The 72,089-nt window shown below is 32.9% G+C and overlaps 1 protein-coding gene and 1 non-coding gene across 5 annotated transcripts; one reads left to right on the forward strand and one right to left on the reverse strand.

Annotated features, from left to right (window-relative positions):
* Positions 1-25,838: 25,838 nt before the first annotated feature.
* LOC139895214 (small nucleolar RNA R71) lies at positions 25,839-25,945 on the forward strand. The gene has a single exon (XR_011775676.1). It is a non-coding gene; the product is annotated as a small nucleolar RNA R71 (small nucleolar RNA).
* Positions 25,946-35,910: 9,965 nt separating this feature from the next.
* Positions 35,911-44,464, reverse strand: LOC139891339 (uncharacterized). Of its 4 annotated transcripts, XM_071874296.1 has the most exons (4): positions 42,660-42,843; positions 41,849-41,922; positions 38,609-39,192; positions 35,911-37,592 (listed from the first exon to the last, which is right to left on the reverse strand). In XM_071874296.1, exons 3-4 carry the CDS (start codon positions 39,176-39,178, stop codon positions 36,114-36,116), a joined length of 2,049 nt encoding a protein of 682 aa, XP_071730397.1. In that variant the 5' UTR covers positions 39,179-39,192; positions 41,849-41,922; positions 42,660-42,843; the 3' UTR covers positions 35,911-36,113. The 4 variants fall into 4 exon arrangements, with proteins under 4 accessions (XP_071730397.1, XP_071730399.1, XP_071730398.1 ...); XM_071874298.1 differs by lacking the exons at positions 41,849-41,922; positions 42,660-42,843 and adding an exon at positions 44,083-44,464; XM_071874297.1 differs by lacking the exon at positions 41,849-41,922 and having other exon boundaries at positions 42,660-42,721.
* Positions 44,465-72,089: the final 27,625 nt, after the last annotated feature.

The following is a 72,089-nucleotide window of genomic DNA, read 5'->3' on the forward strand; positions in this document are numbered from 1 at the left end:
AAATTTTCGAAGTGTGATTTCTGGTTACAAGAAGTACAATTTTTGGGACATGTTGTCAGTAAACATGGAATTAAAGTTGACCCTGCCAAGATCGAAGCCATTAGTAAATGGGAAACACCGAAGACTCCAACACAAATCCGCCAATTCTTAGGTCTTGCTGGTTACTACCGAAGATTCATTCAAGATTTCTCTAGAATTGCCAAATCCTTAACTTCATTGACTCAAAAGGGAAAGAAGTATGATTGGTCCACGGAACAGGAATCCTCATTCCAGTTGTTAAAGAAGAAGTTAACGTCTGCACCCATTTTGTCATTACCAGAAGGAAATGATGATTTCGTGATCTATTGTGACGCTTCTCGCCAAGGTTTAGGATGTGTATTAATGCAACGCAAAAAAGTTATCGCATATGCCTCACGACAACTAAAAATTCATGAAAAGAACTATACAACACATGATTTGGAACTTGGAGCTGTAGTTTTTGCACTCAAAATATGGAGACACTATCTATATGGCACCAAGTGTACAGTGTACACTGACCATAAGAGTCTTCAGCATATTTTTGATCAAAAACAACTCAATATGAGACAACGTCGCTGGGTAGAGTTGTTAAACGATTACGATTGTGAAATCCGTTACCACCCCGGAAAGGCTAATGTTGTAGCTGATGCCCTAAGTCGAAAAGAAAGAGTAAAACCTCTTAGGGTCCGAGCTTTGAATATTACAATTCGTACCGATCTCACAAAGCAAATTCAAGCAGCACAGTTAGAAGCTTTAAAAGAAGAAAATGAAAAAGGCGAAATGAGCAGAGGGTTAGAAAAACAGCTTGAGGTAAAAGCCGATGGAACCCTGTATTTTGCTGATAGGATATGGGTACCAAAATATGGTAATCTAAGGCAACTAGTACTAGATGAAGCACACAAAACGAGGTACTCAATTCACCCAGGAAACGGGAAAATGTACCATGATCTCAAGAAGTTTTATTGGTGGCCTAATATGAAGACAGAAATTGCTACTTATGTAAGCAAATGTTTGACGTGTGCAAAGGTCAAAGCTGAGCACCAAAAGACGTCAGGATTACTGCAACAACCAGAAATTCCGCAGTGGAAATGGGAAAGAATAACTATGGATTTCATTACGAAATTGCCAAGGACTGCAAGTAATCATGATACTATTTGGGTGATAGTTGATCGTCTAACTAAATCAGCTCACTTTCTACCAATAAAGGAGACAGACAGTATGGAGAAATTAGCACGCCTATATTTGAAGGAAGTAGTTTCCAGGCATGGTGTACCCATCTCTATCATATCTGATCGTGACACCCGATTCACATCACGTTTCTGGCAGTCATTACAAAAAGCATTGGGAACTAGATTAGATATGAGCACCGCTTATCACCCACAGACAGATGGTCAAAGTGAAAGAACAATACAAACATTGGAAGACATGTTACGGGCATGCGTGATTGACTTTGGAACCAGTTGGGATCGACACTTACCGTTGGCAGAATTTTCATACAATAACAGCTATCATACGAGCATCAACGCAGCGCCATTTGAAGCACTTTACGGTAGAAAGTGCAGATTTCCTATATGTTGGAGTGAAGTAGGAGAAAGACAACTTACTGGACCAGAAATTATTCACGAAACCACCGAAAAGATCATTCAAATACAACAGCGATTGAAAACGGCCATGAGTCGCCAAAAGAGTTATGCTGATGTAAGAAGAAAACCGCTAGAATTTCAAGTGGGCGACAAAGTCATGTTGAAAGTGTCACCCTGGAAAGGCGTTGTATGATTCGGTAAACGAGGAAAGCTAAGTCCTAGGTACGTAGGACCCTTTGAAATCACCGAAAGAATTGGAACAGTCGCTTATCGATTAAAGCTACCGCAAGAACTTAGTAGTGTTCACAACACATTTCACGTGTCAAATTTGAAGAAATGTTTAGCTGAAGAGGATGTCGTAATTCCTCTTGACGAAATACGAATCAATGATAAACTCCATTTTATCGAAGAACCTGTTGAAATCATGGACCGTGAGGTCAAACAATTAAAACAAAGCAAAATACCGATAGTTAGGGTTCGTTGGAACGCAAGACGAGGACCCGAGTTTACTTGGGAACGTGAAGATCAGATGAAGCAAAAGTATCCACATTTGTTCACTGATATCGCTCATGAAACAGGTACTACTCAAAATTTCGGGACGAAATTTTCTTTAAGGGGGAGGTACTGTGATGACCCAAAAATTTTTGACTTATTTAAACCAATTCTCTATACGATTTATTATTTTAACACGCTAAACAAAGTCTGTTAGATTGAGTCTCAAAATTTTAGAACTGTTTCATATATACAATTACCTTTGATTACTCTCGACGATTCATGAACAATTATATGTATGTATATATATATATATGTATAAGTAAAAACGACTTTCCTATAGTAAAACCCTATTTGCTACAGTAAAACACTATTTGCTACAGTGAAACCGTATTTTGCTATAATGCTACAGTGAAACCGACTTTGCTACAGTGATTTGCTACAGTAAACACTATTTGCTTGTCATAACCCGTCCTTAACCATAAGAACGTGTTAGATAACGTATGATTTCATTGCGAGGTATTGACCTCTATATGCGACATTTTTAAAAAGGAAAACTGCATATATTATACATTACAAACCAAACCATTATTTTTGTTACAAGCTTTAGACAATAAAAAGATGATTATCGTTTAACGATAATCTTCGACTTACAAACTTTACAAATGATAATAACAACACGATTTCTAGCATATTTTACAACACACGTCCTCGGATATGCAGTTTTATTTTTGACACAAATATGAGTACGCATGATCCTGCTTAGATTCAACATAATGCAGCGGAAGCTTTAATTATCACCTGAGAATAAACATGTTTAAAAACGTCAACATAAAGTTGGTGAGATATAGGTTTAGTGCGCAGCAATATATATATATAGACCACAAGATTTCGTATATAAACATTTCAATAAAAATATTCTAAGTGGTTGAGCACTTGGTAACCATACTTAACATTTAATCACGTCGCATATTCCCTTTAATATGAAATCTTACTACACCGTACCAAGGTGTAGTCACAAAACGAAGTACTGTGCAACCGTTGAATACTGGTCGTCCAGTCCGGTTGGGGTTGTCAGGCCCGATAGATCTATCAACAGGATTCGCGTTTACAATACCGCTGTAAATAACAGTTACCAAGCTACAGGGAAGTATGCCAGTGGTACAACTCAACGTAGAATATATTTTTCAGTTACTTGTGTCCATAACGTAAAACATAAAATACATGTATTCTCATCCCGAAATATTTAGAGTTTAAAAGTGGGACTATATACTCACTCTTGTCTTGATGATATATATATTTTGACTCGGTCTTCCGGTTGATATCACGAACCTATCCATATATAATATATCAATATGTTTTCATTTTTAAACAAACGTTATAAATATATACTTGTTATACTTTTAATACTTTGAATAATTCCTTAGTCCGTAGTTAGCAGTCCGATGTTAGTAATTCAATTTTAATGGTTCATTTTTAGATGTTTAATATACCCGCAATGAAATAAATAAAACCCCCAACGAAATCAATAAAACCCCAACGTATATGTATTGGTCGAGATTAATCTTGACCCATGGTACCGGTGTTGTCAAATGACGTGTTGCGTACATAAAGTACCGGTGTTGTCAAATGACGTGTTGCGTACAATCATGGGATCTTATGATTAATCTTCTCGTGTTGTTTACGGGTGATCCTGAACCATATAAAATTGAATTATAAGTACATATATATAAAATATCATGTTATCTTAGAAATATGTGATTTATATCATTTTTTTCCAATTGATCTCGTAGTTGAAATGATCTAGGATAACCAATTTTGTTTCGGTCATAGTTTCTTCGTTACAAATCCGTTTTCGTTGATTCAAATTGCCATCTTCTTGGATCGAGTTCTTCTTTAAGACTATGAACTGTAAATACCTTGGTTTGTATTCAAAATCATACGGCATAAGTGAAACATTAGTGAAACATATGAAGTTAAACATTTTTGTTACAACAAAATCATTTAATGACCATTTTTCTAAAAATACTTATACTTTGAAAAACCAAGTTTTACCTTGTTAAATTAGCATATACATAAGTTATATTACAGGTCTTGAAGTATTTTAAAAGTTAAGTTAGAAGGATCTATTTAGTTTGCAAACAAGTTTGAAAACATTCAAACTATGTTCTTGTTGTTAAACTTGTATACCACAAAATATGATAGCTATATATATATATGAATCGAATAAGGTTATGAACATAGATTCTACCTCAGGTTCCTTGGATAAAGTTGCTGTAAAAGAGGAGTAAGAAGCTAGAATCAAAAGGGTACTAGAGGTGGATGAAAGATTGGAAGTAAGTTGGTGTTCTTGGAAGGTTTTCTTGAAGTGTTTTTGTATGGTTTTCTTATGGTGTTTTAGTATGGTTTTTGAAGCTAGATCTTCTTGGAAACTTTGCTGAATTGATTAAGGGTTTTAAGGGTTGTGAAAGAGTGTGTGTTTAACTAAAAATGAGGTTAGAAAATGAACTAGAAATGGTGATACTTATAACCTAAAAAAAACATGTATCATGTAATACATGATAAGATTTTTAGTTTGTAATTTTGTTAATTAGTCAAGTAATCATCCAAAAGTAATTACCTAGCTCTAAGGGCATGAATAATGGCTGGTTAGGTGGTGATTTTGATGTGTATTTACTATTAGTAAATACGTATAGGAGCTAGGTATGATACGAGTACAAATACTCTCGGTATACGTATAGAAATTTTGTGTAAAATGGAATGAGGATTCAAATATAGCTATCTTTTGTGAATACACTTATATGATTTTATGTATTTAAGTCTTTAAAAGTGATTAAATACATTACTTATACAATATATGTATAAACATTATATGTCTTAAGTATTTATGTCAAATAACGTTACGTATAGTTATCGTTTTGAAAACTTAAGTTAGTAGTTTCAAAATACACATATAACTTGTTGTTATTAATATAAAATGAGGTATTAAAACATTCTTTAATCATGTTAAATATGTATATATACATATATATACACAAACGTATAATTATCATATATTGTATAGTTCGTGATATCATCGGTCAAACTAGACGGTTAAACGTTGTGTAAAACTCTTTTCGGAAACATAAGTCTCAACAATTTGGATTGCTTATCAAGTTGGTAATGTTTAATTTATGTAAATATCAATCTTATAAGTATAGAACGATCGAAAAAGTGCGGGTCGTTACATTGCTACAGTAAACACTATTTGCTACAGTAAAACACTATTTACTACAGTACCGCTATTTGATGTCGACGAACTAGTAAACAAAAACAGAAAAGGCGGCCATGCGATCGCATGGCAAAAACACTGAAAACTCATGCGATCGCATGAGCTACAGTAAACGGAAAAGTAATATAAATACGCCTGTTTTGCTCGACGAATTATCACATATTTTTCTTCAGTAATAAAAATTTATATTTAAATTATAATTATAATTTTAAATTTAAGTTTAATAATAATAAGGTATATTCGAGGGTATTTTAATTCGGGTTTTAAACCACTTTAAGCTAAGAAAATATTGGGTATTGTTCGGGGTATTATTCTTGAATCCAAGGCCAACCATACAGTCGTCTACCATCATTACGTCTACACAATTTGCCTACAATATTGAGTCTCAATATTGAACTGTGAGTTTATAGTCTCCCTTTTTAAATACTTTAAATATTTTTGGGCTGAGAATATATGCAATTTATTTTAAACGCGATAAGACACAAGTACATACTAAATTCTACACTGAGTTAAACCGAAAATCCCTTAGCTTTGGTAACTAGTAGCTGCCAGTACATAGGATATGGACTGGTGGGCGCGAATAATTGTATATGGATCCATAGGGCTTGACATCCCCATCCGAGCTAGAGCACTAGCCTTTTAACGGACGTATGTTATTTGAGTTTAAGACACGTTGGTTTGCGTGTATTAAAACGAATGGGGTAATTATCACTATAGCGTTAAGTTTAGTTACCAGGGTGCTCTGTTACGTAGAATCTATTGATAAACTTTTGATGAAATCTTGTGGTCTATCTTTATATATGTTTATGACTCGAGCAATTAAACCTATAACTCACCAACATTCGTGTTGACTTTTTAGCATGTTTTATTCTCAGGTCCTTAGAATGCTTCCGCTGTGATGTGCTTGTTGCCTGCATGGAGTCTCTCATGCTTTGTACAAAGTTTATTGCATTCAAAATAAAACTGCGTTGTGTAATAAATAATTGGACTGTGATGTCAACCTGTAAATTAAAGACTTATGTATTTCGGGGTTTTGCTTATACCTAAGCACTCGCCCACATGTTTATAACTTTCTATGTTTAGAAAGTCACTTATTTTAATGAATGCAATATTTTATCAAAACGTATCATATAGAGGTCAAAACCTCACTGTGGAATCAATGATTAACGTGCCGTGTCAATAGCGATTTTGACGGGTCGTTACAGTATGGCAATTGCCGTTACAAGATGTGGATGAGTACATGATACAGTTTCAATGAGTATAAGGATTTTTCGGAAGGTCAAAGATCAATGAAGTTGTTGGTAAATTTACTGCTAATGTGGTGGAACATGAAAGGTTCCCCAGTAACGAAAACGTATATGCCAAAATTACAAGTCTGAAAGGTCGTTGTTGACTGGTTGAATGGTTGATAACACTGGATACTTTGAAAAGGAATTGCAAAGTTATTTTTGGTAAAAACAATGCTAAAGGATCTTGCATAGTTTTGAAGTCAAAGTATAGCTTTGAAAGATGTAGAGATCTAAGAATGATGTCACCGGTTCAGAGTTATGGCTTGGATTCTGATCCGTCGATATCAGAATATGTGATTGAATTTGTATGAAATGATTGTGTATCATTGTGAAGATAGTGAGTATAGTTAATGATTTTTGAATCAAAATTGAAGAATGTACAATGTAACATATTAATTGTGAACTTAAATATTTCTCAAGTAGTACCTACCCGTTAAAGATTTCACAATTAATACTTTGTACAAAAGAATTTTTATTACCGTCTTTATGAAAATATATGTATGTATATTTTTTTTCAAATCTAATACAGATTTAATGAGTTAATATCATATTAAGCTCATTTGATTTTCGACTTGACTTAGAAATGATTAATCTCTAAAACATTAAAGATTACATAATCTTTGCGGAGTATTTCACTAATGTAATCGATACTTCATTATTAATTCTTATTTCTCAGTGAAGGATGTTGATGCTTGTGGAATCTTTGTGAACCTTACAAGGCACAGATGATGTTTTCTGGAAAGTTTCAAGTACATCGAAAATGAAAATGTAAAATCAATTATGTAATTGAATAATACACTTGGTTTATTATGAAATGGAATTCATTAAGTTGAAACAGAGATTGTAGCTAATAATGGTTAAGTTGTTAAGGAAAGATGTACATCATTGCATATTAGTAATATGAACTAACCGAGCAGTACCTACCAGTTAAGATTCACACGTAATAGCTTAGTACGAAAAGATTTATTTTGATTTCAAAATTCATATATATTAAATATACATAAAATTTCTTTAGGGGAAATAAGTTAATACTTCATCGGTTATTATTGCTGGTATTTCTTGGTAACTACGATGCGTATGACGTTGATGTTCAAGGTACATGTTGTGATGTTGAGGCTTGCGGTGCGGATATTGTTGGTGGTGGTAATGGTACTGTTGGTGTTGTTGTCGGTGGTACTGTTGATGCCAAATATTCTGCTAGTGCTTGTAACCTTTGCACCATATTCTCCAAAGCCACTACTCGAGCGCGAAGCTCGTTGACTTCTTCTACTACACCGGGATGATTGGAGGTTCGGACGAGCGGATGAATAAGATCCAGAATTTGAGAGAGTATATGATCATGATGAGATATTCTGGAGATGAGAGAGAAAATGGTATTACGAACAGGTTCGCCGGTAAGTGCTTCAGGTTCTTCGCCAAGAGGGCAATGTGGTGGATGGAAGGGATCGCCTTCTTCTTGTCTCCAATAATTAAGTAGGCTACGAACCCATCCTCAATTCATCCAGAATAGATGATGTCTAATTGGTTGATCCATTCCGGTTACACTGTCTTCGGAATTCAGGTGAATATCCATATCGGAATAGCTGTCAGAGTTTAAGGAATTTGAACTAGATACGGGATCCATCTTGTATAATTAGGGAGATGATTTTTTTTTTTTATGAATTAGATTATAGAATTTAGTTTGGTATTCTTCAATACATAATTTACATATGTATATATAATACCAAATTCCATAAATCACGGAGAAATTTTCGGAAGATGTCAGAAAAAGTTTACAGTAACATATACGCTAAGATATGAATTTTGTCTATACACTATTCATGCAATCAATGCAGTAAAATGTGTCTAGACTAGGAATGATAAGCAGGTAATTTCTGACAAAAAATGATAAGCAAAACTTTTGCCATGCAGACACGGTCGAAGTCCAGACTTACTAATGCATCCTAACAACTATCAGTTAGACACACTCATGCAAGACCTGGTTTGCTAGGACCAACGCTCTGATACCAACTATGACGATCGCTCCAAATCCATATGGACTAACACGTCATTCATTGATTTCATTGCGAGGTATTTGACCTCTATATGATACGTTTTGTGAACATTGCATTCTTTTGAAAAGGCACACCATAAATGAATATTTAAATCAAAGGTTTTAGACATCTGATGATTTCTACATATAGACAATCACCGTATATAATAGTTTACAATAGTACTTCCGTTGACAATGCAGTCAATTAAGGTACATGATGATGAATTGGTGAATGCAACGTTTTCTTGAAAAATATGCCATATAAGACTCCATGCACATAGCTTGTCTATCATATAAGCAAACAGCAGAAGACTTCTAGGGAACCTGAGAATAAACATGCTAACAAGTGTCAACACAAAGGTTGGTGAGTTCATAGTTTGTATGTTTCGCATAATCTGTATATGAAGTTGGATCACAAGATTTCAGTTGTTTCATCCAGAAACGTTTATCAAAATATTCTACGAAATTGAGCACCCTGGTAACTAAACTTAACGTATATATAATTTGTACCCTCTGTATAATCATCTTAATAATACACGTAAACCAACGTGTACGCTTCTCAAATAGCATACGTCCGTTAAAAGGCTAGTGCTCTAGCTCGGACTGGGATATCAAGCCCTATGGATCCATATACTACTACTCGCGCCCACCAGTTCTTATAACTGGCAGTTAACAGTTACCAAAGCTAAGGGATTTTCGGTTCAAACTCAGTGTAGAATTTAGTATGTACTTGTATCCATCGCGTTTAAAATAAAGTGCATGTATTCTCAGCCCAAAAATATATATATTGCAAAAGCATTTAAAAAGGGAGCAAATGAAACTCACCTTAGCAGCACATAAAGTTGTTCATCGTAATGTGACCGAAACTCGGTATATCAAATAATCGTAGATCTCAACCTAGAGAACATATGTTGGTCAATAAATGTCTATCAAGCTAGGTCAGGTCATAGTGTATCACAATCCTAATGCTCGAAATTGACATACAAAAGTTATTCAAAGTTGTTTCAAAAAGTCAATTTTGACAATAGTTCAACAAACGAGACGTACCTTATATAAGGATTCATTTACTCGGTTGGTAATATTCAAAAATCCATTTTATCAATCTCGTAAACAAGTTGTTTAAGTATTAATTGCAGATTCAAAAAGCAATTCCAATTAATGTCAATTATAATTCAGTTGACCATATCTTTTGATTCGTTCCTCGAAACTATTCGATATCTAAATGAAAAGTTATTGATGTTTCGGCTGCTTTCCGAAAACATGTATATCATATACCTTTTACCCGTAATATATGTATTTAATTCGTGATTTATTATAAACTGTTTAACGACAAAATTTAGCATACAAGCATGTATAAATATATACACTCGAGCACTAGTATGTATACACTATTAATTTATAAAATATAAAATATAAATGCTTACGTATTAATATTGAGATTCAATATTGTAGAAAAGTACGTAGACATAACGGAGATGATAAACACTAAGTTTGATTCACAATTATACCCCCGAACATTACCCATAACCTCCTTGGCAATAACCCATAATTTCCTTAGCTTTAATTCACTCGAAAATCATTTTTGAAATCGTTTGAACATGACCCCTTCGTAGTATTTTATGTATAATACAAATAAAAATAATATTAATACTACTGATAATAATAAGATTAATAATAATATTAATCTTTAATAATAATAATTATAATAATTATAATAATAATAATAATAATAATAATATAAATAATATAAATATCACGGAGTATATATCTATATCTGTGTAAGTGTGTGTGATGTTCGAGCAAAACAATTGAATTTAAAGTACCTTTTCTGAAAAAGCACCCCATACGATTGCATGGGATTTGTGCTTCAAGGCCATGCGATCGCATGGCCCTCTGATCCAGCTCACAAACTTTTAACTTTTTGTTTGTCGACATAATTTTATATAATATATATAATATATTTAATTTATATAATTAATTATATATTATATTAAATTCACATGCATAGTTGACTTGTAATTTTTGTTCCGATAAGTCGTACGTCATCACTCGACTTATGTCCCAGTTCCGGTTTTTCAAATGTCCTTTCGTACGCTGAGAAAACTTGTATTTTACATTTCGTGTCACGTACCTTTGTCAAAATATAGCCTTAAATTATCCCTAAACTATACCACTCAAAGTATATCTTAAACTTTCGAGTATTTTGATCATTTACTTTTATAAATCATCGTCTCACTATTTGTTAATATATATATATATATATATATATATATATATATATATATATATATATATATATATATATATATATATATATATATATATATATATATATATATATATATATATATATATATATATATATATAATAACAATTCGTTTTTATGACCAAGTTAATATTATATTTTATCGTATTGTTAAATATATATTTTCGATATTAATAAACACGTTTTAAAATACATATCGCAAGTTATTCATATATCTAATTCCAACAGTTGATATTCCTTATTATTGTATGTGTCCAAATTACGTTATTTAAACAAACACTTTACCATTTATTCCGAATACCGTTAAGAATGAATGATTTCCCAAATCAACGTGGACCTTACAACAGAGACCTGTAATAATATCATAATCCTTAAGGAACTCAATAATTATCTTTTAATTCAATCGTTTGGCATAATCTTTTAACTCTGTATCTAAATATATCAATCAGATAATCAAACCAATAAGTTTAATGCACAGTATCATATACTCAACACTTTGTTACGTTTTCAAGTTATGGTATATATATGTATCTATTTACCTATAATTGTTCGCGAATTGTTGAGAACAATCGAAAGGTAATTGAATAGTTCAAAAATTTTGAGATTCAACTTTACAGACTTTGCTTATCATGTCGGAAACGTTAAAGATTAAGTTTAAATTTGGTCAAAAATTTCAGGGTCATCACAAATACTATGTGTAAAAGGTCTAGACGAACATTTGTTCTCTTATTGATCACAACTATCTTATTTTCATTGTTTGCTTTAAAGCTTAAATATAAAATACCAAAAATATTGCTTTTACTTTTAATCGAATCTTGATTTGGCTAATCGTTAAATAGCCACAAAACCCATTATTTCGTATTTTTATATTTTCCTAGACTAACTTAGTTTATTTTCATTAGTTACAATTTTAATTCTCGCGCGAAATTTTCCTTGGAACGATCTTGGATTTACCAGTTTATATACTATTGCACAATCCGGTACACTGCCCGTTAGTGTGTATTAATCTTTGAACCAGTAATTCCTTTTATAAATAATAGACGCGATTTTACATATCAATACTTCGTTAACAAGGTGCTCTCTATTATCTTCCCGTCGAGAAATTCGTATACACGCTCGTAATAACAGCGCGAAGGTCATACGGGTAATTCCATGCTCACCCGATTACGGTGTTGACAGATCAGCCTATCAGACAGATTCTCTATAAACCCAAGACTTTAGGACGACTAACTAAATGATCCATCAAACTAAGCGAACACGAGATCAACTATTGTGCGAGAAGCTCCGTCAAAGGACAAATACTAGCGGATTACTTGGTGGAAACGTCCGTTGACATGTTAATCCTACCTGCTCCTGAACAACTTCCCACACCGACCCCCGAATTATGGAAACTATACACTGATGGCTTGAGTGGCCCGGAAGGTGCCGGTGCAGGCTTGCTTCTCACAGGACCAGAAAAAGAAGAGCATACCTATTCATTAATGTTTAACTTTAAAGCAACAAATAATGAGGACAAATACGAAGCCCCGTTGGCAGGAATTAGATTGGACAAAGAAATAGAGGTAAGGATACTCCAAGCGTATGTTGATTTTTCAGTTAGTTGCTCATGAGGTTAATGGGACATTTGACACTCATGACAGAGCCATGCAATCGTATTTGGTGTTGGCACGCTCCTTGGCGGGTGAATTTTATGATTTCCGAATCACCCAAATACCTAGAAGCCAAAACAAGCAAGCTGGTGTTTTAAGCAAGTTGGCTGCGTTGACATTTAACCACTTGGAGAAAAAGGTCTTGGGAGAGCAGATGTTCAAAAAGTTCAATGAACCTAGCCAATCGATGCTCCTGTAGAAGGAAAAGAAGACAACTGGATGACCAACATCTTCGAATTCCTGAAAACGGGATCTTTGCCGTAAGACGAGAAAGAAGTAAAAAAGGTAAGGGTCAAAGCGCCAATGTACGAATTAAGAGATAACATCTTGTACAAAAAATCCTACCTTGGACCAAGCTTGGATTGTGTAGGACCTAAACAAGCGGAGATAATCATAGACGAAGTTCACAAGGGCGATTGTGGCCTTCACACAGATTTCAAGACCGTGACTGAAAAAAATCAAAAGGTTGGGATATTACTGGCCAGGGATGTATAGTGATGTGGTTGAAAGAATGCGAGTATGCCAAGAATGCCCACAGCACGCGCCAGTTAGCAGGACGCCGCGATACCCCATGATTCCAATTACATCGTTATGGCCATTCTGCAAGTGGGCCATTGATATCATGGGACCTTTCACCAAAGGTGCCTGATGTTATGCGAGGCGTATATGAAATAGTTATATTTTTGCTACAAAATACTATTAAATACGATACAATTTTTCACAAGTTATTTCTTTATTTATAGGGTGGATATACCTAAACCTTGCTACAACACTTATAGGCAGTGCACCTAATCGTACAGTAGTGTAGTTTTTAGTAAGTCCGGTTCGTTCCACAGGGATCTTAGCCAAGTTTAACGCTATATTTTTAAAACTATATTTGTAAATATATATATAAATAAGTAGTATTATTATTAGAAAAGGGGGTTTTTACCGTTTAATGACCGGTTTGTCGATTTTTAAAACTTTAGTCGCAGTTAAAACCTGATGTAAAATATTAAAAATAAATATAACTTAATTTAAAGCGTAAAGTAAATAACGATAATGAAATTGCGATAAATAAAAATGCGATAAATAAAATGACGATAAATAAAATTGCGATAATTAAAAGTACAATTAAATATGAAATAAAGGAATTATGCTTATTTAAACTTTCGTAATCATGATGTTTGACATGTTGATTTTAGTTTATTACCATGGGTTAATTGTCCTTTGTCCTGGATTATTCAATATGTTCGTCTGGTTTTTGTCCATAACAGTCCATCAGTCATAAATATAAAGTGCGAGTGTCCTCGTCAAATTATCCTTATATCCGAAGTCAAATATTCCAACTAATTGGGGACTTAAACTATAATTACACCAATTTTCCCTGTATATAATTCACCTCTATTTTAATAAGTCCATAGACTATTAATCCATTCCCGTGTCCGGTTAAATGAACGATTATTAGAACTTATAAATATCCCGCCCATCGTGTCCGATCGAGTGTATATGGTTATTTATAGGTACATCCAATTGTAAATCTTTATATTAAATTAACAAACTATCATTTAATTAAACAAATATAAAGCCCATTAATAGTCCATAGTCTAATTTCCACAAGTGTCGTTCTTTTGTCTAAACCCCAATTATGGTACAAAGCCCAATTACCCAATCTTTAATATTTTAGCCCAACATCACGATTACTTTCGGCTTAAATAAGCATAATAATAACTTAGCTACGAGACATTAATTTAAAAAGGTTGAACATAACTTACAATGATTAATAATAGCGTAGCGTTACACGGACAGAATTTCGATTTACACCCTTACAACATTCGCTAACATACCCTTATTATTATTAAAATTAAAATTAAAATTAAAATTATAATATATATATATATATATATATATATATATATATATATATATATATATATATACGTTGAGAGAATGAAGAAAGAAAAAGATGTGTTTTTGTTCAACCAAAACTGCGAAATTTATAGGACCTGACCCTCAAATTGTGGCCATGCGATCGCATGGAAATTGCACTTCCAGGCCATGCGATCGCATGACCTGCTTTTCCAGCTCACACATATTTGTTTGCTTTCTAGCCGACGGTTTTATATAATAATATAATATATATATATAATTTTAAGAATTAATTATATATTATATTATATTCATGTGCATAGTTGACTTGTAATTTTTAGTCCGTTGCGTCGAGCATTGAGAGTTGACTCTAGTCCCGGTTCCGGATTTTCAAACGTCCTTGCGTACAATTTAATATCTTGTATTTTGCGTTTTGTGTCTTGTACTCTTGTAATTTTGAGACGTTTCTCATCAATAATTTGAACCACTTTGATTGTACTTTGTACTTTTGAGATTTTTGGTCGTTTGCGTCTTTAATTCGTCGAATCTGTCTTTTGTCTTCACCTTTTATTATTTAAACAAATATCACTTGTAAATAGAACAATTGCAACTAAAAGCTTGTCTTTCTTGAGGGATAACGCTATGAAATATATGTTCGTTTTTAGCATTATCAAATATTCCCACACTTGAGCGTTGCTTGTCCTCAAGCAATATAGTCTTGAAATAAAAATACTAGAATCACTTCTTTATTTTTCACACTTTGTACATCAGTGATTTCTATACGGCGGTATGAACAATGGTAGTAACGTTGTGGTTTACAGTCCCACATGACTATGAAAATTTAGATCCTTAAGGAAATTGGATCTTTATGAAAACATTTGATCTTTTGAAAATTAAATCTAGCTTTTACCCTAGATAAGTTTTTCGGAATAACCCTTCACCGGTGTTTGCAAAATGTTTTTGTGGGTTTGGTGGGTTTCAGATTTGAAAATTTTAGCTCAAAGCTTATTGTTTTGTGTCACCCACTTGCTAACCTTGTATTGGGAAAGAAACACGTCCAGTTTACTTGCTCCCTATATTACCTTTCGGTAAACTACCGTCCGGTTGTAAAGGAAAGCGTTGAACAAGCAACTGTTAAGGCAATGTCCCATGACATGCTTTTAATTATGGTCTATAACATGTCGGATGCAATTACTATCCTTTGTAGGAGCAATAGTAAAGCTCACCCTTATGGTTTTTTGGTCTGGCACAAGGTCCTATCTTCGACCATGCTATGCAACCACCGTTCTTACAGATGACACCCGATTTAGTTTAGGTGACCTAATGAATTCTAGGTGAATTCCTAGGATTTTAAGTTCAATGGTAATGAACGCATTAAAAATGGGTTTTTCAGAAAACAAATCGGTTTTTAATTTTGATCAATATATTTTCTCGTTCAAGCTCGAGTTTAGATATCATCGAATTCCATGAGTTTGTAATTCTCAATCTTTAAGGTCAATCTCAAGGATTGAGTAATATAAGTCTTAAAAGCTGATTTTTTGATCTTTTAAGGAGATTATCCTTTCTGGGGATCTGATTCATTAGTCTTATCAAGCTAATTTTCACGGTGCCTTCCCTATTTTACGAGATAGATCCTCTCATGGTTAGGATAAGTCTGATCACTTGGCGACCCTGTTTGATGCTGAGGTCCGTGGAATTCCTGCTGATTTTCGAGAAAACTTTTCAAGGTTTTTCGTAGACTCTACAACTGGTCTGGACGACAACTTCCTGACCTAAATCAAGAAGCGCGTGTCTTTTTTGGAAGACTTTACTTCTTTTTAATGATGGAATTGATTCATCGTGTAGATCCATCTTTCTTTCAAATATATTACAATTTACCGGGTAAAACGGTTAATTTTGTCCAAAACAAAAGTATCTTCAGTTATTTGTACAAAAATATGTGATATATGTTTTAAATAACTTGGTAAATTTTTCCCACACTTGGCTTTTATTTTCCTTTCTTTGCCTTTTTATTGTCCTCTATTCCATTTTAAATGAATTCTAACATTTTGGGTTGTTTCTCAATTTATGTCCTTTCCGAGGTAACAATAATTTCGGTGTTAATACCTAGTTTTATCGTTCATAAATATGTATAAACATGATTTTGAATTCATTTAATTAAAAATTTTGAAAATTTTACTAGAATTGGGTAGTCAGTATATAAGACTAGGGTTGTTCTTTATTATCAGAGAACACTAGATTCTAATACAACTACTACGTTACTAGTATTTTTAATGGTAACCAAGTGTATAAGTTAAAATTTTAAAAATTCGAAAGAATTTAACCTCTTCCCACACTTAAGATCTTGCAATGCCCTCATTTGCAAGAAATCAGTAACAATTTAAATTATTGAGGGTGATTAGCATAGAAAAATGATTAAATTTTACCAAAGTTTCCAAACATATTGGCATTTGTTTGTTGAATGATAAATGGTGCACATCATTTGTTCATTCCGTCTTGTTGTTACATCACATTTGCTTTTCGTTTTGTCATCAAAATTAGTAGCTTTTGCTGAACTTAATGCCAGTCTTTGAAAATGCGCTGTTTTACCCTGTTGTGTACAATTGACAATATACATACAATACAAATAATAACATGCATGGTAATTTGAAATGAGACTTTAACATCCCACTTTCAAATCAAATATGAAATATTAGTACAACATAATAAAAATATTAAACATTACAATAAAAGTATCACAAATATTATATGTTTAAACATAAATAAATAGAAATAATAAAAATAAAAATCATAGAAATCACCAATGGGAACTATATCAATCTGGATAAGGGTTCCAGTTCATGTCATCGGTCGGGTTCCATGGTTGGTGATAGGTGTACTGGTAGGCCTGGTTAGGGTTGTAGAGAGTATATGGTGGTCTCATCTCGGGCTGGTGTGGAGGATAGTAAGCGGGTCGGGTCGGTACATAGTGATCCTGAGGTGATAGCCGGCTCATGATCTGATGCTGATGCTAGTGCCATCTATCATGCTGTCGTTGCCTGGAATGCTCGTACTCATTCCGGGCTTGCCACTGCTCGTACCGTCTATGTCTCTCCTCGTTTGTCATTTCTACCTCATCTATATGCTGGTAGACGTCAATCATAGCCTCGCTAATGACATCCCTAATGTCATCTGCTTCCTCCATTTCCTCATCTGAACCTCTCTCTACCTGAGGATGACTACCATCATAGGGTACTGCCTGATTGCGTCTGCTCTTTAATACCTTAGCACCCTGATAGACCCTCAATCCTAAAGGCTCAACCTATTCCCTACATACCAAAAGTGGACCCCTTGATCCCTATCTATACCCAAATACTCTCCAATGAGAGTAACAAAAATAGCTCCTCCTATTACTCCCCCTTCCTGTATTCCTTCTACCATCTTAGACAAATAAAAACCAACACAGTAAGGGATATTAACAAAGCCTCTTGGGTCTCGAATACACTTTACGTAAAATAAATCATGTAAGGTCATTTTCTCCTTGTTGTGACCTCTCTGTGTAATCGAGTTAGCCAGAAATCTATGAATTATACGAAGTTCGGCTTTGTTAATATGTAAGTAGGTATGTGTTCCTGCCCGCCCAAAAACATTAAAATCTGACATATGCCTCCAGACGGCGTTAACATCAAAATTCCTATCTACCCTTTCACCATGATAAATCAAATTTGTACAATCGGGTAATAGTAATTCAGCGGGCGTATATATCTGTAAAGCCCTGGCCATGTCCAGCATGGACATCCTGTAAATCCCACGGTCAAGTATAAATCTAAGAAAACTTCTATCATCTAACCTATCTACATCCGCATTTAACGCTATAGTACTCATAAGCTTAACGCACCATTCCTTATATACAGGTCTACGAATGGTGAATAAACGTTCCCAATCGGGAAAAGAAGAGCTGCCATACCTTTGGATCAGATGCTGTCTAACTGAGTTAGCTAGTTGGACCCTTTCCAAAGGCTCCCAATCGATTACCCTCGGTACTTCTACATTTTTCGGTACCAGTTTGAATTTGTTACTTTGATATGATGGGTAATCTCTCCAACTTCGATCAAACCTCAAATTGGGATGCAACTGTTCTTCATGAATCGTTGGGTGTGCTACTATCGGATGCATCGGAAATACTATGTAGGCATCAACATATTCTTGTTGTGGATCATAATAAGGTACGTGTTGATCAGGTTGTTGTTTTTATTTCAGTTGTTGCTCCTGTTCAGGTTCATATTGCATTTCTGGTTCAGGTTCTGGAGCAGGTTGTCTAGATGATGATGATGCACCATCAGTATCGGTATTTTTCTACAAAACACATTAAACACAAAATTTGTGCATCCAAATATGCATTAGTGTTAGCAAAATAACAACTTGAAACAATTACAATAACATGTTTAATCAAAATTAAACTTATACACATTTTCACAATTTTAACAATTCTACACTTTTTCAAATAAGCATATATGAAAATGTTTACAAAGTTCATAAGCATTCAACTCAAATAACATGTTAAAATAACCATTACTAGCAATTAAACAAGTTTCAAATGGCATTTATATCAATTTAATCAAGTTCATGAATTTTAGACCTAAAAAGTCCACTTAATTCTCAAAAATCATGTTTAGGATCAAAGTTTGGATTATTTAGCTACCTAAACATGTTACACTACTTAATTTAGCAATAATTCATGATAAAAATCGGCCATAACCTGTTTATATCAAAAAGCCCAAATTGCTCAAGAACACAAACCCTAGATTCCTAAAATTTTTGAAGTTTTTGGCTTCAAATCAAGTTAAATAGCATCAATCTAGGTTATACATGAATAATATACTAACAATTTAACTCTAATTACACTAGAAATTAACAAAATTAAACTAGGTAAAATAATTGTAAATATCACAAAAATTAGAAAATTTATGAGTTTAGGGGAGTAATTTTTACCTTCTTGCTGAAAAATCCGAACCAAGGCATGATTGTAGCGAAGTTTTGTGAGAAATTTGGAGTAATTTGGTGAATTTTTTGAGAGAGTTAGTGTGTGTGTTCGTATGTATGTGTGTGTGGTGTGGTGAAGACAGAACACTCACTACCTTTTTATTCCAGACCTGAAATTGATCCTCATGCGATCGCATGAGGTTGAAGGCCAAACCCCATGCGATCGCATGGGGGTCTGGATTTTTTTATTTTTTTTTTATAAAAACCTTATACTTTTAAAATATAGATTAATAAATTTTAAAAATTTGTCTCTTTTTAGGAGTGAGGGCGTTTCGGATCATTGTCCTAGTCCGTCCCTCGATAAAATTTTAAAATTTGTCATTTTTAAGTGCAGTTTTAAAAGCAAAGATTTTCGAGTTTTTTAAATGTTTTTGGCATACTTGAATTCAATAAGATTAAAAATAATGATAATAAAAGTTCTCGTCCCTCCCTTGGGTAGAGCAATTTCGGTTCAACGACCTAGTTTTCAACTCACGACGAATTTTAAATATCAAATTTTTATCTTAATGAAATAAAGTAAATTTTGTTTTTAAATTCACACCAAACTAAAATTTAAAATGCATAAAATTAAAAATTAAAAATTAAAAATTCACACCAAATTTATATTATATTTTTATTTTTATACATACAAACTTATATTAAAATTATTAATTTTTTTTCAAATATTTACAAACTTAAATATATTGATTTAAAAAGATTTACAATATTAACTTAGTATATATTAATTTTAAAAACAAGGTAAAAATTAAAAATTAAAAAACTTTTTGGTCTTTTATCCCACTTTAATCAATCAAATATTATCAAAAATATACGCCCCTCTTTTCAATAAAGTAATTTCGGTTCCATAACCTAGTTTTACTCCTGACGAATTTTTGAAATATTTTTGGTTGATTGATTAAAGATATTTATACCTTAAGAATAAACGGTAAATTTCGCAGTGATGTAATAAATTTTTGTATGATATCAATAATTTCGGTTACGCATACCTAATTTTATTGAATACCAATTTAATACTTTATAGCGAACGATTCAGCATTTATTATCAAAAGGGTAAAATCAATAAAAATAAAAATAAAAATAAAAACTGTACATATTTACCTATGAGAAAGAATTCTCAGAGATCTGCTTTAGCCGACTCATAGGAGAGTCGTGTGATTTGGTTTTCTATAGCTACATAAGCATAACCTCGAATCTTTAATATCTTTTCTTCTAAACATATGAATGGTCCTTCTCTGCATAGAGTAACAAATTCGGTGTTTGAATATGTTTGATTATTTGAACATTTACCTTCGTGTGACCATTTTCCGCATTTATAACATCTTTCAAGGTGTCGTGCTCTTCTTTTTGTTGCAGATTTTGATTTTCCTTTACCGAAATGTATCTTATGATGATCTTTTCTGAGTTCTTTTCTTACTCCGTCCATTTTGCCTCTTATGAAGGATACCAGTTCACTCGGGAGTGTGTCATTATTACATTTAGTAATCATAGCGTGTAACATTAGACCATAGTTCAGATCAAAGGAATTCTTCATCTCGTAAAACCTAAAAAAAATAAAAATTCAGAATAGGGGGAGAAGACTAGTTCTTTAGGGTCTGCTAGGGAAAGACCATTCGGATTCCATTCTCGGAAACTACACGAAAACAGAATATCTAACTCTAACAGAAATAACTATTACCCTAAAAAGATTCTAATCTTCCTACACTTAGTTAGCTGTGGTGTCGAAATTGTGATTAACTTCATCTTCAACTTCCATTAGATTATCTATGTAATGTTTAACTCTGTGACCATTAACCTTAAATTCAACCCCATTTGAATTTATTAATTCTACAGTTCCGTATGGGAAAACTCTTTTGACTATAAATGGTCTAGACCATCTTGATTTCAATTTTTCAGGAAATAGCTTGAATCGTGAATTGAAAAGAAGAACTCTGTCTCCTTCTTTAAATTCTTTTAAACTTCTGATTCTTTTATCATGCCATTTCTTCGTTCTTTTCTTATAGATTAACGAATTTTCATATGCTTCATGTCTTAATTCTTCTAATTCGTTTAGTTGACTTAACCATAGACGTCCAGCTTCATGTAAATCAAGATTACATGTCTTCAAAGCCCAAAATGCTTTGTGTTCAATTTCTACTGGAAGATGACATGCTTTTCCGTAAACGAGTTTAAAAGGTGTGGTTCTAATTGAAGTTTTGTAGGCTGTTCTAAAAGCCCAGAGTGCATCCTCCAATTTCATGGACCATTCCTTTGGATTTGATCCTACGGTTTTCTCTAGAATACGTTTTAAAGCTTGGTTAGTATTTTCAACTTGTCCACTTGTTTGTGGATGATAAGCGGTTGAGATTTTATGAGTTACTCCATATCTTTTGAGAACTTTCTCAACTCGTGCATCGTTAGTTGGGAGAGCTTGTGCTTCCACCCATTTAGATACATAATCAATGGCAACGAGAATGTATAGATTATTATGAGATTTTGGAAATGGACCCATAAAGTCAATACCCCAAATGTCAAATACTTCACATACTTGAATGACATTTTGTGGCATTTCATCATGTTGACTTATTTTTCCGGCCCTTTGACAAGCATCACAGGATTTGCAAAGAAGGTGTGCGTCTTTGAAAATTGTAGGCCAATAGAATCCAGCATCGTAAACTTTTCTTGCTCTGAGTTGAGGCCCATAATGCCCTCCTGTTGGTCCTGTGTGACAATGGTTTAAGATTTGACTGGCTTCATCTCCGAATACACATCGGCGTATTATTCCATCGGGACAACTTTTAAACAAATGTGGATCTTCCTAGAAATAGTGTTTTATATCACTAAAGAATTTCTTTCATTTTTGGTACGACAACCCTTTTTCAAGGAATCCGCATACTAAGTAGTTTGCATAGTCTGCAAACCATGGAATTTCACTATAATCTATCTTCAATAGATATTCATCAGGAAAGTTATCTTGTATGGCCGATTCATTTAGAACTTCTAATTCAGGATTTTCAGTATGAGAAAGATGATCAGCTGCGAGATTTTCTGCTCCCTTTTTATCTCGGATTACAATATCGAACTCTTGTAAGAGTAAGATCTAACGGATTAATCGTGGTTTGGCATCTTGTTTCGAAAATAGGTATCTAATAGCAGAATGATCGGTATAGACCACCGTTTTAGCTAGAACGAGATATGAACGAAATTTGTCAAAAGCAAAGACAATAGCAAGAAGTTCTTTTTCAGTAGTTGTTTAATTTGTTTGTGCTCCTTGTAACGTCTTACTAGCATAATAAATAGGTTGAAATCATTTTTCAATCCTTTGTCCAAAAACGACTCCCATTGCAAAATCACTTGCATCGCACATAAGTTCAAATGGTAGATTCCAATTTGGAGTTATCATAATCGGCGCATTAGTGAGTTTTTCTTTAAGAATATTAAAAGATTTGATGCATTCATCCGAAAAGATGAATGGGGCATCCTTTTCTAGGAGTTTATTCATAGGAGTGGCAATTTTAGAAAAATCTTTTATGAAACGTCTGTAAAAACCGGCATGCCCTAGAAAACTCCTAACTCCTCTAACATTGGTGGGATGTGGAAGTTTAGAAATTACAGCTACTTTAGCTCTATCCACTTCAATTCCTTCTTTTGAAATTTTATGACCAAGAACGATGCCTTCTTTAACCATGAAATGACATTTCTCCCAATTAAGAACTAGATTTGATTGTTCGCATCTAATGAGCATTCGTTCAAGATTAACTAGACATGTTTCAAAAGTATCACCGAAGACTGAAAAGTCATCCATGAAAACTTCCATGCATTCTTCTATCATGTCGTGAAAAATCGCCATCATGCACCTTTGAAAGGTTGCAGGGGTGTTGCAAAGTCCAAATGACATGCGTTTGTTAGCAAAAGTACCATAAGGGCACGTGAATGTGGTTTTCTCTTAGTCCTCGGGTGCTATTGGAATTTGAAAATATCCGGAGAAACCATCAAGAAAACAATAGTAACTATTTCCGACTAATCTTTCCAACATTTGATCAATGAAAGGTAAGGGAAAGTGATCTTTTCTGGTGGCGTCATTTAATTTTCTATAATCAATACAAACACGCCATCCTGTTACAGTCCTAGTAGGAATAAGCTCATTTTTTTCATTTGTGATGACAGTCATGCCACCCTTCTTAGGTACGCATTAAACTGAGCTTACCCATGGACTATCAGAGATTGGATAAGTTAAACCTGCATCTAGCAGTTTAATAATTTCTTTCTTAACAACATCTTGCATATTAGGATTTAGTCTTCGTTGGCGTTGCACATACGTTTTATGACCTTCTTCCATAAGGATTTTATGTGTGCAATACGAAAGATTTATTCCTTTAATATCATGAATCTTCCATGCAATAGCTGGTTTATGAGCTTTTAGCACAGAAATGAGTTGAGATTTTTCATTTTCAGTAAGAGAAGACGATATTATTACAGGTAATTCAGATTCACCATGTAAATAAGAATATTCCAAATGGTTTGGAAGTGGCTTTAACTCTAATGTCGGTGGTTCTTCTGTCGATGATTTATATCGATATCTGTCTTCTTCTTTTAGCATTTGAATTTCTTCTGTTGTTGGTTCATATCCATTAGCCATAAGTGTAGCTAACATTTCAGCTTCATCAATTGGTTCAGTTCTTTCTCCTAAAGAACATTCTCCTGTTCCTTGTAATTCTGGAAATTCTTCTAACAATTCTGCATGTGAATCTATAGTTTGAATATAATAACATGTATCATCTGTAGATTGCGGTTGTTGCATGGCTCTATCAACAGAAAAGGTAACACTCTCGTCCTCTATACTTAGGGTCAGTTTCTTACCAAACACGTCTATTATTGCTTTAGCCGTGTTTAAGAATGGTCTTCCTAATATGAGAGGAACTCAAGAATCTTCTTCCATGTCCAGAATAACAAAATCTACTGGAAATACTAAAGTTCCAACTTTAACTAGCATGTTCTCCATTATCCCTCTAGGATATTTTACTGATCGATCGGCTAGTTGTATACTTATTCGTGTTGGTTTCAATTCTCCAAGGTCTAGTTTAGCGTATAGTGAATACGGCATTGGATTTATACTAGCACCTAAATCTGCCAATGCTTCTATTGAACTAAGACTACCCAGAAAACATGGAATCGTGAAACTTCCTAGATCAGATAATTTTTCTGGTATCTTATTCAACAGTACTACAGAACAAGTAGCATTCATAGTAACAGCCGAGAGTTCTTCCATTTTCTTTCTATTTGTGATTAGATCTTTTAAGAATTTAGCATATTTTGGCATTCCTGAAATCACATCAATGAAAGGAAGATTGACATTTATCTGTTTAAACATATCCAAGAATTTGGATTGCTCGGCTTCAAGTCTCTCTTTTCTCATTTTACTCGGGTAAGGAAGTGGTGGTTGGTATGGTTTAACATAAGGTTTAGCCTTAACTGTGTTTTCTTATCTTGCTCAGATTGTGGTTCTTGTGGAGTAGGAATAGCTTCATCAGAAATTACAGGTATTTCAGGTGGTTTAAGTGTAATACCACTTCTTGTGGTAATGGCTTTAGCTGTTTCATTCCGGGGGTTAGCATTTTTATCACTAGGTAGACTTCCCGGTTTTCTTTCACCTATCAACCTTTCTAGGTTACTTACTTCTTGTTCCAAATTTTGAATAGAAGCTTGTTGATTTCTAAATGCTTGAGCATTTTGTTCATTGGTTTGTTTCTGAGATGTGAAAAATTGCGTTTGAGATTCAACTAGCTTCGACATCATGTCTTCTAAATTTGGCTTTTTATCATCGGTTTGTGGTGGTTTGTTTTGAAAAATAGGTCTTTGCTGATTGTAAGTATTGTTAGATACTTGTTGATTGCTAGGACCTTGTTGATTGTTGTATAGAACATTTCGGTTATAATTCTGATTTTGATTGTAGATTGGTCTTGGCGGTTGATAATTATTCTGATAATTATTTTCAGGCCTTTGGTTCATGTATGAAACATTCTCTCTTTGTTCCATTGTTGGTTCAATACTGAGACAATCTTTTGTCAAATGTGGTCCTCCACACTGCTCACAACTAATTCGTATTGAGTGAATATCTTTAGTCATCTTTTCCATTCGTCTCTAGACAGCATCTATCTTTGCGGAAATGGAATCAAAGTCATGGCTAGAATCGGCTCTAGCTGCTTTAGATGATCTAACGATATCTTTTTCTTGATGCCACTCATGTGAGTGGGAACCAATGTTATCAATAATTTTGTAAGCGTCAGTTGCGGTTTTCTTCATAATGGAACCACCAGCTGCTATATCGATGTCTTTTCTTGTAGTGATGTCGCATCCTTGATAGAATATTTGTACTATTTGACAAGTGTCTAAACCATGTTGCGGACATCCTCTCAATAACTTTCCAAATCTTGTCCACGCTTCATATAGAGTTTCATTTGGCTTTTGTGTGAAAGTAACAATTTCTCCTTGAAGTCTCACGGCTTTAGATGCCGGAAAGAATTGTTTAAGAAATTTTTCAACTAAAACATCCCATGTATCAATCGCCCCTTCAGGTAATGATTCTAACCAATCTTTGACTTCTCCCTTTAAAGTCCAGGGAAATAACATGAGATATATCTGTTCATCCTCCACTTCTCTTATTTTGAATAAAGTACAAATCCTATTAAACGTTCGAAGATGTTCATTTGGATCTTCCTTCGGCGCACCACTAAATTGGCATTGATTAGTTACCATGTGTAGGATTTATCCTTTGATTTCATAATCTGGCGCATTAATGTCAGGTTGAGTAATTGCGTGACCTTAGCCAGTGCGTTTAACTCTCATTCGGTCTTCCATACTTAGAGGTTCCAGATTCTCCATTATTGAATTTGTTGAATCTGAATCACTAGAGGATTCTGATTTAATGGGTTGTTCCTTGACAATATCTGTTTGAATGATTGGTGGTTTCGGAGGAAAGATTAGTGGTTCAGGATCTCTGAATTGTCCCTGAATATCCTCCGGATTCTCAATTGTGAGGTCGGGTTCCAAAAATGGATTATCGGAATTTTGAATTGGAGTACTTGGTAGACTAGATGACGATTCTAAAGAAAAATCAACGGCGACAATATTGGCTAGATGTCTTGATCGAGTTACAGGTGGTGAACGTACGAAAGGTGGTGAACGTTTTGTTCGGTGCATTCAATGAATATCCTATTAGTTATAAAAGATAAAAATTATATAAGTTATCAAATTAATAGACTTTTCTGCTTTTACCCACGTTTCGAATAGCCAAAAGATGTAGCAGGGAGCCAGAACCCTTTAAATCGGAAGCTCACAACTCAGTCACTAACAAATCCAACTATTACTACGAACCAGAAAATTTTGGATGTCTATCAATTTAACCACTTAAAATAATTTTTAGATGAAATTTAAAGAAATTTTAGAGAAGAAATAGAAAATTCTATGTCCTAAAAACTAGAGCGTCGAGAAATAAGAAAGAAAAAGAGCGCGTCGAAAAACGTAGAAAAATAAAAGGTCGAAAAATAATAAAAAGAACTTAGCGCGTCGAAACTTAAAAGGAACTAAAATTTATAAACAGCGTCGCAAAATTCTAAAGCACCTAAATCTTAGTCTAAAGAAAAAGTACTTAAGGGATTTTACGGCAAAGCCTAAAAATCTAGAAATAAAAATAACTATGGCAAAAACTATGACTTAAAACTAAATACGAACGAAAAATACAAATATTACGCTAAAACAAATAAAAAGATACAAAATATAAAAATAAACTTAAAATTGTAAAAAGTACATTATTTTTATATTATTTATTTATAAAAGTATTAATTTTTAAAGTAAATGAACTAATTAAAACTAAAAATACAAACTTAATTAAATAAAACTAATTATTATTTAATATAAACCCTAATTATTATTAATTATATATTAATTATATAATTAATCGAACCCTAATTCTGTCGGCAGAGGTATCAGGCCTGTCAAATCAAGCCATGCGATCGCATGGCTTCGAAGTTATAAGTTCATGCGATCGCATGAGCTAGGGTTTCGGGACAGAATCTGGACTGCTACAGTACCGGGCCGAACACTTTATTTAAAATATTTTTTTTCTGTTTTTATAAAATATTTAAATAAACTAAATTAAAACTTAAATTTTAAAACGAAAATAAAAATAAAGAAACTATTAATTTTATATATTTTTAACAATCTCTTAAATATATATATATTTTTTTATTTTTCTTACTTTTTATATTTTTGTATTTTTAAAATTTAAAACGTATATTTTTACAACAAATTAACTAAAACTTACTAAAAATCTTTTTTTATTTTTTTTATATAGCGTTGCGCTTTCGGCGTTTAACTCTCCCCGGCAGCGGCGCCAGAAATACTTGATGTTATGCGAGGCGTATACGAAATAGTTATATTTTTGCTACAAAATACTATTAAATACGATACAATTTTACACAAGTTATTTATTTATTTATAGAGTGGATATACCTAAACCTTGCTACAACACTTATAGGCAGTGTACCTAATTGTACAGTAGTGTAGTTTTTAGTAAGTTCGGTTCGTTCCACAGGGATCTTAGCCAAGTTTAACACTATATTTTTAAAACTATATTTGTAAATATATATAAATAAGTAGTATTATTATTATAAAAGGGGGTTTTTACCGTTTAATGACCGGTTTGTCGATTTTTAAAACTTTAGTCGCAGTTAAAACCTAATGTAAAATATTAAAAATAAATATAACTTAATTTAAAGCGTAAAGTAAATAACGATAATGAAATTGCGATAAATAAAAATGCGATAAATAAAATGACGATAAATAAAATTGCGATAATTAAAAGTGCAATTAAATATGAAATAAAGGAATTATGCTTATTTAAACTTTCGTAATCATGATGTTTGACGTGTTGATTTTAGTTTATTACCATGGGTTAATTGTCCTTTGTCCTGGATTATTCAATATGTCCGTCTGGTTTTTGTCCATAATAGTCCATCAGTCATAAATATAAAGTGCGAGTGTCCTCGTCAAATTATCCTTATATCCGAAGTCAGATATTCCAACTAATTGGGGACTTAAACTATAATTACACCAATTTTCCTTGTATATAATTCACCCCTATTTTAATAAGTCCATAGACTATTAATCCATTACCGTGTCCGGTTAAATGAACGATTATTAGTACTTATAAATATTCCGCCCATCGTGTCCGATCGAGTGTATATGGTTATTTATAGGTACATCCAATTGTAAATCTTTATATTAAATTAACAAACTATCATTTAATTAAACAAATATAAAGCCCATTAATAGTCCATAGTCTAATTTTCACAAGTGTCGTTCTTTTGTCTAAACCCCAATTATGGTACAAAGCCCAATTACCCAATCTTTAATATTTTAGCCCAACATCACGATTACTTCGGCTTAAATAAGCATAATAATAACTTAGCTACGATGCATTAATTTAAAAAGGTTGAACATAACTTACAATAATTAATAATAGCGTAGCGTTACATGGACAGAATTTCGACTTACACCCTTACAACATTCGCTAACATACCCTTATTATTATTATTAAAATTAAAATTAAAATTAAAATTAAAATTAAAATTATAATATATATATATATATATATATATATATATCTATATATATATATATATATATATATATATATATATATATATATATATATATATATATATATATAGATATACACACGTTGAGAGAATGAAGAAAGAAAAAGATGTGTTTTTGTTCAACCAAAACTGCGAAATTTATAGGACCTGACCCTCAAATTGTGGCCATGCGATCGCATAGAAATTGCACTTCCAGGCCATGCGATCGCATGGCCTGCTTTTCCAGCTCACACAGATTTGTTTGCATTCTTGCCGACGGTTTTATAATATATATATATATATATATATATATATATATATATATATATATATATATATATATATATATATATATATATATATAATTTTAAGAATTAATTATATATTATATTATATTCATGTGCATGTGCATAGTTGACTTGTAATTTTTAGTCCGTTGCGTCGAGAGTTGACTCTAGTCCCGGTTCCGGATTTTCGAACGTCCTTGCGTACAATTTAATATCTTGTATTTTGCGTTTTGCGTCTTGTACTCTTGTAATTTTGAGACGTTTCTCATCAATAATTTGAACCACTTTGATTGTACTTTGTACTTTTGAGCTTTTTGGTCGTTTGCGTCTTCAATTCGTCGAATCTGTCTTTTGTCTTTACCTTTTATTATTTAAACGAATATCACTTGTAAATAGAACAATTGCAACTAAAAGCTTGTCTTTCTTGAGGGATAATGCTATGAAATATATGTTCGTTTTTAGCATTATCAGTGCCGAAAACGCCGAATATATGGTGGTTGCAATTGATTTCTTCACAAAATGGATAGACGCGAAACCCTCAAATACGATTTCGAGCAAGCGGATTCGCGACTATGTTTAGGAAAACGTCGTCTGTAGATTTGGAATCCCTAATGAAATTGTTGGTGATAACAGGACGCAGTTTGAAGGAAACCCTTTCAACAGTTGGTTCCAAGAGTTGAATATAGAGCTTCACATCAGCAGCGCATCTGCAGGCCAATGGGCAATGTGAAGTTACAAATAGAGATATAGTTCATGCTATCAAAACCAGGCTAGGAAAGCATCGGAAAGGTTAGGTGGACGAGCTCCCCAAGGTGCTATGAGGGCATCGAAGAATACCTAAGCATAGCAGCGGGGATGAAATGTCCCGTTCTTATTGATTAAAAACGTTCCATATTAATTGATTTCGTTGCGAGGTTTTGACCTCTATATGAGACGTTTTTCAAAGACTGCATTCATTTTTAAAACAAACCATAACCTTTATTTCATAAATAAAGGTTTAAAAGCTTTACGTAGATTATCAAATAATGATAATCTAAAATATCCTGTTTACACACGACCATTACATAATGGTTTACAATACAAATATGTTACATCGAAATCAGTTTCTTGAATGCAGTTTTTACACAATATCATACAAACATGGACTCCAAATCTTGTCCTTATTTTAGTATGCAACAGCGGAAGCTCTTAGTATTCACCTGAGAATAAACATGCTTTAAACGTCAACAAAAATGTTGGTGAGTTATAGGTTTAACCTATATGTATCAAATCGTAACAATAGACCAAAAGATTTCATATTTCAATACACATCCCATACATAGAGATAAAAATCATTCATATGGTGAACACCTGGTAACCGACATTAACAAGATGCATATATATAAGAATATCCCCATCATTCCGGGACACCCTTCGGATATGATATAAATTTCGAAGTACTAAAGCATCCGGTACTTTGGATGGGGTTTGTTAGGCCCAATAGATCTATCTTTAGGATTCGCGTCAATTAGGGTGTCTGTTCCCTAATTCTTAGATTACCAGACTTAATAAAAAGGGGCATATTCGATTTCGATAATTCAACCATAGAATGTAGTTTCACGTACTTGTGTCTATTTTGTAAATCATTTATAAAACCTTCATGTATTCTCATCCCAAAAATATTAGATTTTAAAAGTGGGACTATAACTCACTTTCACAGATTTTTACTTCGTCGGGAAGTAAGACTTGGCCACTGGTTGATTCACGAACCTATAACAACATATACATATATATCAAAGTATGTTTAAATCGATAAATATTATCTTGAACCACAACTAGTTGTCCACAGTTAGATGTACAGAAATAAATCGATAAATATTATCTTGAATCAATCCACGACCCAGTGTATACGTATCTCAGTATTGATCACAACTCAAACTATATATATTTTGGAATCAACCTCAACCCTGTATAGCTAACTCCAACATTCACATATAGAGTGTCTATGGTTGTTCCGAAATATATATAGATGTGTCGACATGATAGGTCGAAACATTGTATACGTGTCTATGGTATCTCAAGATTACATAATATACAATACAAGTTGATTAAGTTATGGTTGGAATAAATTTGTTACCAATTTTCACGTAGCTAAAATGAGAAAAATTATCCAATCTTGTTTTACCCATAACTTCTTCATTTTAAATCCGTTTTGAGTGAATCAAATTGCTATGGTTTCATATTGAACTCTATTTTATGAATCTAAACATAAAAGTATAGGTTTATAGTCGGAGAAATAAGTTACAAGTCATTTTTGTAAAGGTAGTCATTTCAGTCGAAAGAACGACGTCTAGATGACCATTTTAGAAAACATACTTCCACTTTGAGTTTAACCATAATTTTTGGATATAGTTTCATGTTCATAATAAAAATCATTTTCTCAGAATAACAACTTTTAAATCAAAGTTTATCATAGTTTTTAATTAACTAACCCAAAACAGCCCGCGGTGTTACTACGACGGCGTAAATCCGGTTTTACGGTGTTTTTCGTGTTTACAGGTTTTAAATCATTAAGTTAGCATATCATATAGATATAGAACATGTGTGTAGTTAATTTTAAAAGTCAAGTTAGAAGGATTAACTTTTGTTTGCGAACAAGTTTAGAATTAACTAAACTATGTTCTAGTGATTACGAGTTTAAACCTTCGAATAAGATAGTTTTATATATATGAATCGAATGATGTTATGAACATCATTACTACCTCAAGTTTAGTAGGTAAACCTACTGGAAGTGACAAGAAATGATTTAGCTTCAAAGGATCTTGGATGGCTTGAAAGTTCTTGAAGTAGGATCATGACACAAAAACAAGTTCAAGTAAGATCATCACTTGAAATAAGATTGTTATAGTTATAGAAATTGAACCAAAGTTTGAATATGATTATTACCTTGTATTAGAATGATAACCTACTGTAAGAAACAAAGATTTCTTGAGGTTGGATGATCACCTTACAAGATTGGAAGCGAGCTAGCAAACTTGAAAGTATTCTTGATTTTATGTAACTAGAACTTGTAGAATATATGAAGAACACTTAGAACTTGAAGATAGAACTTGAGAGAGATCAATTAGATGAAGAAAATTGAAGAATGAAAGTGTTTGTAGGTGTTTTTGGTCGTTGGTGTATGGATTAGATATAAAGGATATGTAATTTTGTTTTCATGTAAATAAGTCATGAATGATTACTCATATTTTTGTAATTTTATGAGATATTTCATGCTAGTTGCCAAATGATGGTTCCCACATGTGTTAGGTGACTCACATGGGCTGCTAAGAGCTGATCATTGGAGTGTATATACCAATAGTACATACATCTAAAAGCTGTGTATTGTACGAGTACGAATACGGGTGCATACGAGTAGAATTGTTGATGAAACTGAACGAGGATGTAATTGTAAGCATTTTTGTTAAGTAGAAGTATTTTGATAAGTGTATTAAAGTCTTTCAAAAGTGTATAAATACATATTAAAACACTACATGTATATACATTTTAACTGAGTCGTTAAGTCATCGTTAGTCGTTACATGTAAGTGTTGTTTTGAAACCTTTAGGTTAACGATCTTGTTAAATGTTGTTAATCCAATATTTATAATATCAAATGAGATTTTAAATTATTATATTATCATGATATTATCATGTATGAATATCTCTTAATATGATATATATACATTAAATGTCTTTACAACGATAATCGTTACATATATGTCTCGTTTAAAAATCATTAAGTTAGTAGTCTTGTTTTTACATATGTAGTTCATTGTTAATATACTTAATGATATGTTTACTTATCATAGTATCATGTTAACTATATATATATATATATATATATATATATATATATATATATATATATATATATATATATATATATATATATATATATATATATATATATATATATATATATATATATATATATATATATATATATATATATATATATATATATCCATATATATGTCATCATATAGTTTTTACAAGTTTTAACGTTCGTGAATCACCGGTCAACTTGGGTGGTCAATTGTCTATATGAAACATATTTCAATTAATCAAGTCTTAACAAGTTTGATTGCTTAACATGTTTGAAACATTTAATCATGTAAATATCAATCTCAATTAATATATATAAACATGGAAAAGTTCGGGTCACTACAGGGGAAACCCCATTCAGCTTGTTGTACATATTAGAAGCGGTCTTGCAAGCAGAGTTTACTTTCCTAACTGAGCGAATTCTGTCATTTGATAAAACCCATAATTCCGAAGACCTGCGCACCAATCTAGACTTACTCGAAGAGCGCGGGGAAATGCTCGCGATACAGGAAGCCATCAACAAGCAACGGATTGCAAAATACTACGACAGACGGGTTCGACCACAGACATTCGTTGGTGGTGATCTAGTTTGGCGCGACAATCAGGCTAGCAGAATACAAGATACTGGAAAATTAGGCTTTAACTGGGAGGGTCCTTACAAGGTTGTTGGAATCAGTAAGACCAGAGCTTACAAATTGGTAGAGCTCAAGGGTAACCCGATAAAGAGCACCTGGCATGCTACCGCGCATAAAAAATGTTACATGTAGTGTAGAAAGTAGGAAAATTGATCACTCGACCACATTGTCTTAATTTACATGTACTTGTATCATATAACGCGCTTTTTTAGGTTACGGATGTACTACGGTAGAACACCAGTATTGTAAAACATTATCAAGGCATTAAGTCATTTTCAGTCTATAATTTCGTGTACTTTCTAAAAGCAGAATAACTATTGAGTTGGACTGCGCGCACACAACACTGAGCTAGGGCGTTTCCTGCCTACGTAAGGGATGTCTTCTCTAGCTCCCGCGCGAAAGAAGCCTGTTTGGCGACATGCTAGACTATTTAGCCGGAGGGCGATAGACATTGGGTTGTCCTAGCCACACCCGCGGAGAACTAAAGATCTGCAAGTCATGACTATAAACGACAGTGTTGGTCGCGCCTGACCTCAGTCCTAAGTGTTGGCGCACTTAGAAGACTCATATACTCATACACGAGTCTAATGAAAGTGTATATTGTGTGCACAACAGTATGCATGGAAATTAACACTTGCATGCCTCGAGTATAAATGCAATTCGCGTTAAAATCTGATACGATGAATATATACGCGCAGAGTAAACACATGCGCGAAGAAATAAGTTCGTAACAAACGGTCAAATAACATAAATCTTGTTTTGTGAATGTTCGATAATATAGTTATATACTTATATACATTGGCGAGGTGGCTTATAACGATTAGGTGGGCCCTAATAAGGCTTGATAACACAAGATTATCAAACCCACTGACAATAAACGGATTGAACAAAGAGAACACGAAGAATGAATGCAAGAACGTAAAAACACGAAATATAACGTGGTTATATGTTCAATGTCATTACTTTAATCCACAGCCAACCAAAGAGTATTCTTTATTAACTTTCGTAGGTATATATTACATGTTATATATTGGGTTATTTATAGTGAAAAAAGGAACAACGAATTAGAAACGAACGATGAATCTTAGTCGCGTACAAATTTGGGTCAATACGATCTCGCGATCCGCGAGAGATGTCTTGCTATCCGCAAGCCATGTAAAATATGTCTCGCAACCTGCGATCCGCGAGCCTTCCAGCGACCAAAACTTCCCCCTTCGCGGTCGCAAGGTCTTCTGTCTCGAATTCGCCTTCTTGTTTAAATCTACTTAGCACTCCAACACACAGTGGCGGAACATAGAGTAACCCAAAGGGGGTATCCGCCCCACCTGGATTTGACGGGGAAAAAAAATTACACTTGACTATGAAAAATTTATTAAATTTTTACATGCGCCTCATCTGTATCCGGGTTCAAATTTCGCCCCTGACAGCACAAGGGTGGAAAAGGAATACCCTTTTCATATCTTTATCTAGCATTGTATTAATGTTGTTTTGCATCATTTTCACGTCAACAACTAATCTATGGATAGTATCCATTAATAGCAAAGTTATGATTATGAACCACTGTACAGTGTGTGCAGCAGTTTATTATATGACTATTCAAAACAAACCCAGTTCACTTAACTACTCAAAAAGTCACTTATCTATATACTCCCTATGGACCTTTCATGTTTCGCGTGATGATTAAGTACTTAAACTTTGTTTTTGTAGAATCTCCTATACCAATCACACAAAATAAAAGTTTAGAGGCTTAATCACGCCTTAACACTAGACAGTTCCTACAACTCATTTTGAATTTTGACCATCTGTATTTAACATTTTAACCCAGTGATCATACCAAGATTATCTGTTGATTCCTATTATCATCATCATCTCAATCATGCATCCGAATAGTTATATAACCTAAAAAAAAAAAGTTATATAACCTAATTTATTCATATGAACAAGAAAATATAAAACGATTCCCTATATATATATATATATATATATATATATATATATATATATATATATATATATATATATATCCTTAATAATTTTCGCACTCAAATCTTAACAAGTCAATGACTGAAAAAGTCAACACTATAACCAAGTCTATTTCCAACCTAACCCAAATTAGGGCCAGGGCTTAATCTTCTTCTCTTTAATTAAATGGGACGTCATCAAAAAATGATTTTTTGGAGAATTTAGCCATTAAACCAACGACTCTGCAACATATACAAATCTCAACAACAACAACAACAACAACAACAATTACTTTACTACTACTTATCAATTTCGTCATTTTCATCATCTCCCTTCACAACTGAAGAAGCATCACTAACAATCCCAACTTCACCACCTTTTCTTCTTTGATATTTTTTCGATTTTGACGATTTTTTGTATCCAAAATCCCACATGTTCTCATCTTCATCTTCTTCTTTACTTTTCTTCCTACTATTAACAGTCAAAAAACCGTTAGCAAAAGCTTCCAATGCTCGTGCAGTTGGTGGCCTATTTCGAGTCCCCTGCCTCCTCAAACCAACACTATTCTCAGCTTCTTTCTGTGGGCCCGGCCCGTTTCTTTCATCTTTCACTTCGCTCACAAATTCAACATTCCCACATTCAGGTGTAACATTCAAATCAATTAAATTCATCCCATGTTCTTCAACAACACTATCAATTGAGCTGCATCTTGAATTAAAACTCAAATTCGATGACAACTTATTATTATTATTAGCTTGAGACGATGAACCCACATGAGACGATGAACACATATCTCGTTCCGAGCTAGACTCAACCTGACTGCACGCAGTTAGCCTCCTACGTCTTTTTACACGATGCCCTGAAATTTCTTGTTTCAACTTCCTACTCAAATTGTCTTTCATAACAAATTTCCTTGTGGGACCCTCGTCGGGTATTTTTCTGTCATCAAACACTTTCTGTTTCTTAACACGCTCTTCTCGATTCACCATTTCTTTCACTTTATCCGATTCATCACTCGAAACCAATTCGCTATGAATTTCATCAGAACGACATCTCGAATTCAACTTCAACAATCCCAAATCTGTTACCCTAACAACCTTTCCGCCACTTAAACTCGTATCAACAACCGTAAACTTCATTAAAACGTTACCAAGACTCGGGGTCGGGGCCCGCGGTTGAAGATAAAAGTGGATTTTCCGTTTCTCACGAAACTTGAGTTTGTCTTTTTCTTCCTCTTCGTCTTCTAATTTCACGTCATTTTTCTCGTTTTTTTCCTCACAATCGAGTTCGATAAGTTGTGGGTCCAACGCAACTTTATTTAAAACATCTGTTACAGAATCCAAGTAACTTTCTCCTTTGACTAATCTTTTCGAGAACTTTTTAACGCCGGGCATTAAAAACACTAACGAATGTTTCCCGTTTGTAGCGTAATTGTACCCGCTCGGTTGTTCTGAGTGCCACCCTCGAGCAAGCAAACGAGGCCAAACGGCTTCCCAAAAAAGATCGTTCGATCGAGCTTTACTTAGCCGATAATCACCGGTTAAAAACGTGACGATTTCCGATGAGGTCAGAGCCGAACAAGCTTTTCCGATCGGTATTTCGGGCCGAATGTGTATCGCTTGGTTTTCTTTTGTGGGTTCTATAAAACTTCCTGTTAAATCTTGCTTACTTTTTCCGATTGCAACTGCATCGATGAACATTTCGATCCCGATTAACGTTTTTAAGGAAATCACGTAGTGTTCGAGTGATATCCCCCCTTCTTCAAATGTCCTCGAAACCTGCCATATCATTACAACATAAACAATGGAGTAATATATTTAGTTGTAAATATAAAGAAGAAACCGACCACCCCGATTTCTTGTTATACTTATTATTAACCTTGTATATAGTTCCCAACTCCACTCAATAAGAAAATAATTGCAAAAGGTGATTGTGTAAACTATGCCTGGCAATTGAGAACCATTTGGGTCAAATGGGTCAAGCTTTCGGGTCAATTGGGTTTTGAGAAAAATTAGGCTTGACAATGTATACCAAAACTAGGAAAAGGTCCAATGGGTTTCCCTTTCCCTCCAACCTATTGGGTCCTATACAAAATATTAAGGAACATGTCAAGTGGGTATAAATTCCTAAAAGGCAATAAAATTATCCGTTTGACCCATGACCCAATTCAACCCAAAACCATTTTGACCAGTTACCCAAACCGACCCAACCTGACCCATTTGCCGGGTATAGTATAACAATGGATCTTAATAATACCACAACGTTTTAGCATACAACATTGTCATTTATCCATCGTGTAAGCTACATTTCAGGATAAATTGTGCATGAATTATGCAATAGTTATCATCATCTAACCAAACTTAATCAATTAATCATGCTTATTAGGAACTTAAAAAATCATTAGCCAACAAATCCTATAGTCATGTAAATTATGTCCCTTACTATATCCAAAATACACCTGTCATCAAATACTGATTTACTGCAAGAATTAACAACAAATCTCTGTTTGACTGGAAACATTATTCATGACCATAGTTCATCAATCCATTTCATCAATCCATAAAAACATCATTTACATAAGTTAACACCAAAAATTAGAAGTTGAATTCAAAAAAATCATCCATTGACTAACATCAGTATCAGTTACCAAGTCACTATATTCATATAGCATAAACATTACAGTAACATCAACATCATTAGTTAACAATCAACTAAAGAAACAAAAAAGTATACATTTTTCTGTGACATTCAAATAAAAATAAATATAAAAGATATAAGGCTTCGTTTAATGTACCTCCAAGAGCGAATTCTGGCACTCGTGAGACACGCGAGGAAACAAACGCGCAAGAAACTCCTGTTGTCTTAATCCACTAAATATCCTTTGTCCCAAAACACACTTTTTACCTTTACTTTTTCTACAATCCGACCATCGTTTATATTCCTCGCCCCTATAAAACTCACCATAATAATACGACAATATCTCCCCGATCTTTTTACTCTCCATAAACCGTTTCACCAAAACAAAATTCTTCTCGAATATATACAACCCCAGCACAAAACTACGTTTTTCCACCTCACTCCACGTTTTCAAAACGGACCCAGGAACAAGAACATTATCCACATTATTGTTCTTATCTTTTTGATTAATCCAAACTACTGGTATATCTAATCCTATCAAGAACTCGTTTGGTATGTATTCGAGATACTCGGAAATCATAATCAGTGTTGGGATTTCGGTTTGGTACTCGTTACCCACTCGAGAAACGTTTACTAATTTTCCGTACAGTCCAGACGCGTACGTTTGCGAAATAGGTGAATGTTTTCTTGACATTTCATCACTGATGCAATCATCATTGTCCTCCATTTCAATCCAATTTTCTGCAACGATATCACAATAATTAGTGGCGGAATCAGAAAAAAAAATCACAGGGGGCGAATTTTTTTTTTTAAAAGCGTTCACATTCATGAAAATACAACCTTTTGGGTCATGGGCTTTTGGGTTGGGGGCAAAATCTGGAGGCTTTTGGGAAAAATATGGAGGCTTTTGAGGGCAAAACCAAATTTTAAGTCTGAAAATTTCAAATCCAATGAGGGCAAAATAAAAAAATCTAAAAATTTATCACAAAAAATTTCATGCCCGCTGGGGGCGGGTGCCACCCCTGCCCCTATGTAGTTTCGCCCATGACAATAACCATAGGTGTTAAAACAACACTAACAAACATTACAAAAATCACTTTCAGCCAATTATGGTGAAAATATGTGTTGTTCTAACAGCAACATGAACTAATGCAATCCAGAAATAAAAATTTGATACTGCAATACAGAAAACCTTAAAAAACCCATAATAAGTATTCGCGATACACCTCAACCAACTTTTTCATTCCGCTGTGGTCTTCAATTTCTTCTATAACTTTCTCAAATTTATTCTCTACATTTAATTTTCTCCATTTAAGTCTCTGCTTTTGTTAGCTTTCATGAGTTTTGGTGTGAAGAATTCTTACTAGAAGTTACAGAGGTAACTTTGATTTTCAATTTAAGAATATATGTAAACTTAAGAGTACGTACTTTGATCCATTATCCTTTGTCTTTGTTAGTCACCCTAGAGATTTCCTCTTCTAATTTTGATTTTCACTTCCATTCTTTTGAGTTGCCCACCAACTGTTCGACTTATTGTCTCAAAGAGTTGTTTTCTCTTTCACACTCTTTTTACCTCACCCAATCATCTTCTCCGGCGATCCAATCATCATCTCCTCCGGTCAATCTTCTGGCGGACGATGATGTAATCTCAATGTCGAAGCCAAACGGCTTTTCGTTTACAAAGTCGAGTGATAGTCGAGTAACTTCGTTCCTGATCTTCAATTTTCCGGATACATGGTCTCGTGATGATTGCCGAAGAGTTTTTGGGGAATACGGGAATCTCAAAGACGTGTACTTTGCACGTAAGAGATTGTCGAGCGGTCAACGTTTCGGGTATGTCCGTTTTGAAGGTATCACGGATACTGACTCTTTTGCCAAAATATTAAACACCATACAAGTTAACGGGAAATGGGTTCGTGCTTACAAGGCTTTGGAGAGGAGTATAGATAAACAGTCATCGAGTAAGGTTCGTGATTTCAAATGGAATATTGAGGGGTATGAAGATTTCCCTCCTGCTCCCTGGAATCAGGGATCGTCAAAACCTTCAAGATGGGAAGGCAAAAGCTTCGCAAAATCGCTTGTAGAGTTTAAACATAACCCAAAAGTATCTCAGATTCCTTTCTCTAATCACATCGAGATAAAAGTCGGGGGTAAATGGATAGTATTCGATCTTCCTGATTCGGTGAACAACCACAATCTCGTTTTTAGTTTCAACAAGGATCGGTTATTTTGGTCTCTGGTTGAAGTGAATAAGCTTAAGGTCGACGTCGAGGATGGAGATTTTCAATTGGCCAAAGATAAATCAGAAGGTGATAATGAATTGTCAGGTGAGAGTAATAAATCGTTAAGTGAGAATAAGGAATCATCAAACATGGGTGAGATCAATCGTTCCTATGGTGAAGAAAACAAAGGGAAATCTGTTGAAGAACAGGGTAATTGTGTACCTGCAGAAGGAATCGATGAGGTAGAAGATGGTGAGATTGTGTCGCCTGAAAACAAGAATACTCGAGCTCCGTCCGTTGATTCTCCGGCACCGGTATCCACAACGGAAATAATCGACGGTCCGATGTCGGATGCAGTTCAAAGGCCGAGGGATTTTTCGTTTTCCAAGATGAACGGCGCTGGTCTCGATGAAAATAACAGCACGCGTGATGCTGGTTCGTTGAAATCTCCAAGGAATTTTCAAAAACATGTTGAGCTGGATCAAACCTTTGGGCCAGATTGTACTTCTGACTCTAATATGGACAATTACTCTTCAAATGGGCCGAGCTTGGGCTCAGACGAAAGAGACGTGGGTGATCCTAGTTCATACGAAAAAGAATGTGTCGTGACGTCTATTCCAGCTCATACCGCGGTTGCTCGTTTTCGTGTTAAAAGGAAAAAAGTTCCTCCTTTGATCAAAAGTCATTTTATTAATCATGTATGGGGTAGGAATAATATGAAGCGTAACCGACGTCGAGATAATTTTCGATGGAACGAAAGATATTTTATCGACAATGTGATGAATAACTCGAAGGAGGATATTGGCTGTTGCTCATGTTGCTCTTCTTGCGCGTCATCGGACTCGGATACATCATCGGACTCGGAAACATAGTTTCTCAGTTGTCGTGTCGTGTTATCTCTAATGTCCTCGTGATTGTGTGCCCTGTATAGTTTTCGAGCTTTGCGTGTGTGTGCGTCCTTTTTGTGGTTGCGTGTTGTTTCGTGTTTTTTCTAGCTCCTTGCTAGTTTTAATCTCGTGTATTTGGTTCTTTTTTTTAATAAAATTTTCTTGCCTTTAAAAAAAAAAAAAAAAAAAAAAAAAAAAAAAAAAAAAACTAACAAGATAAGGCGATTTGGTAACTGCACATGAGTCAATCAACAACAAACTGAGTATTAAAATAACCGTATTACATACACGCAACAACAAAACAAATAATTCATCTGTCACTGCAGCATTGTAAACCACCCGAAAATTATTAAAAGAACTATCTGCAAGAAACAAACACAAGCTGAAAAAACAAAAATGGCATATTATTACATCTCAACCTCATTAACATGAATAACAATCAGGATTTTGTTAACTATTCATAAGGTATATTTTACATTTACTTTTTTCTTATACTTAGTATAGAGGTTTAATAAAGATATGAACCTGCAGTAGCAACCACATTAGTCACAAAAAAATAATTATAACAATTTTCTAAATATGGATAATGAAAAAAATACACTTTAATTAAATGTATGTAACACAATGTGACCCATGAGACTAAACATGAAATAATCAGTCACACTGTTTTGGAACTTTAACAAATCAAGAACCCTTGGTAAAAAAAAAAAAAAATCAATTTTTTCAGCAAAAAAGTAAACACTTTAATACAAATTGGACAAACCCAATAATACAAGAAGCACAAATTACAACAATATAACATAAACTCGTAATGTGATCCCATCGAAGTAAACAGCATCAAATTAGTGAAAATACAAACAAAATACAATAAATACAGTAAACCGCTAACATATACAACTATAGATACAGCAAAAAACACAAATCTTGAGATGATATACAGTTTGAGTAAATAAGGGGGTTTACAGCAACTTTATTACATGAAAAATATATAAAAGAAATTATAAATTTTTACAGCGTTGATTTATGGTTGTTGTTGAAGGAATGAAGATGAATACATGCAAAACGTGAAAGATGATTGGTTGAAAAAGAATAAGATTACCTTGTTGTTGTTGAGGGTGAATCGCTGCGTAAGTTGAAAGAACCCAAAATTAGAAAAAGAATTGTAACAAAGAAAGAAAGCGAGAGAAGGTTTTTATTTATTTATTTTTATCTTTTTTATTTTTGTGAAGTACTCCGTACTAAAAAGAAAATAATATATGGGGGTTGTGAGAGAAGGAGGGATCGGGTCTGGTACGGTCTGATCCGGTCCGTTTACGAGATGAAATGATATTAACACGCGCGGTGGATAGCGCGTGAGTGTACGCTTGCATGCATTAAAACGTGGCACATTTGACACATAATAGTGTGTCCATATACCTTTTTAATACAAATAAAACGTGATTCATGAAACATGATTATTACTTTTCGTCTCATCTCATAATAAGTAAACCTAAACAAATCGGTAAATTTATCAGTTTGAGTTTTTTTATTTAGAAGAATAAATTTAACTAAAAATTATTAGTCGTGCTACATGAGCTTCGGTGCGGTTTGTTTATGAATGATATGAGTCGGGTTTGAAACGGGTATAGGTAATCTCAGACTTGAACTCGATTGAAAAACCATGTTTCAAACCCGGACTCATACCTCTCGGTTATCATTTACTTACTAAGTGTTAGGTTCCGGTTTTTCCCACAGGTAAGCGGGGATACTTACTAACTCTCTTGTTAATGGTTTTTCACAAGTATCGAATATCATAGGCTTCTTCGGACAGGGCAAGATGAGCGACCAATCAGAACCTAAAAAATTATAAAGGCATAAAAATCTAATATATCTGATATATATTTATATATAAGAGTTGATCAACGACTTTCACCGCATTAACTTTTAAAAAAGAAATGTTCGATGTACTCAAACTCCGAAGTTTATCTCGTACTTATGATAGCTTTTGTTGGGACCATTGGATGCTGAAAGTAACTAATAACTTCGTACATGATAATTACTTAATTTGATAATGCTATTGATATGAAATGTAGCGACAATATCATGAAAAAATGGACGGAGTAATTGAGAAAATATTATAAGGTAACTTGAAATCCAACTCTATAACGACTACTTGATTGTTGATTACCAACAACGATCGGCCCCTTTCCGGACCTCTCCGAAGCGATCGGGGTGGTGTTAAAATGGAGCGGTAGAGACTTCCAGATATTAGGCAGAAATACCTAAGGTGAAAAAAGACGAAACTACTCTTTTGCTCAAATTATGACTGAATCTGTGTCTTATGCTCAGATTTGATACTTTTTTTACATTTATTTATACCACTATTATCTTCATTCCAATAACAACATCACAAACAACACAACTAGATCTCAAACACATCAAACTCAAATTTATACGCCAACAAAATCACGAGTTGAAAACTACAAAAAACTTTAGTTCACATTAAAAAAATGGCCAATTTTGAAAATGATGGATGAGAATACCTTCTTGATATCAATGATTCCGACCTCACTCAACCCGCATCACTTACAAGTCCCACTGAAACCATATTGGACTCGACCCAGTCTCCACCATCCCCCCAACCTAACCGTAAAAAACAAAAGCAACCTTTTTCACCACCACGACCTATTTTGCGCGGTTCTGGGTCTAACAAAAAGAACCAATTATCGCAACCGGTGGCCAGTATTTTGGAACACGGTCGGTGGAATAAATATGAGAATTAAATGGACGATTGGGTATTTGAATGAAATCCGAAGTTTGAAACTCCGGATTTGCACGTATACACATTCTGTTGACTCAACTTTGCACGTGGTGGAAAAGCGTACAAACCGAAGTTTGAAACTCCAGATTCATCAAAACCGGAGTTTCAAACTTCGGTTTTTCTATTTTTGTAACAAATTTTTCCAAATTTCTATTTTTGTAACAAATTTTTCCAAATTTCTATTTTTGTAATTCACTTGCAAAATCTACTATTTCAAAAATAATAATAATAATAATAATAATAATAATAATAATAATAATAATAATAAATCCTGCTGCCTCTATGATGTTTAAAATTCTAAAGTGACATGTACGAGTAATTGCAACCAAACCAATTTAGTAGAACAAAGTTTGACTGGATGATTACCTCGTTAAATTCTTGCATAAAATATGAACCACAAAGGCCAAACTAAAAAATAAACTCACACAACCCACTTATCTCATTTATTCCATCTCATCTTTAATTCCGAATTTTTTAAATATAACTTTAAGTGCTATACTTAAGCTTTTATAACCTACATTAAATGTTAATTATAAATTTTAACTTGTTAAAAATTACTTCACTAACTTGCTAATAATCACATTTCTACACTTTTTGTAATACTATTTATACAGAATTTTTTTAAGTATCCCTTTGGGCTGTGTTTCAAAACATCGATCCAATACTTAAATAGAAAATTTTAAAAAATATACTCCGTAATTAAATATAATTTTTTTGACTAAAAACTTAACTTTAAACTCGAGAACTTCATCAAAATAATGAACACGCGAAACACAAATATAACGACCCGTCCTAATCCATCTGGACGAATACATTACATTTGGTTACATCGCGAGGTACTTGACCTCTATATGATACATTTTACAAACAGTGCATTCGTTTTTAAAAGACAAACTTTCATTACATCGAAAGTTGACGGCATGCATACCATTTCATAATATATCCAACTATAATTGACTTAGTAATAATCTTGATGAACTCGACGACTCGAATGCAACGTCTTTTGAAATATTTCATGAATGACTCCAAGTAATATCTCTAATATGAGCAAATGCACAGCGGAAGATTTCTTTCATACCTGAGAATAAACATGCTTTCAAGTGTCAACCAAAAGGTTGGTGAGTTCATTAGTTTATCATAAAACAATAAAATTCATCATTTTGATAGACCACAAGATTTAAATACAGTACACCTATCTCGTGTACGAAACCATTTTTCATAATGCTTAGCAGAGTAGGTTCGTATCCTTTTCTCCCCCGTAGGTTGCCTCGCGATTTTTAAATAATCGTGCACATATCTCGTGCATAAAACTAATACACATAACCTGTGTATAAAAATCATTCTCTCGATACATAACATTCATAATGATTTCATTGCTCAACATGGTAACCGACCTTAACATATAATGCGCATCAATAATATCCCCAAAACAGAACATCTCGTCTGTATAATAATCATATAAACTTCGAAGTACTAAGCACCACGCCCACTAGCTCTTTCGTCTAGTGAACATTCTGGGTGGGGGTGTTAAACCCGGTAGCTACCTTTAGGATTCGCGTGAATTACGGCCATACCCGATTTTAATTCTTAGGTTACCAAGCAATGATAATCAGGGGAAAATATATTCATCAATTGGTGGTAATTATCACGTCCACATAATTCAATAATAATCCACAGAACATCTGTCTGCATAATAATTCATTCGAGGAATGTTTTGTTTGTGTCTATCTCGTCAAACATTTATAAAAGCATTTCATGTATTCGCAGTTCAAAATGTATTTCAAAAGTATTTAATAAAGCAGTTGTAAAAGCAGCGCATGTATTCTCAGTCCCAAAAATGCAAAGAGTAAAAGGGAATCAAATAAACTCACCATACTGTATTTTGTAGTAAAAATACATAGGACGACATTGAACAAGTATAGGGTTGGCCTCGGATTCACGAACCTATATTATTCATATTTATATTAAAACATATAATCGTAATCAAACATATTTATATATATTATTATTAATGATATAATTTTTATATTAATAAATTATATGTTATTTTATCTATTTAAATAAATAATAATTTTAATATAGTTAAGTGTTATATTATATATCTTTTTTATATAAGCAATCTTTTGTTTACATATTATAGTTATAATAATACTAGAATAAGTATAATGATAAAAATAATAATTTTATTAATAATAATAATGGTAGTATTAATAATAGTTTTTTAAAAAAAATACATATTTAAAGTAATGATACTTTTTAGTAATGATTATATTAACTTTTATTAATAACCGTGCTCGTTAATGATAATTATTTTAATAAAAGTGATAGTATTAATAATAATACTTCTGTCAATATTAATAATACTAATTATAAAATGATACTAATACTAATAATACACTTATGTTAATAATAAAAGTTTTAATATTTATAAAATGATAATAATAATAATAATAATAATAATAATAATCATAATCATAATAGTGATAATAATACTTAAAATGGTAAATTTGGTAATATTATTAATAATACTTATAATAATAATATAATAAAGTTAATAATAATGTTAATAACGATAATAACAATAATACTTAAGGACAATACTAAAATGATAATTTTATTAATGATGATAATATTTATAAGCCTAGTAATAATAATACTAATAATATAATACTAATAATAATGATAATGATAATAATAATTATGTTAATGATAATCATAATATTAATGTTAATAATAACACTACTTATCATTACATTAACAATTAACAATGATAATAATAATAATCATAATAATAAATATAATGATAATAATAATGAATAAATAAATAACTACCTCAATAATAAGCCTTTTAAAAAAATTCGCCCCAGCTCAGGCTCGAACCCGTGACCTTCCGCTCACCCACAAACACCCTCACCATCTGAACCATCACGTTTTTCAATTATTCTACGGATCCATTATTTATTTACCTCATTAAATTCGGCCTCCATAATAAAATAATTCTTGGCCCAAAATAGAAACCGAATACAAGTCCATCCCGGCCCACTATCTGAAATCCATTTATTTTCAAATGGAAACCCACGTAGCTGTAAACTTGATCTGGCCTAAGTTCCATCAAATGATTATAGAAATCGATAGTCTGTACTAGTGGATGTATGCTGTAATTGAGTCGGCCAGTGAAACAAATAAAAGAAAAAGAACACGCCAATTGAATGAGCCAAACTGTCGGCTACCTTCCCTTTTTAATTACACAAAAGTCGACCAAATTCTATCACAAATCACTTGCATAACTTTTATAATGCTCTATATATAAAATCCATATATATATTTTTATATGACCCATTCTCTTTCAAATAAAATATATTCGATCACTTGTTTTCATCTTCTTTCAATTCAACTTTAATGAATGTCATAAACAGGTTCGAATGATAATGTTTAAATGGGTTCAATGATGGTTGTCGATGGTGGTTTGAAGATGGTATTTTAAACCCAAAAATATTCTCAATGAACCTAAGTAAAGTGGTATGTTGAATGCTTTATTATGTATATTAATTTTGATGTTGTTTATGGTTTACAAGATTCAGGATACGATAAGATGAATTTTGTATGCATGATGGTATAAAACTAAAATATATATACCCGAAGAAGAATGGACTAAGGAACATAAGATAGAAGTAGTACATATTCACTTAAAGCAGCCGGCTTGAGATTGAAGCCGCCGGCCTAAAATCGTTTCGTGTACTTAAAGCCCAAGAAAAAGCTAAAAATGGAAACGAAATCAAAAAGATTGCCGTCTTCCTGATTTTCAAGCAGCAACAAAAGTAGCCGTAAGTGGTTTGTGATTGTAGGGGCGGTTTACGATTTGTTAAAACTGAAACATAGCAACTACAGCTGCAGGCTTGATCGATGTGGTGTTCACAGCTGAACAGAAAACCACATGTTGCAGTTGGTTTTCTCGGCCAATATTAAGAGAGAGAGAGAGAGAGAGAGGAAGGAGAGAGAGAAGGGAAGAAAGAAGGGTTGTGGTGGCTTCATCGTGATAGGAACAAAAGAATAGAAGGTATAACAGTGGTGTTGTTGAGTTTTCAATGGTTTTATGATGGTTCGTGGTATACGGTGGTGAGGTTCGTTTGGGTTGGTATTTTGGTGTAATGGTGATGATATAAAACTGAACCAGGAAACGAATGGCAATTGTAGTATTCTTTTACAATGGTGTTTGTGGTTGTATGGTGGTGCTTTGTCGTGGTGTTAATCCAATTCACCTAGTAACTCGTTTATTATATAATCCAATGTCGACAGGTTTAATTCAATCAAGAACAGAACCTTTTTTTAAAAGAAACAAACTGAGTTGTTAATTAGATTGGTACGATGGAAAGTGATATGTAATGGATTGGGAGCAGAAACAAAAGAAAAAGAAAATGACAACGTTGGTGCTTGTAGGGTGGTTAAACGGAGATGGTGTTTCAAAGGTGATGGAGGAAAGTTGAGTAGCAGGAATCAATGGAAGTGGTCGTGCACTAATGTGGGTTGTGTGTGGGTATTCATAAAGTAGAAAAATAGAAAACGTAAATGAAATATTGTTAAGTGGTTGATGTGTGTTGTCATAAACCACTCATATCTGCACCTATATAGAACTAAAATAATATATAATATAGATTATAATTATATACAATAATTAACGTGTTTACAGCTCACACAAAGATATTTATCTGCCGACACTTTTATTTGGAATAGTATTTCGTACCCCGTTGATAATTAGTGGCGGATAAAAGTATTCAGAAAAATCCCACATTTTTAAATTAAGTATATTTATTTATTTTGGTCATTATGGTATAAAATTCGAGCATTAACTAATAAATAAAAAAAAATTAAATTAATTATTCACTCCCAACCCCAAGTAAAATATGAAAATTTTTAAAATTCAACAAATGGTTCCTAAATATATCTTTAATAAACTTAAAATTTATAGAACTCATTTTTGGATCACCATTCATTTTAAAATAATATCAATTTGAATTTAACTTGCTTAATATCAATCGGAACATCAAAGAGTATTACTATTATTTAATATATTTTTTTTAATATACATTATTTATATATAGATATGTTTTAAATAATAATAATTATTTTACATAATTAATTTCTAACCAGTACATCATAAATTATATTTCAAATCATATATATATATATATATATATATATATATATATATATATATATATATATATATATATATATATATATATATATATATATATATGAATAGGTATGTATATATAATTATATATATATATATATATATATAATTATATATATAATTATATATATATATATATATATATATATATATATATATATATATATATATATAATTATATATACATACCTATTTACAAATAGTTGTTCGTGAATCATCGGTAATAGTCAAAGGGTAATTTGGATATATGAACATAGTTTCCATAATTGTCGAGACTCAACATTACAGACTTTGCTTATCGTGTCGAAATCATATAAAGATTAAGTTTAAATTTGGTCGAAAATTTCTGGGTCATCACAACAAATACAAGCAAAGTCAACAAGGCCCATAAAGATGAGAAAAATGCTACAAACTAACCTCAAGCACTAGGTTACAATCACCCATAAGAGATAACTAAACATTAAACCTACGCACCAAAAACGAAGGAAACAAAACAAAAACTTCACAACCCTTCGACATTGAATTTCTTAACTCCTCCCCATGAACATTCCTTACCTTGTGTCTCTATTTCTCTTTTTTGTTTTGGAACCGCCTTAGAGTTAAGTCGTTTTCCTTCAAACATAGAATCTTTAAGGTCTATTCTCCCTTCCTCGAAAAAACTTGCATGACTGCCCGATGAAGAACCGCCAATTAAGCCCAATTCATAATTAGGACCATTAGGCACATCTTTAGAAGAGGCAGGAATATGTCCCTCGGTACATACACCATCTCCAAGGCCCATATCATCCACCCAACCCATTTCCCTACACTCACGATCTAGGCCCAAATCAAATCAACAACACCATCCTTAGAATGCAAATTGCTATCCGTCTGTGACACCGGATCGACACTTAAATTCGAATACTCAGGCACCCTAGCAGGACCACAATCCACAGCTTCCACCACGAGAGCCTCCGAAACAACCGTATCTTCAGCAACTCCTTCCTTACGAACACCTTTAGGAAAACCATTAGAAGTAATAGTCGCTTGAACCTTATCTAACTAGAACGTAATAGATGGTGAACGATCCATGCTCACTCCAACATTAACATTAGAGTTACTACCAATTATATTACCGCCCGCTTGTGATACAGACTTCACCGGAGTAGAAAATCCGACTTCAATATACCCAATTACAAAACCAACATCTTTTAGAGTAACTTGATAGCCGACGGGCCAACACCTATAACAAAGGGACCAATCGGATCAGCCATAACAAAAGGAACCCCTCCCGAATATGCACCAAACAAGACCGAATCATTTGAAGCCACCACAAAGTCAGAAGAAAACGTTTCTACCTGCAACCTCTCCACAACCGACACATCCGATACCTCGTTTACCCAGATATGACCTTTACCAATTGAATCATAAATTAACGCCACCTGAATAAGCTCGTGAGGATGTTTTGCACAACTAGTTTCAACGAAAGCAAAAGAAGAACCAATGCTTAAACAATCCTTCGAAGGTTGAGCTACCTTCACCACCACACCCACACTACTAGCGATATTTACAATGTTCTCACCGGAAACAAACTTGGCAGGAAAACCACGTAATTCGACCCAGAAAAATCTGAAAAAAGCATCAGCTTTTGAAGAAAACGGAACCACCCTTTCGAATTCAAGCCCTGAACCATTCACAAGAATGTTTGAGTAAGTGACACCTAATCTCGAAGACTTTGAAAAAAGGAGTAAGAAGGTTGCCCCCATCAAACACGCCCAACTTTTGGAAATTCAAAATTAGCACTTTGCAGTTGAGAGGAAACATTTGACTTTAGACTCCAAAAGCGGAATCGAGACTGTGACGACCCGGAAAATTTTGACTAATTTTAAATCAAACTCTCGATACGATTTACTATTTTTGACACGATAAGAAAAGTCTGTTAGGTTGGTCTCAAAAATTTTGAACTGTTTTCATATATGCAATTACCCTTCGACCATTTCCGACGATTCACGAACAACTAATTGTAAATAGATACATATATATATTTTTTAATATGTATATATATATTATATAATAATTAAATATTACATAATTAATAAATTGTAATATTAATTACAAGTTAAAATATAGTTATTATATTAATATTAATAATATTATTATTATTATTATCATTTATTATTAATATTGTTATTACTATTATTATTATTAGTATTATTATTATCATTATTATTATTAATATTAATATACTTATCAATTATTAATAATGATTAATTATAAAAGTGATTCCATTCAGGCATACAATAAAAATTAGTTCTACTTTTAAGATATTTTTTTGTCTTCCTCTTACCCGTGATTTCATGTCAACAAAGGAGTTAAATTATGTGCTGGAAAGGTGTACTATATGATTGAATTATTGTTTTGTTTCACATCTATTTCAATCTCAATTCCCTTTTATATATACATATACATAGACTTGTACAACCATCTATCAACCATCTATTTATCTCTCTTTCTTCCTTATGTTTTCTGCTTTTCTGTCCAACAGCCAAACACAATCACAGGAAGTCACCATCCCTCTTAAACTATCGATAACTGTGACAATCGCTTCAAATCCATATGGACAATACGTCATTCATTGATTTCATTGCGAGGTATTTGACCTCTATATGATACGTTTTGTAAACATTGCATTCTTTTGAAAAGGCACACCATAAATGAATATTTAAATCAAAGGTTTTCGACATCTGATGAGTTCTACATATAGACAATCACCGTAAATAATAGTTTATAATAGTACTTCCGTTGACAATGCAGTCAAAATAAGATACATGGTGATGATTTGGTGAATGCAACGTTTCCTTGAAAAATATGCCATGTACGACTCATGCACATAGCTTGTCTAACATATAAGCAAACAGCGGAAGACTTCTAGGAAACCTGAGAATAAACATGCTAACAAGTGTCAACACAAAGGTTGGTGAGTTCATAGTTTTAGTGTTTCGCATAATCTGTATATAAATGTGGATCACAAGTTTTCGGTTGTTTCATCCAGAAATGTTTATCAAAATATTCTACGAAATTGAGCATCCTGGTAACTAAACTTAACGTATATATATTTTATACCCTTTGTATAATCATCTTAATAATACACACAAACCAACGTGTACGCTTCTCAAATAGCATACGTCCGTTAAAAGGCTAGCGCTCTAGCTCGGACAGGGATATCAAGCCCTATGAATCCATATACTACTACTCGCGCCCACCAGTTCTTATAACTGGCAGTTACTAGTTACCAAAGCTAAGGGATTTCCGGTTCAAACTCAGTGTAGAATTTAGTATGTACTTGTATCCATTGCATTTAAAATAAAGTGCATGTATTCTCAGCCCAAAAATATAGATTGCAAAAGCAATTAAAAAGGGAGCATATGAAACTCACACATATAAATCTAGTATTTTCAGTATTTATAAACAGTCGCATGTATTCTCAGCCCAAAAATATATTGAGTAAAAGGGATCATATGAAACTCACCTCAGCAGCATATAAAGTCGTTCCCCAAAATGTGACTGAAATTCGGATTACCAAATAACCGTAGATCTCAACCTAGAGAACATATGTTGGTCAATAAATATCTATCAAGCTAGGTCTGGTCATAGTGTATCACAATCCTAATGCTCGAGATCGACATACAAAAGTTATCCAAAGTCGTTTCAAAAAGTCAATTTTGACAATAGTTCAACAAAACGAGACATACCTTATATAAGGAGTCATTTACTCGGTTGGTAATATTCAAAAATCCAATTTATCAATCTCGTAAACAAGTTGTTTAAATCTTAATTGTAGATTCAAAAGCAATTTCAATTAACGTCAATCATAATTCAGTTGATCATATCTTTTAATCCGTTCATCGAAACTATTCGATATCTAAATGAAAAGTTATTGATTTTTCGTCAGCTTTACAAAAAAACATGTATATCATATACCTTTTACCAGTAGTATATGTATTTAATTAGTGATTTATTATAAATTATTTAATGACGAAATTTAGTATACAAGCATGCATAAACATATATACTCGAGCACTAGACATGGATACACTATTAATTTATAAAAGATAAAATATAAATGCTTACGTATGAATATTATGATTCAATATTTCAGAAAAGTACGTAGACGCAATGAAGATGATAAACACTAGGTTTGACTTGAGAACAATACCCTTGAACATTACACATAACCTCTATAGCTATAACCTATAGTTTTCTTATCTCTATCCCGCTCGAAAACCCGTTTTGAAAGTGACACGCCCATAACCTCGTCGTAATATTTTATGTAATAATATTACTAATATTACTAATATTAATGATAAGATTAATAATAATAATAATAATAATAATAATAATAGAAATAATAATAATAATAATAATAATAATAATAATAATATAAATAATATAAATACTTACAGAGTAATAATAAAATGAATTCAGAGGCAGAAATGATCGAGCTTTTATAGTTGTGGCCTGTCCCCAGACCCCATGCGATCGCATGGTTCTGAAGGCCAATGGCCATGCGATCGCATGGCCCACTTTTACAGCTCATAAAATTTTGGCAACTAACTCGTCGACATATTTTTATAATATATATATATATATATATATATATATATATATATATATATATATATATATATATATATATATAATATATAATTTAAATTAATTAATTATATATTATATTTTATTCCCGTGCATAGTTAATTTGTAATTTTTGTTCCGATAAGTTGTACGTCATCACACGACTTATGTCTCGGTTCCGGTTTTTCGAATGTCCCTTCGTACGCTGAGAAAACTTGTACATTACATTTTGGGACACGTACCTTAGTCAAAATATAGCCTTAAATTATCCCTAAATTATATCACTCGAAATATAACTTATACATTTGAGTGTTTTGGTCATTTACTTCTATAAATCATCGTCTCGCTATTTGTTAAAATACATTTTAAAATAGTGTTTTACTGTAGCAAGTTTTTTTTACTGTAGCAAATAGTGATTTTCGAAAACACTGTAGCTTTTCGGGTAATGTAGCAATTCGAAAATACTGTAGCAAATTAGTGTTTTACTGGTTCATCTTAAACGTTTTAGTTAACTTATCTAAATATCAATCAGATAATCAAACCAATAAGGTTAATACACAGTATCATATACTCAACACTTTGTTACGTTTTCAAGTTATAGTATATATATATATATATATATATATATATATATATATATATATATATATATATATATATATATATATATATATATATATATATATATATATATATATATATATATATATATATATGTATCTATTTACATATAATTGTTCTCGAATCGTTGAGAATAGTCGACGGGTAATTGAATAGTTCAAGATTTTGGGATTCAATTTCACAGACTTTGCTTATCGTGTCGGAAATGTTAAAGATTAAGTTTAAATTTGGTCAGAAATTTCCGGGTCATCACAGTACCTCCACGTTAAAGAAATTTTGTCCCGAAATTTGAGTGAGGTCATCATGGCTAACAATAAAAATGTTTTCATGACGAATATGAGTTGATAAATAGAATTTTTATCACCGTTGAATAATATGGATAAAACAATCCAATTACTCGAAGCGTATGATGGAAGTTATCGTAATAGAGTGAAATGGAGAATAGAGATTCGTTTTTAACTCTTGACGTAGTAACGATTGATTTCTGGAATTTAAGGAATAGAAAATCTTCATTATCTAAATAAGATTTGCTTTTTCGAAATGTGAGGAAATTAGGATTTTCTTTGATTAAATGCGTAATCTTCCTCGATTGGTATGTCTGATATTTCGCTATAAATTAACCTCTTATGTTTTATTTATTTTCACCACTCCTATAATCTTCTTCCTTATTTAATACTTCTTAATAGATTGCGAAAATGCTTCATCCAGTTCTAATTCTTGATATACTCCTAACTTTCATATCTATCATTCTTCTTTTTCATCTGCCGCCGGAGGAATCTATTCACTTTTACTATACTCTTGGCTTTATAGTGTTTTTAGTTCTCCTGTGTCTTTACGTTGCAATACTTATTGATATTCATGGTTTGTAATTTATGTGTTTTTATCGGGCTTTATATTCTCCGTTATATTTCGAAGCTTCATGCTTTCGTTCTCTCTTCCCGCCTTCAAGTCAAGCGAATAATGGTCCAGAATTCGTAGGTATGAAGTTCTGGATGAACATAGTTAATGTTCTAAGAAAGAAATTGAAATGGCACGATCTTGATTTGTCAAATTACCAGAATATCCGAAAAAGACCGAATCATCAAGAAAATATTTTCTTGATATGTTTAGAGGTTAAATAGAATGAAAGAGTTATGTAACATGGTTCATGATGAGGGTGTGATCTGTGAACCTTTATCACGTTCCATTAGAAACTCAACATGACTTACTGTAATATAATCACGTTGATCAAGTGTCATTATATTATACTAATTCATGCTTCAGTTCCCAACACTACCTCAAAACATTCATATTTTAAACTTGAAGGTTTTAGAATTTAGAAACTAAAATAGTTTCTTTTATGATGTAACACAGATAGCATGAAGAGATGAATGGTTTCAGATAAGAATAGTTATGAAGATATCTCCAGAAATATCGAGGATATTTATAATGAAAGATACGATGATATCTTAGAATTTCAGAATATCTGGAATCAAAGAATGATGCGAAAAGTTTATCTGTGAAGGTTTAGAATGAGGAGTAAGGTGTTTGATAACGATTTTAGCAGACACTGAATCATTTAGATCCTTTGAAGGTAGATTTCGTCCTTGTGATTTGTCCACAGCCTCCTTCATGGTCTGCTCAATCCATTTTCCAGTTCCAAATCTTCTCTTTTTTCTCAGCTTTACCACCTTACCATTCTTGATCATCAAACTTTTGACTGTTAAGGTCGTTTACAGTTTTTGCTGCTTCATCAGCATTGTTCCAATTTCAGAGAACTAGTTCATAGTTTGGGATGTTTTTCAGAAACTTCACATTCGAAGTATGTAAGTCTAAAAGATAGACATTATATGTATATATATAACTGTTGGCGTAGAATTGCTGCGAAATTTGAAATACTGATTGCTAATTCCCGGTAGTTGGTATGGCAATTACCATTACAAGATGTGGATGAGTACATGATAGGGTTTCAATGAGTATAAGGATTTTTCGAAAGATCAAGGATAAATGAAGTTGTTAATAAATTTACTGTTAATGTGGTGGAACATGAAAGGTTCCCCAGTAACAAAAACGTATATGTCAAGGTTATAATAAAGCTAATATGAAAAGTCGAAGTTGACTGTTTGGATGTGTGATAAAACTGGATACTTTGAAAAGAGATTGCAAAGTTATTTTTGGTAAAAACAATACTAAAGGATCTTGCACAGTTTTGAAGTCAAAGTATAGCTTTGAAAGATGTAGAGATCTAAGAATGATGTCACCGGTTCAGAGTTATGACTTGGATTCTGATCCGTCAATATCAGAATATGTAATTGAATTTGTATGAAAACGATTGTATATCGTTGCGAGCATTGTTAATAATTTTGTTTTTGAATCAAAGTTGAAGAATGTATAGTGTAACATATTAATTGTGAACTTATATATTTCCCGAGTATTACCTACCCGTTAAAGATTTCACAATTAATTGTACAAAAGAATTTTTATTACCGCCTTCATGAGAATATATGTATGTATATTTTCTTCAGATGTAATACAGATTTAATGAGTTAATATCATATTAAGCTCATTTGATTTTCTGCTTGACTTAGAAATGATTAATCCCTAAAACATTAAAGATTACTTAATCTTTGCGAAGTATTTCGCTAATGTAATTGATACTTCATTATTTATTCTTATTCCTCGGTGAAGGATGTTGATGCTCGTGGAATTTTTGTGAACCTTACAAGGCACAGATGATGTTTTCTGGAAAGTTTCGAGTACATCGAAAATGAAAATGTAAAATCAATTATGTAATTGAATAATACACTTGGTTTATTATGAAATGGAATTCATTGAGTTGAAACAGAGATTGTAGTTAACGAAGGTTAAGTTGTTAACGAAGGATGTACATAATAGCATGTTAATAATATGAATTTAACCGAGTAATATTTACCCTTTTTCAATTCATACATAATTGCTTAGTACGAAAAGATTTACGATGGTTTTAAAATTTATATATATAAGATATACATATAAATTCTTTAGAGGAATTGAGTTATTACTTCATAACTCATTGATACAATATACTCGTTGTTGACTCGTAATAATGTCCACGGTGCTTTCTTGAACTGGCGGAGCTTGTGATGTAGCAGATGCTGCTGGTGCTGACGATGCAGACGGTACTGACGGTGCTGATGATGCTGACGGTACTGTTGATGTTGTGATATAATAAGTCTAGCTTGTAAATCATACACCATTTCGATCAGGGTTTCTACTCTATCTGATTTATGGTTAAGGCTAGAATAGATAATCTCTAAGATTATAGATTATATAATTGCCGTAGGATATTTCTCTGATGAAGTTATGAATCAATACTTCATCATTTATTGTTGTTGGTACTCCTTGGTACCTATGGTGCGTATGATGTTGATATCCGAGGTCCAGATTGTGATGTTGAAGCGTGTGATGTGAATGTTGTTGTTGGTGGTGGTAATTGTACTGTGGGTGTTGTTGATGGTGATACTGGTTATGCTGCTGGTGCTGCTGCTGGTGTTTGTAATCCTTGCACCATATTCTCCAAAGCCACAACTCGAGCACGAAGCTCGTTGACTTCTTCTACTTCCCCGGATGATTGGCGGTTCGGACAAGCGGATGAATAAGATTTATAATATTGGATATTACGTAGTCGTTGCGAGCTGTTCTGGAAATGAGGGTGAAAATGGTGTTACGAATGGGTTCGCCGGTAAGTGCTTCAGGTTCTTCGCCAATAGGGGAATGTGGTGGATGGAAGGGATCTCCTTCTTCATGTCTCCATTGATTAAGTAGATTACGAATCCATCCCTAATTCATCCTGAATAGATGATGGCTAATTGGTTTATCCATTCCGATTACGCTATTTTTGGAGCTCGTGTGGAAATCCATATCGGAATAGCTTTCGGAATCTGAGGAATTCGAACTAGATGCGGAATTCATCTTACACGGTTTGGATAAAGGATTTTTGATATGAAATGATTTTTGGATATCAGATGATATTCTAATTACATAGAATACCTATATATAATACAAGGGATCCGTAAATTACGGAGGAACTTTCTAAAGCTGTCAGGCAAAGTTTACAGTAACATATATGCTAAGATATGAATTAGCAGATACGCTATGATAAGAATTTTGTCTATACACTATTCATGCAATCAATGCAATAAGACGTGTCTAGACTAGGAATGATAAGCAGGTAATTTCCGACAAGAAATGATAAGCAAAACTTTTGACATGCAGACATAGTCGAAGTCCAGACTTACGAATGTATCCTAACAACTATCAGTTAGACACACTAATGCAAGACCTGGTTCACTAGGACCAACGCTCTGATACCAACTGTGACGATCGCTCCAAATTCATATGGACAATACGTCATTCATTGATTTCATTGCGAGGTATTTGACCTCTATATGATACGTTTTGTAAACATTGCATTCTTTTGAAAAGGCACACCATAAATGAATATTTAAATCAAAGGTTTTTGACATCTGATGAGTTCTACATATAGACAATCACCGTAAATAATAGTTTACAATAGTACTTTCGTTGACAATGTAGTCAAAATAAGATACATGGTGATGATTTGGTGAATGCAACGTTTCCTTGAAAAATATGTCATGTACGACTCCATGCACATAGCTTGTCTAACATATAAGCAAACAGCGGAAGACTTCTAGGAAACCTGAGAATAAACATGCTAACAAGTGTCAACACAAAGGTTGGTGAGTTCATAGTTTTAGTGTTTCGCATAATCTGTATATAAAAGTGGATCACAAGTTTTCAGTTGTTTCATCCAGAAACGTTTATCAAAATATTCTACAAAATTGAGCACCCTGGTAACTAAACTTAACGTATATCTATTTTATACCCTTTGAATAATCATCTTAATAATACACGAAAACCAACGTGTATGCTTCTCAAATAGCATACGTCCGTTAAAAGGCTAGCGCTCTAGCTAGGACGTGGATATCAAGCACTATGGATCCATATACTACTACTCGCGCCCACCAGTTCTTATAACTGGCAGTTACTAGTTACCAAAGCTAAGGGATTTTCGGTTCAAACTCAATGTAGAATTTAGTATGTACTTGTATCCATTGCATTTAAAATAAAGTGCATGTATTCTCAGCCCAAAAATATAGATTGCAAAAGCAATTAAAAAGGGAGCATATGAAACTCACGCATATAAATCTAGTATTTTCAGTATTTATAAACAGTCGCATGTATTCTCAGCCCAAAAATATATTGAGTAAAAGGGATCATATGAAACTCACCTCAGCAGCATATAAAGTCGTTCACCAAAATGTGACTGAAACTCGGACTACCAAATAACCGTAGATCTCAACCTAGAGAACATATGTTGGTCAATAAATGTCTATCAAGCTAGGTCTGGTCAAAGTGTATCGCAATCCTAATGCTCGAGATCGACATACAAAAGTTATCCAAAGTCGTTTCAAAAAGTCAATTTTGACAATAGTTCAACAAAACGAGACATACCTTATATAAGGAGTCATTTACTCGGTTGGTAATATTCAAAAATCCAATTTATCAATCTCGTAAACAAGTTGTTTAAATCTTAATTGTAGATTCAAAAGCAATTTCAATTACCGTCAATCATAATTCAGTTGATCATATCTTTTAATCCGTTCATCGAAACTATTCAATATCTAAATGAAAAGTTATTGATTTTTCGCCAGCTTTACAAAAAAACATGTATATCATATACCCTTTACCAGTAGTATATGTATTTAATTAGTGATTCATTATAAACTGTTTAACGACGTAATTTAGTATACAAGCATGCATAAACATATATACTCGAGCACTAGACATGGATACACTATTAATTTATAAAAGATAAAATATAAATGCTTACGTATCAATATTGTGATTCAATATTTCAGAAAAGTACGTAGACGCAACGAAGATGTTAAACACTAGGTTTGACTTGAGAACAATACCGTTGAACATTACCCATAACCTCCATAGCTATAACCCATAGTTTTCTTATCTCTATCCCGCTCGAAAACCTGTTTTGAAAGTGACACGCCCATAACCTCGTCGTAATATTTTATGTAATAATATTACTAATATTACTAACATTAATGATAAGATTAATAATAATAATAATAATAATAATAATAATAATAATAATAATAATAATAATAATAATAATAATAATAATAATAATATAAATAATACTGTAGCAAATAGTGATTTTCGAAAACACTGTAGCTTTTCGGGTACTGTAGCAATTCAAAAATACTGTAGCAAATTAGTGTTTTACTGGTTCATCTTAAACGTTTTAGTTAACTTATCTAAATATCAATCAGATAATCAAACCAATAAGGTTAATACACAGTATCATATACTCAACACTTTGTTATGTTTTCAAGTTATAGTGTATATATAGATATATATATATATATATATATATATATATATATATATATATATATATATATATATATATATATATATATATATATATATATATATATATATGTATGTATCTATTTACATATAATTGTTCTCGAATCGTTGAGAATAGTCGATGGGTAATTGAATAGTTCAAAATTTTGGGATTCAATTTCACAGACTTTGCTTATCGTGTCAGAAATGTTAAAGATTAAGTTTAAATTTGGTCAGAAATTTCCGGGTCATCACAATAACATTCTCCATAGCCTACAACCTTCTTGATCCACTTGCAATAGTCATTCGAGAACCACACCTTCACTCTACAAAACCACCATCGTGAAACCCCTATACCACCACCATTTTTTTCTTTTCTTCACTGCTTCTACAACCCGACATCGGTTTGTATTCAATGAACCAAATGATGAAATGTTGCGGTCGTGTGCATGTGGAACAAGTAGAACTTGTGACCGATACTATGGATCACAAATGTGGCTTTTAATTTTTTTTTTATGATGAGATGATAAGATTATAGTGGTGAACCAAAATACCCCACCCATGTTCCTGTACCAGTCGAGCCACTCCACTGCAAACCCATCGAAGCTGCTATGCTTACCTTCCTTCTATTTGCAATCAACGACTACCAAACCACCATCACTCCAATTCACCGCCACCCTAGAACCTCTGGTCACCATCTCAATTCTCCACCACTCTCAACCTCCACCACCACCGTACCACCCCTATGAAAACCATAGAACCATCGACACCTCAACACCCTTTTATTGTTGTTACGATCACTATGCACGACCACCAAGACCACCTCACCATCCACAACCATCCACCATTCTTCACCTACGTCAAATTCACTTAAACCGTTGATACTTTCTGTTTAATCACGACCAAAATAACCAACTAAACTGTCATCATCAAACCCAATTCATTTGTTTGCTGTCGTCTGCTATACCTGCTGTGTTATAACAACTTCCATCAACCCAGCATCATCACCATTATGAAAATAAAGGCTGCATATGTTTTCATCTGTTGAATCAATGTGAATCATCACCAACCACCACCAATTTATCCATCTGTTTCGCTACTATATCTGGTTCTCTATTTCTCTCTACGCTGTTGTTACAATACTACTATACGGTGCTCTACTGCAATTTTTTTATTTCTGTTATGATATAGTATTATTGGTGATGATAGTTCACCGGAAATTTTAATGAAGAGTATTAAAGAAAGGATAATAACTAATATTGAGGCTTAAGTGGACAAGTTGTGTTCTCTTTTTTGCTTTATGTTAGTGGGATTAGTGAGTGGATAATGACTGCCTTTTCTTCTCTTTTGTTAATGTTTCCATCGGTTCCTGGATTGGCTCTTATATTTCCAAAACCAAATCCACAAAAAGATTCCTTTTGCAAGGACCGTATTATTTGATATCGAGACTTCCTTTTGAACTTGGGCCGATATTGTTTTTAGGGCTGGGCCGTAATTCAATTTTACTAATGGGCCGAAATGTTAGATGGTATACATGATTACGTGATAATGATACAATTAATAGAGTGTAATAATATGGTGACTGTTATGACGACCCGGAAATTTTCGACCAATTTTAAAACTTAATCTTTATATGATTTCGACAAGATAAGTGATGTGCGTAGAGGTGTATACAAAATAGTTATATATTTACTACGAAAAAACTATTAAATACGATACAATTTTACACAAGATATTTATTTATTTATAGAATGGATATACCTAAACCTTGCTACAACACTTATAGGCAGTGTACCTAATCGTACAGTGGTATAGTTTTTAGTAAGTCCGGTTCGTTCTACAGAGATCTTAGCCAAGTTTAACGCTATATTTTTAAAACTATATTTATAAAAATATAAATATATATATAAGTAGTATTATTATTATAAAAGGGGGTTTTTACCGTTTAATGACCGGTTTGTCGATTTTAAAACTTAAGTCGCAGTTAAAACCTAATGTAAAATATTAAATATATAAAAGACTTTAATTTAAAGCGTAAAGTAAATAACGATAATGAAATTGCGATAATTAAAAAGTACGATAATTAAAAGTGCAATTAAATAAAATGACAGTAAATAAAATGCGATAATTAAAAGTGCAATTAAATATGAAATAAAGGAAATTAAATATGAAATAAAGGAATTATGCTTATTTAAACTTCCGTAATCATGATGTTTGACGTGTTGATTTTAGTTTATTACCATGGGTTAATTGTCCTTTGTCCTGGATTATTCGATATGTCCATACGGATTTGTCCAAAATAGTCCATCAGACATAATCATAAAGTGCGGTAGTCTTCGTCAAATTATTCTTATTCCCGAAGTCAAATATTCCAACTAATTGGGGATTCGAATTGTAACAAGGTCTTAATACTTTGTTTAATGAATACACCAGGTTATCGACTGCGTGTAATCCAAGGTTTTACTACTTTATTAACAATTACACTAATTACCCTTGAATGTAATCCACCCTTGTTTTAACTAGTCCATTAACTATTAATCCAATTCCGTGTCCGGTAAAATGAACAATTATTGGTATTTATAGATATCCCGCCCACCGTACCCGATTAAGCGTATGTGATTATTTATAGATACGTCAAATTATAACCTTTATATTAAATTAACGAGGTATCGTTAAGTTAATATAAAACCCATTAATAGCCCATAGTCTAATTTCCACAAGTGTCGTTCTTTTATCCAAACCCCAATTATGGTCCAAAGCCCAATTACCCAATTTTAATATTTAGCCCAACATCACGATTACTTCGGCTTAAATAAGCATATTAATAACTTAGCTACGAGACATTAATTTAAAAAGGTTGAACATAACTTACAATGATTAATAATAGCGTAGCGTTACACGGACAGAATTTTGACTTACACCCTTACAACATTCGCTAACATACCCTTATTATTAAAATTAAAATTAAAATTAAAATTATAATATATATATTATACGTTTGAGTGAGAGAGATAGATAAAAAGTGTAAAACATTCGGCCAAAACACGCGAAATTTATAGGACCTGACCCAACTTTTGGGGCCATACGATCGCATGGGTTTTGTTCTTCCAGGATATGCTATCGCATGGCCAGTTGGATCCAGCCCAAGTGCTTTTGTTCACTAGCTTGCCGACGTTTATAATATATAATATAATATATATATATAATTTTAAGAATTAATTATATATTATATTATATTCATGTGCATAGTTGACTTGTAATTTTTAGTCCGTTGCGTCGAGCGTTGAGAGTTGACTCTGGTCCCGGTTCCGGATTTTCGAACGTCCTTTCGTACAATTTAATATCTTGTATTTTGCATTTTACGGCTTGTACTCTTGTAATTTTGAGACGTTTCTCACCAATAATTTGAACCACTTTGTTTGTATTTTGTACTTTTGAGCTTTTTGGTCGTTTGCGTCTTCAATTCATCGAATCTGTCTTTTATCTTCATCTTTTATTATTTAAACGAATATCACTTCACCGGTGTTTATGAAAACATTTGATCTTTTGAAAATACAATCTAGCTTTTACCCTAGATAAGTTTTCCGGAATAACCCTTCACCGGTGTTTGCAAAATATTTTTGTGAGTTTTTTTGGGTTTCAGATTTGAAAATTTTAGCTCAAAACTTGCGGTTTTGTGTCACCCACTTGATAACCTTGTATTGGGAAAGCAACACGTCCAGTTTACTTGCTCCGTATATTACCTTTCGGTAAACTACCGTCCGGTTGTAAAGGAAAGCGTTGAACAAGCAACTGTTAAGGCAATGTCCCGTGACATGCTTTTAATTATGGTCTATAATGTGTTGAATGCAATTGCTATCCTTTGTAGGAGCAATAGTAAAGCTCACCGTATGGTTTTTCGGTCTGGCACAAAGTGCTGTCTTTGACCATGCTATGCAACCACCGTTCTTATGGTTGACACCCGATTTGGTTCAGGTGACCTAATGAATTCCAGGTGAATTCCTAGGATTTTACGTTCAATGGTAATGAATGCATTAAAAATGGGTTTTCAGAAAACAAATCGGTTTGTAATTTTGATCAAAATATTTTCTCGTTCAAGCTCGAGTTTAGATATCATTGAATTTCATGAGTTTGTAATTCTCAATATTTAAAATTCAATCTCTAGGATTGAGTAATATCAGTCTTAAAAGCTGATTTTTGATCTTTAAGGAGATTTTCCTTTCTTGGGATCTGATTCATTAGTCTTATCAAGCTAATTTGCACGGCGCCCTCCCCATTTTACGAGACAGATCCTCTCATGGTTAGGATAAGTCTGACCACTTGGCGACCCTGTTTGATGCTGAGGTCTGTGGATTTCCAGCTGATTTTTGAGAAAACTTTTCAAGGTTTTTCGTAGACTCTACAACTGGTCTGGACGACAACTTCCTGACCTAAATCAAGAAGCGCGTGTCTTTTTCGGAAGACTTTACTTCCTTTTAATGATGGAATTGATTCATCATGTAGATCCATCTTTTCTATCAAATATATTATAAGAAATTGGGTAAAACTGATAAAATTGTCCAAAACAAAAGTATCTTCAGTTATTTGTACAAAAATATGTGATATATGTTTTAAATAACTTGGTAAATTTTTCCCACACTTGGCTTTTATTTTCCTTTCTTTGCCTTTTTATTGTCCTCTATTCCATTTTAAATGAATTCTAACATTTTGGGTTGTTTCTCAATTTATGTCCTTTCCGAGGTAACAATAATTTCGGTATTAACACCTAGTTTTATCGTTCATAAATATGTATAAACATGATTTTGAGTTCATTTAATTGAAAATTTTGAAAAATTTTACTAGAATTGGGTAGTCAGTATATAAGACTAGGGCTGTTCTTTATTATCAGAAAGCACTAGATTCTAATACAATACTGCGTTACTAGTATTTTTAATGGTAACCAAGTGTATAAGTTAAAAATTTTTAAAAATCCGAAAGAATTTAACCCTTTCCCACACTTAAGATCTTGCAATGCCCTCATTTGCAAGAAATCAGTAACAATTTAAATTATTGAGGGTGATTAGTGTAGAAAAATGATTAAATTTTACCAAAGTTTCCAAACATATTGGCGTTTGTTTGTTGAATGATAAATGTTGCACATCATTTGTTCATTTCGTCTTGTTGTTACATCACATTTGTTTTTCTGTTTTGTCATCAAAATTAGTAGCTTTTGCTGAACTTAATGCCAGTCTTTGAAAATGCGCTGTTTTACCATGTTGTGTACAATTGATAATATACATACATACAAATATAAACATGCATGGTAATTTAAAATGGGACTTAAAATCCCACTTTCAAATCAAATATGAAATATTAGTACAACATAATAAAAATATTAAACATTACATAAAAGTATCAATATTTGTATGTTTAAACATAAATAAATAAAAATAAAAATCATAGAAATCACCAACGGGAACTATATCAATCTGGATAGAGGTTCAAGTTCATGTCATCGGTCGGGTTCCATGGTTGGTGATAGGTGTACTGGTAGGCCTGGTTAGGGTCGTAGAGAGTATATGGTGGTCTCATCTCGGGCTGGTGTGGAGGATAGTAAGCAGGTCGGGTCGGTACGTAGTGATCCTGAGGTGATAGCCGACTCATGATCTGACACTGATGATAGTCCCATCTATCATGCTGTTGTTGTCTGGAATGCTCGTACTCATTCCGGGCTTGCCACTGCTCGTACCGTCTATGTCTCTCCTCATTTGTCATTTCTACCTCATCTACACGCTAGTAGATGTCAGTCATAGCCTCCCTAATGACATCCCTAATGTTATCTGCTTCCTCCATTTCCTCATATGAACCTCTCTCTACCTGAGGATGATTACCAACATATGGTATTGCCTGATTGCGTCTACTCTTCAATACCTTAGCACCCTGATAGACCCTTAATCCTAAAGGCTCAACCTGTTCCCTACATACCAAAAGTGGACCTCCTTGATCCCTATCTACACCCAAATACTCTCCACTGAGAGTAACAAAAATACCTCCTCCTATTATTCCCCCTTCCTGTATTCCTTCCACCATCTTAGACAAATAAAAACCAACACAGTAAGGGATATTAACAAAGCCTCTTGGGTCTCGAATACACTTTAGGTAGAATAAATCATGTAAGGTCATTTTCTCCTTGTTGTGACCTCTCTGTGTAATCGAGTTAGCCAGAAATCTATGAATTATACGAAGTTCGGCTTTGTTAATATGTAAGTAGGTATGTGTTCCTGCCCGCCCAAAAACATTAAAATCTGACATACACCTCCAGATGGCGTTAGCATCAAAATTCCTATCTACCCTTTCACCATGATAAATCAAATTCATACAATCGGGTAGTAGTAATTCAGTGGGCGTATATATCTTTAAAGCCCTGGCCATGTCCAGCATGGACATCCTGTACATCCTACGGCCAAGTATAAATCTAAGAAAACTTCTATCATCTAACCTATCTACATCCGCATTAAGTGAAATAGTACTCATAAGCTCAACACACCATTCCTTATATACAGGCCTACGAATGGTGAATAAACGTTCCCAATCGGGAAAAGAAGAGCTGCCACACCTTTGGATCAAATGCTGTCTAACTGAGTTAACTAGTTGGACCCTTTCCAAAGGCTCCCAATCGATTACCCTTGGCACTTCTATATTTTTCGGTACCAATTTGAATTTGTTACTTTGATATGTTGGGTAATCTTTCCAGCTTCGATCAAATCTTAGATTGGGATGCAACTGTTCTTCATGAATCGTTGGGTGAGCTACTATCTGATGCATCGGAAATACTACGTAAGCATCAACATATTCTTGATGCGGATCATAATAAGGTACGTGTTGATCAGGTTGTTGTTGTTGTTCCTCCGGTTCATATTGCATTTCCGGTTCAGGTTCTGGAGCAGGTTTCTAGATGATGATGATGCACCATCAGTATTAGTAAATCTCTGCAAAACACATTAAACACAAAATATGCATTAGTGTTAGCAAAATAACAAATTAACACAATTACAATAACATGTTAAATCAAAATTAAACTTATACGCATTTTCACAATTTTAACAATTCTACACTTTTTCAAATAAGAATTTATGAAAATGTTTACAAAGTTCATAAGTATTCAACTCAAATAACATGTTAAAACAACCATTACTAGCAATTAAACAAGTTTCAAATGGCATTTACATCAATTTAATCAAGTTCATGAATTTTATATCTAAAAAGTCCACTTTAATTCTCAAAAATCATGTTTAGGATCAAAGTTTGGATCATTTAGCTACCTAAACATATTACACTACTTAATTTAGCAATAATTCATGACAAAAATTGGCCATAACCTGTTTATATCAAAAAGCCCCAAATTGCTCAAGAACACAAACCCTAGATTCCTAAAATTTTTGAAGTTTTTGGCTTTAAATCATGTTAAATAGCATCAATCTAGGTTATACATGCATAATATACTAACAATTTAACTCTAATTACACTAGAAATTAACAAAATCAAATTAGGTAAATTATAGCTCAAGAACACTAAAAATCAAATTTAAAGAGGTTTAGGGGTGTATTCTTTACCTTATTTGAAAAGCTTCTGAATAATTTCATGATTAGAGCGAGAAATTTGATGAATTATGGTGAAAAATTGCGAATTTTTGAGTGTGTTTGGGAGAATTTTCGGGTGTTTGTGTGTGTGGTGGTGTGAAGAGCAGATAGCTCGTGGCCTTTTTGATCTGCCCAATATTTTCCTCCCATACGATCACATGGATATACAGGCTAAACCCCATGCGATCGCATGGGGGTCTGGTATATATATATATATATATATATATATATATATATATATATATATATATATATATATATATTTTATAAAACCTTATACTTTTTAAAACAAATAATTAAATATTAAAATTTTGTTGTCCTTGTTATTTAGGACGAGGTTGTTTCGGATCATTGTCCTAGTCCATCCCTCGACAAAATTTAAAATTTGTCATTTTTAAGCGCGGTTTTAAAAGCAAAAATTTTTGGGGTTTTTTTTAATGTTTTTGGTATACTTTAATTCAATAAGATTAAAAATAATGATAATAAAAATTCTCGTCCCTCCCTTGGGTAGAGCAATTTCGGTTCAACGACCTAGTTTTCAACTCACGACGAATTTTAAATATCAAATTTTTAACTTAGTGAAATAAAGTAAATTTTTGTTTTTAAATTCACACCAAACTTAAATTTAAATTGCATAAAATTAAAAATTTATATTATTAAAATTAAAAAATTCACACCAAACTTATATTATATTTTTGTTTTTATACATACAAACTTATTTTAAAAATTATTAATTTTTCAAATATTTACAAACTTAAATATATTGATTTTAAAAAGTTTACAATATTAATTTAATATTTATATATTAATTTTAAAAACATAGTAAAATTAAAAATTAAAAATCTTTTTGGTCTTTTATCCCACTTTAATTAATCAAATATTATCAAAAATATACGCCCCTCTTTTCGGTAAAGTAATTTCGATTCCATAACCTAGTTTTACTCCAGACGAATTTTTGAAATATTTTAGGTTGATTGATTAAAGATATTTATACCTTAAAAATAAACGGTAAATTTCGCAGTGATGTAATAAATTTTTGTATGATATCAATAATTTCGGTTACGCATACCTAATTTTATTGAATACCAATTTAATACTTTATAGCGAACGATTTAGCGTTTATTATTGTAGTGACCCGAACTTTTCCATTTTTATATATATTAATTGAGATTGATATTTACATGATTAAATGTTTCCAACATGTTAAGCAATCAAACTTGTTAAGACTTGATTAATTGAAATATGTTTCATATAGACAATTGACCACCCAAGTTGACCGGTGATTCACGAACGTTAAAACTTGTAAAAACTATACGATGACATATATATGGTTATATATATAGTTAACATGTTTTTATTATAAGTATGTATCTCATTAGGTATTTTAACAATGAGTTATATACATAAAAATGAGACTATTAATTTAAGAAACTCGAAAACGATATATATAACGATTATCATTATAACAACGTCTTACTAGGTACATATGAATCATATTAAGATATTGATACACTTGGTTAATTATGTTAAATGATAAGTAAATATATTATTAAGTGTATTAACAATGAAATACATATGTAAAAATAAGACTACTAACTTAATGATTTCGAAACGAGACATATATGTAACGATTATCGTTGTAACGACATTTAACTGTATATACATCATACTAAGATATATTATATATCATAATATCATGATAATATAATAATTTAACATCTCATTTGTTATAATAAATAATGGGTTAACAACATTCAACAAGATCGTTAACCTAAAGGTTTCAAAACAACATTTACATGTAACGACTAACGATGACTTAACGACTCAGTTAAAATGTATATACATGTAGTGTTTTAATATGTATTCATACCCTTTTGAAATACTTCAAGACACTTATCAAAATACTTCTACTTAACAAAAATGCTTACAATTACATCCTCGTTCAGTTTCATCAACAATTCTACTCGTATGCACCCGTATTCGTACTCGTACAATACATAGCTTTTAGATGTATGTACTATTGGTATATACACTCCAATTATCAGCTCTTAGCAGCCCATGTGAGTCACCTAACACATGTGGGAACCATTATTTGGCAACTAGCATGAAATATCTCATAAAATTACAAAAATATGAGTAATCATTCATGACTTATTTACATGAAAACAAAATTACATATCCTTTATATCTAATCCATACACCAACGACCAAAAACACCTACAAACACTTTCATTCTTCAATTTTCTTCATCTAATTGATCTCTCTCAAGTTCTATCTTCAAGTTCTAAGTGTTCTTCATATATTTTACAAGTTCTAGTTACATAAAATCAAGAATACTTTCAAGTTTGCTAGCTCACTTCTAATCTTGTAAGGTGATCATCCAACCTCAAGAAATCTTTGTTTCTTATAGTAGGTTATCATTCTAATACAAGGTAATAATCATATTCAAACTTTGGTTCAATTTCTATAACTATAACAATCTTATTTCAAGTGATGATCTTACTTGAACTTGTTTTCGTGTCATGATTCTGCTTCAAGAACTTCGAGCCATCCAAGGATCCGTTGAAGCTAGATCCATTTTTCTATTTTCCAGTAGGTTTATCCAAGGAACTTAAGGTAGTAATGATGTTCATAACATCATTCGATTCATACATATAAAGCTATCTTATTCGAAGGTTTAAACTTGTAATCACTAGAACATAGTTTAGTTAATTCTAAACTTGTTCGCAAACAAAAGTTAATCCTTCTAACTTGACTTTTAAAATCAACTAAACACATGTTCTATATCTATATGATATGCTAACTTAATGATTTAAAACCTGGAAACACGAAAAACACCGTAAAACCGGATTTACGCCGTCGTAGTAACACCGCGGGCTGTTTTGGGTTAGTTAATTAAAAACTATGATAAACTTTGATTTAAAAGTTGTTATTCTGAGAAAATGATTTTTATTATGAACATGAAACTATATCCAAAAATTATGGTTAAACTCAAAGTGGAAGTATGTTTTCTAAAATGGTCATCTAGACGTCGTTCTTTCGACTGAAATGACTACCTTTACAAAAACGACTTGTAACTTATTTTTCCGACTATAAACCTATACTTTTTCTGCTTAGATTCATAAAATAGAGTTCAATATGAAACCATAGCAATTTGATTCACTCAAAACAGATTTAAAATGAAGAAGTTATGGGTAAAACAAGATTGGATAATTTTTCTCATTTTAGCTACGTGAAAATTGGTAACAAATCTATTCCAACCACAACTTAATCAAC

Source organism: Rutidosis leptorrhynchoides, chromosome 2, assembly GCF_046630445.1.
Source record: "Rutidosis leptorrhynchoides isolate AG116_Rl617_1_P2 chromosome 2, CSIRO_AGI_Rlap_v1, whole genome shotgun sequence".
NCBI lineage: Eukaryota > Viridiplantae > Streptophyta > Magnoliopsida > Asterales > Asteraceae > Rutidosis > Rutidosis leptorrhynchoides.

What these genes read in the sequence shown, in the direction of transcription:
- LOC139891339 (XM_071874295.1), bottom strand. Translation starts at nt 39,280, where the DNA reads ATGAATGTGAACGCTTTTAAAAAAAAAAATTCGCCCCCTGTGATTTTT. An exon ending in GCCAGAATTCGCTCTTGGAG is followed by an intron (nt 37,593 to 38,608) that starts GTACATTAAACG and finishes ATGATATGGCAG; the next exon opens with GTTTCGAGGACATTTGAAGA.